The 71,763-nt window shown below is 36.4% G+C and overlaps 6 protein-coding genes across 7 annotated transcripts; 3 read left to right on the top strand and 3 right to left on the bottom strand.

Moving 5' to 3' along the window:
* The first annotated feature begins 19,892 nt into the window (after positions 1 to 19,892).
* Positions 19,893 to 24,963, top strand: LOC132632345 (uncharacterized). The gene is made up of 4 exons (XM_060348242.1): positions 19,893 to 20,325; positions 21,152 to 21,297; positions 24,426 to 24,544; positions 24,627 to 24,963. The coding sequence occupies exons 1-4, from the start codon at positions 20,111 to 20,113 to the stop codon at positions 24,726 to 24,728; spliced, it is 582 nt and encodes a 193-aa protein (XP_060204225.1). The 5' UTR covers positions 19,893 to 20,110; the 3' UTR covers positions 24,729 to 24,963.
* Positions 24,964 to 26,626: 1,663 nt separating this feature from the next.
* Positions 26,627 to 40,430, top strand: LOC132632343 (extra-large guanine nucleotide-binding protein 3-like). Its single transcript, XM_060348240.1, has 9 exons — positions 26,627 to 27,191; positions 27,543 to 28,135; positions 28,237 to 28,374; positions 34,622 to 34,726; positions 34,840 to 35,025; positions 35,927 to 36,104; positions 36,803 to 37,047; positions 39,210 to 39,379; positions 39,479 to 40,430. The coding sequence occupies exons 1-9, from the start codon at positions 26,864 to 26,866 to the stop codon at positions 40,038 to 40,040; spliced, it is 2,505 nt and encodes an 834-aa protein (XP_060204223.1). The 5' UTR covers positions 26,627 to 26,863; the 3' UTR covers positions 40,041 to 40,430.
* A 176-nt stretch (positions 40,431 to 40,606) lies between these two features.
* Positions 40,607 to 44,716, bottom strand: LOC132632344 (uncharacterized). The gene is made up of 4 exons (XM_060348241.1): positions 44,396 to 44,716; positions 44,230 to 44,312; positions 41,033 to 41,088; positions 40,607 to 40,936 (listed from the first exon to the last, which is right to left on the bottom strand). The coding sequence occupies exons 1-4, from the start codon at positions 44,565 to 44,567 to the stop codon at positions 40,858 to 40,860; spliced, it is 390 nt and encodes a 129-aa protein (XP_060204224.1). The 5' UTR covers positions 44,568 to 44,716; the 3' UTR covers positions 40,607 to 40,857.
* A 2,206-nt stretch (positions 44,717 to 46,922) lies between these two features.
* LOC132632341 (uncharacterized) lies at positions 46,923 to 48,112 on the top strand. The gene has a single exon (XM_060348238.1). It carries the CDS (start codon positions 46,957 to 46,959, stop codon positions 48,004 to 48,006), a length of 1,050 nt encoding a protein of 349 aa, XP_060204221.1. The 5' UTR covers positions 46,923 to 46,956; the 3' UTR covers positions 48,007 to 48,112.
* A 1,534-nt stretch (positions 48,113 to 49,646) lies between these two features.
* On the bottom strand, positions 49,647 to 52,915 carry LOC132632342 (large ribosomal subunit protein uL29c-like). Its single transcript, XM_060348239.1, has 2 exons — positions 52,529 to 52,915; positions 49,647 to 49,993 (listed from the first exon to the last, which is right to left on the bottom strand). The coding sequence occupies exons 1-2, from the start codon at positions 52,898 to 52,900 to the stop codon at positions 49,820 to 49,822; spliced, it is 546 nt and encodes a 181-aa protein (XP_060204222.1). The 5' UTR covers positions 52,901 to 52,915; the 3' UTR covers positions 49,647 to 49,819.
* A 638-nt stretch (positions 52,916 to 53,553) lies between these two features.
* On the bottom strand, positions 53,554 to 64,189 carry LOC132632340 (potassium channel SKOR-like). 2 transcript variants are annotated; one of them, XM_060348237.1, is made up of 14 exons: positions 63,810 to 64,189; positions 62,532 to 62,756; positions 62,390 to 62,453; positions 61,315 to 61,654; positions 59,480 to 59,775; positions 59,243 to 59,323; positions 58,363 to 58,461; positions 57,797 to 58,021; positions 57,403 to 57,591; positions 56,577 to 56,652; positions 56,160 to 56,454; positions 55,437 to 55,558; positions 55,056 to 55,063; positions 53,554 to 53,962 (listed from the first exon to the last, which is right to left on the bottom strand). In XM_060348237.1, exons 1-14 carry the CDS (start codon positions 64,058 to 64,060, stop codon positions 53,711 to 53,713), a joined length of 2,523 nt encoding a protein of 840 aa, XP_060204220.1. In that variant the 5' UTR covers positions 64,061 to 64,189; the 3' UTR covers positions 53,554 to 53,710. The 2 variants fall into 2 exon arrangements, with proteins under 2 accessions (XP_060204220.1, XP_060204219.1); XM_060348236.1 differs by lacking the exon at positions 55,056 to 55,063.
* Between the last annotated feature and the right edge of the window lie 7,574 nt (positions 64,190 to 71,763).

Below are 71,763 nucleotides of genomic sequence, written 5' to 3'. Positions count from 1 at the left end.
GGAAAAAGAACCGAGCATTTTTCAGAAAGGGAGGATTTCGAGTATTTGGAGGGAATTATTGAGTGTTTTGTGAGGGACATACCATCTTCCCAAACGTGAATTCACTTTCCGGTGAACTTTAGCCGTGGGGGGACTGATAGAACACAAATTGGAGATGCGAATATTTTTCTAAAGTCTTGAGTTTCTTTCATTTTCAAAAGATCTGGTCTTGAATTTTTTTTTCAAATCCGAAAATATTCGTTGTTATGAGATTTGTGTTGAAAAGTTAAGTTTTCACAATTCGATCAACTTTTGTCGTCGTTTGGCAAAAGAACAGTAACTACATCAAAGACATTTTAATTTTCGATTCGAGCTTCGAATCTGTCATACGAGAGAGTAGATTCGAGGCCTCGACGCCCCAGTCCATTGCGCACAAAACAGGTAAACTTCGATACATTTCTTACTTCGGATCTTTAGTTTTTGCTTTGTTTAAATTTTTAGCTGGTTCTGCCATTTTTATGTTATGTAGTTTCTTTGTCGTCATATTGTTTTCTGATGTTTTGGGGGCTGTTAGGATAGGGTGTTAATTGCCAAAGAATGAATTTTGAAATATGTCACTGTGGTTTGGATGTTTAGATTATATTTCCAGGACTTAAAACCCGTTTAAAGTCGAATATACATAGGATATACAGTTCGGTTAACAAGTAAGAAGAAGATATACATTCAATATACATATGATATACACACTAAGGTATGTATATCCTAGGAATATTGTGTACGTGGTTAGAACATATCGACGCTGAATCATCTCTATAATTGTCTATCAATCTGTAGATTTAAGTTTTCTGTCTTGGTTAATGTTGATATGAAAAACAGTAGCAGTGATGTGGTTACTATTAGTTCAAGTGGAGTGTGTAATGTAACCGAATCTAGTTTGGTTTAGTTGATTAGTTCGCTGTCAAACATGTTTCAGCTTAGGCTAGGATAGTTATAATTCAACTGCTCTTGAGGGATGATTAATGCATTGCTAGCTTGTCGATCATAGGAGGTTAATACACATGCATTTTGGGCTGTTTGAAGGTCATGTATGCCTAAATACTTCCTTAGAAAGCTTAAATCTGATTATTGAATGAATGCCTTCAAACATGGCTGCATTATCAGCATATTAACTTTAGCATTGTCATATCTTTCATTTATTTGAGGTGTTGTTCCTAAGTATTCCTTGAATTTGACCATTAGTTCCTTAAAACTATGAGTCTTCTGATATTTGCCTGCCTATAGTCAACATCATTCGAATCCTATCATTAATGTGCTACACAAAACCATAGTTGATCTGGAGCAAATTGTTGTTCTGTCTTGTTTGGCTTTGGTCTTGCCTAGTCTAGTTTGTGGTCTCATTAATTCTAAACACTATGGTCTGAACCCATATATATTGTCCCCTGTTTGCTATGGGTATGTAGTGTATTATACATAATTTTAAAAGGGTTTATCCCTATTTGGCTTATTTTGTGTTGAGATTGGTTATGGCTGTGAAAACTGACAGTTGTTTATTGCATAAATAGGAAATATCATGTATGCATCATGATGTATACATGAGAGTATACCTGATATATATATATGAGTTGTTTTATTCTAGAAACCGAGACTGTTTTTGCTTCTTCTGTTACTTGGTCTGGCTGCCACCTATTGTTTTTTTTTTCTTTCAAAGGAAATTGATGCTACACTCATTTGAGTACTTCCCCTCTCATGGACCATCTACACAGTTACTGCTTTTCCGTGAGTTATTATTGTTATTTGATGCTGTTGTCTGATCATACGACTGCTATCACAAATGATATCATGAATAAGTGTCGAACCAAATAAGGGACAAATCCTGTGCCATTTTATTGCGTTGCTTGCTGCATTTGTTGTTGCTATTGGTTGCTACTTATCCTTCATGAATTGATGTACATTTGCCAGAATGTTATTACATTTTTTTTGAAGTGCTGAAAATGTTACACTTTTATAGCACTCTTGGGCAGCCAGCTACTAGTTTTGGCTGTGTAGTTGCAAACAATAACAATAACTTTCCCTTTACTGTATTTCATCCTAAATAAATGTAGCAGTACCTTTACTGTATCCACCTTTTCTTTTCTTCATCTCTACATTGCAAATATATTGTTGATTGATTACGCAACAAGAGCGAACATGACTAGTCATCTGAAAACTGGAAGAAACGGCCCTGTCTTTTACTTTCATTTTCTTTCTTGGTTCCTCTTTACAAATTTTTGGAGGCCCATCCCTTGAGTTGTTTTCTTTGCTTAAAACTCTGCGAATATATTGGTTGCTATTTGAATTCCCTTGCTTCATAATAGGCTAACTATGCAGTTTGTAAGGTCATTTGCTCATTTTTCTTCTCAAGTTTACATGAGGTATGTTTAGTTTTATTCGTCGATCACGTACTAATCCTTTTCTTTTGTTTTTTTTTTGGCACGTATCTCGCATACGAGTCCAAACGATTCGTCATCTTCCCCGCATTTTGACGTTGGGTCAAAAGCCCCAACACAACATAACCTCTATCGAGTCAGCCCAATAGACTGGATCAGAATTCAGCAGCAACATACATAAATTGTTATTGGGCCGAAGCCCAGTTGCAAACAGATTGCAACAGTCCAAATAGGCTGGGCCCATTCTCATTATATCTACTCCTCTATTTTTATTTTTGTGTGCATTTGACATGTATTGTATGGCTAACATTTTGTTTGTTAATTTAAATGAACCTTAGTGACATTAAGGGGTTTAGTTTTAGTAATGGGTAGTTAGTTTAAGAAAACTAACAATTAGCTTCATTAGTTTATGTCGAAATTATTTATTATCCATAACATTTATCTTTTAGAATAATTGATTTTCAAAGTATCATGACTATATATTTTTTGACTAAGGAAACCAAATTGTACTTACTATTTTAGAAGTTTTACACTAACTTAGCTTATTCTAAGAAATAAAAAGACAAATTAGTTTCAACGGATAACTTTCCACTTTAATTCCTTCCAACACTTGAAATACATATTCGTCTAAGATAACCTTTAAAACTTTATTAAATAACTCTTTTAAATTTTAGTCACTTCCTCCACATATAAACATTACATGTCCCGTTTTCTTTTAGTTTATTTTTGACTAAAACTCTTTTATGCAACTATTACCTTTCCACAAGTATTATACATTCGTTTAAAATTTTAACAACATTTATAAGTCGTATTTCAAAATAGCATTAAAAGTACTCTTTTATACAAATTATCATTTTACAAGTTCTATATTAAATAGCATTCTTACATATTTATCTATAACTTTAGCCATACTTACAAAATTACTTTCCTTTTTCTATAATACTATATTTACATTTAGCCTAATTAATTTTATGTCCGGTCGGTTAACCATTGTTAATGGGTCTTAAAGGGTGCCTAATACCTTCCCTTTAGACTAATTGAACCCTTACCTAGAATCTTAAGTTTCGCAGACCTTAAACAGAGTTAACTTTAGAACATAACTTTAATAAACTTTAGGTGTCCTAATTCACCATAAATAATTAGGTGGCGACTCCTTAACAACAAATGAAAAACAGGAATCTCCAATATGTCGTACTTCTAACTTTAACTCTCCGGGGTTAAAATGGGGTGTGACAGCTTGGCGAGTCCACTGGGGAACTAAACCTAGGTTCTAACCATAACGGACTTAGATTTAATTAGGCTTTGTGTGCTAACTTAGTTACTTTATTTGCCTAAACTGTTTTACATGCTACAAATTGTGTGCGCTATTAATTGTTGTTTGATATAAACTGTCTAAGTCTTACTGCTTTGATAAATTGTCATTCCGTTCATATTTCTTCCACTTCTGGAAAACTCACACTATCACACGTACACGCGAGGTGTGTTTTGCGCACCCGCAAATTTCTTTCGTAGAATCCAAATTTTAGGAGAGTTGGCGTATGCGCGGAGTGCCCGAGTAACGGGGACCGCGTAACCTTCTCACTCGAGTAGTCCGCTCGGGAACCTTGCGTCTAGTAAACCCACTCTTAGTCAACCTAAGATAGAGCTAAACCAACACCCTTTATTAAGAGCATACATTTCATGACCTAGGAGGTTTAATACCCTTGGTGTATTAAGCCCATTAGATGACTTTACCTAAACGTCCAAGCGGGTTCACAACCCCAAGCGACAATAATCATACTTTATATGCATATTTGAAGGATAATTGTGCCTATATATTGACTATTTGCTCTAATTAATTAAACTTTAGGAGGGAGGGAATGACTAATGTTTCTATGACAGGTATGGATTTGCATTGGAGTACAATGAATGACGAAAACATCACAAATGGAGTTAGGAGTTAGACATAGGAAACTGTATTTACTTAGATTAGGAAACACTCCATGTTGTATTCATTTGATATGTAATAAATATTACACAACTTTTGTACTTTATTTTTGGGAAATAGAATTTGTTTAATTAATCAAAGTAACGGGATGACGTATTATGGCACACATTACCTTTCAAACAAACGTTAGGCCTACCTCTGGCACAAAGAGGTCACATGCATATTAGGACGCGTTATTGTTTGATATACTTGTTTGACTCTATTTGATGAATTATTTGCTACATGACTTACTTGACTCTATGTGATCATGACTTTACCTAGATATGTTGTGAGACTGACATCATTTTGCATTTTTATGTTCTTATATCCCCAAAAAAGTTGATTTGGGTCGACACCAACCATCCGGGATACCGAACCAGGAGAGACTTTGAAGAATTGGATTCTTACTCCACGAGTCTTGGTAGTTTGAACATGTAGAAAACTTTTGAAATAGCACGATTTTGAAATTGAGGTTTGAATCATGCTCAAGAATTTTGTTGCTTTACCTTATCTTTTGAAAACTTAATCGCAAAATCTATGCATTTATGATTTTCCTTAATCATCTATTATTATTTTCTACTTTATTTATCAAATCTATCAACTCTACGATTGTGACATAAAATGAACAAATGAATAGCATACGTCTCGAGAGAACTACAAAGAATCTAGGGGACAAGACAAGATTCCCCTCGAAAGAAATTGAAATAGCCGATAGGTGATGACATACGCCGGAAAGCTAGAAATCCAAGAAGAAATCAAAGGACGACATTAGATAAGACAACCTAGTTTGCAACCTTTCCTTTAACAACCAGGTACGAACTACGTTCCGACCTGCTTCCCGTGGTGGGATACGTAGGCAGCCCATATAGGGTTCGATTGTATTATAATAGAAAATCCAAAAATCCTTATACAAGGAGAACTACATATAGCCTGATTCCCTCGGCGGGATTCGTAGACTATCAACATACAGGTCCGTCACGCTTAGATAAAAATCCAACAAATCTTTTACCATTTGTATAATAGAACTACGCTGACCTGATTCCTTTGGTGGGATACGTAAGCAATCCATATCGGGTTCGGTCCCTTTATTAGAAAATTTCAAATCATTTTTATGAACCTCACGAACTACGTTCTGACCTGATTCCTTGGCGGATACGTAGGCAACCTATACAAGGTTCGGTCACACCACAACATAAATTTAGCATACCCTTCTAAACCAAAAACTGGGGCATATTTTGAAAAGATACAGACAAAAGAACGGTTGGACATCGACAAGATTAAGGCTACCAGACAGGAAGTATTATAGACCATTTACTTTGGAAGTGTCACAATCTAAGAGTTAGCAGAATATTTTACAACTTATATATATATATTTACACGTATATATCTTTCCTTATACATACACTTACAAATGAAATACTTTTTTTTCCACTACTGTTCATCTACCGAGGTTTGAACGGAGATCACAAGATCCAAACAAACAAGACCAATGGAGCGCCAACAACGTCGAGCTTCGAGTCAACACGAATCAACTTCCCCCTCCCAAACTAAGAATTTTTCTTTGAGTGCAGGAACCTAAAATCGCGAGATCAACAATCAAGTCTATCAATCAGGGCCAAAAAGCATCATTTGGCTCATTATGACCTCGCCTTAAAAGCCAAACGACTTTATTTCTAACTCTATCTTATTTTTATCACAACAACTTTATGACTTCATTAACAAATATACCTGTTTGCAGGTTAAAAACGAATCAAATCAGGATTACGTGCCATCAATTCAGCCTGTCACGATACCGTCAAACATCATCAGCCAAACGGCTATTCTATCGCTCTAATCCATACTTTATCAATTATTTTATCATATACTTTACCAGCTTTAACCATTTTACTCTAAACTTTGCAGGAATCATTGTTAAGTTTCCAAAGACAGCTGGAGGCATCTCCTAAGACCGCTGGAGGCATCAATATCACACCCCGAGGATAGCTATACATTTTAGGCTCGTCCGCCTTTAATAGGACATCATTTCTTCAAAAGCATCGCACTGCATATGCACTACTACTTTCAAATGCCCGCACTGCAAAAGCACCGCACTGCATATGCACTACACCAGCATTGCATTATTACTTTCAAATGCCCAACAAAGGGACAACATCATTGTTCGCAAACGCACAGCATTTAGGCTCGTCCGCCTTTAATAGGACATTTAGGCTCGTCCGCCTTTAATAGGACACTTTAGGATTGTCCGCCTTTAATAGGACACTTTAGGCTCGTCCGCCTTTAATAGGACATTTAGGCTCGTCCGCCTTTAATAGGACATTTAGGCTCGTCCGCCTTTAATAGGACATTTAGGCTCGTCCGCCTTTAATAGGACACTTTAGGATTGTCCGCCTTTAATAGGACACTTTAGGCTTGTCCGCCTTTAATAGGACATTTAGGCTCGTCCGCCTTTAATAAGACACTTTAGGATGGTCCGCCTTTAATAGGACACTTTAGGCTCGTCCGCCTTTAATAGGACATTTCCGCCTTTAATAAGACACTTTAGGATTGTCCGCCTTTAATAGGACACTTAGGCTCGTCCGCCTTTAATAGGACACTTTAGGCTCGTCCGCCTTTAATAGGACATTTAGGATCGTCCGCCTTTAATAGGACACTTTAGGATTGTCCGCCTTTAATAGGACATTTAGGCTCGTCCGCCTTTAATAAGACACTTTAGGATTGTCCGCCTTTAATAGGACACTTTAGGCTTGTCCGCCTTTAATAGGACATTTAGGCTCGTCCGCCTTTAATAAGACACTTTAGGATTGTCCGCCTTTAATAGGACACTTTAGGCTTGTCCGCCTTTAATAGGACATTTAGGCTCGTCCGCCTTTAATAAGACACTTTAGGATTGTTCGCCTTTAATAGGACATTTTAGACTCGTCCGCCTTTAATAGGATATCATTTCTTTAAATGCCTCACACGGCATATGCATCATGTCCTCGAAAACAACCGGAGACATACTTGGGTTCGTCCACCCTAAAATAGGACATTTTAGGCTCGTCCGCCTTTAATAGGATGTCATTTCTTTAAATGCCTCACACGGCATATGCATCATGTCCTCGAAAACAACCGGAGACATACTTGGGTTCGTCCACCCTAAAATAGGATACATCGGGTTCTTCCACCCTAAAATAGGATACTCGGGTTCGTCCACCCTAAAATAGGACATATTGGGTCATTCTACCCTAAAATAAGAATCACATATTTATCTTGAATTTTACAGGATTGGCGTCGAGTCTCTGAAGACAACCGGGGGCATCATTCGGCTATACAGTCTCATATGCATAAGCCAGACGGCTACACTATGACATTACTCTCTACCTTATCATTCGCTTTACCAATTCTAATGATTTTACAGGAATTATCATTAAGTCTCTGAAGACAACCGGAGACATCATTTGGCTGTACGACCTCATTAGCATATCATTGAGTCCCGAAGACAACCGGAGACATCACATGGCTACACAGCCTCACCCGCATAAGCCAAACGGCTACATCATTTATCATCAAATCCCCGAAGACAACTGGAGACATATCATCGAGTCCCCGAAGACAACCGGAGACATCGCATGGCCACACGACCTCACCTGCATAAGCCAAACGGCTATACACTTATTTTACTCCTCACTTCATTTCTTTATTTCATCATCTACTTTTCCTACTTTCACAATTTTACCTTGAAATTCGCAGACATCAACAAGTCCCGGAAGACAGCCGGAGGCCTTATCACTATCATCTTCAAATGCAACTAAAGATATTATCACATCCTCAGCATACGCATCACGCATTCACTCAAGTCCCTGAAGACAACCAGAGACAACATTGGCCACACGGCTTCATCTTCATTCCCACACTCATATTTACTATCCTTTATAATTTTACAATTTCAACTTTATTACTAATTTTGACATGAATTTCAGTTTTGGCAGAAAGTACAACCTGCAGAGACGCAACACAACGTGGAACTTTATCTTACGCAGTGAACTGGGGCAAATTTGCTGAAGATGAATACCAAACTCACAAGCAAAGGTCACGGATCTACTCTCGAACTCAATTCCGCCTACGTCCATAAACACGTGATACGTAGGTCAATTTCTCTTTCATATTCCCCACTAAAACTCTATTTCAATCAACTCTTTTCACAATCTCATATTCCTTTCTACATCCCCAGCGTCTCCATAACTCAACACTAGGGCATGTTTCGAGAAATTTACATCGTGTCTAGTAGAGTCCTACTTATGGGTGTGTTGTGCACCACATTTATAATTAGGAGGCTATAAACATATGTTCCATTCTTGTCACCTATCTACAATCCTACAAGGTTATAAATTCATAAATAACATGCTCCCAACAAGTTCGACCATAATTCCTTCTGTCCTCATAATATTTTTCATCAATTTTCCTAAACCGTACTTTCTTGCAAACTCATATTCGTCGGTCCAAACAAAATTGGCTACTACGTCAACTTCTTCACCCGAAGATTCTTACATCATCTCCGGTCGAAGAGGGGCATCTGTTGACACCCAATTTTGTCCCTCCTTTATTTAATTTACTCAGGTTTCTAAATTTATTGACGAGCTAAATACTTTATTTTTTTACAATATTTTATTGCTACTACTATTAATATCACTACTTTTATTTTCAACATTATGAGCATTACTTTATCACAAATTTTAAACGGTTAGTCATCGTTTCGTTTTCGGGTTTGGACTCGTTAAATTAATTACAAGACAACACTTTGCAAAATATTTATTACATATTAATTATTTATCATCTTTACCAGTTATTAAATTAGAAGCCCAAGAATAATTAAATAGCGGAGGAAGGATCAACAATTTTCAACCAAATTAATGGCCCAAAACACAAACACAATATTATTCCCTACCCAAATAAACAACCCACATTTTAACACCCAATCCACATTTTAACCCCCACCTTTCGGCCCAACAACAAGTCCAGCCCATACCCGTCATCAAACCGACCCGGTCCGGCCCAATCCCCTATTTCTACCCTAATCTTCTTTCTCCTGGACCCGCCGCACATCTCTCTCTCTCTCTCTCTCTCTCTATTCTCCCTTTCTCCCTTCTCTCACCATCTTCGCTTCTCCCACGCTTCTGTCCCGACCACCTCCTTCTGTTCCCCACTCCTCTGCGCTCCTTCCACTTCCTCTTGTCCCCCCCACGCCTCTGTCTCCTTTGTCTCCCCTGTTCCCCGCTCCTTCGTCCCTCTCTCATACGCTCCTTTTCTTTTTTTTTTTTAAATACAAATGAACCCTATAAATAGAAGGGGAGTTGAATCGTTTAAAAAAGAAAAAAGGGAAAAAGAACCGAGCATTTTTCAGAAAGGGAGGATTTCGAGTATTTGGAGGGAATTATTGAGTGTTTTGTGAGGGACATACCATCTTCCCAAACGTGAATTCACTTTCCGGTGAACTTTAGCCGTGGGGGGACTAATAGAACACAAATTGGAGATGCGAATATTTTTCTAAAGTCTTGAGTTTCTTTCATTTTCAAAAGATCTGGTCTTGAACTTTTTTTTTTCAAATCCGAAAATATTCGTTGTTATGAGATTTGTGTTGAAAAGTTAAGTTTTCACAATTCGATCAACTTTCGTCGTCGTTCGGCAAAAGAACAGTAACTACATCAAAGACATTTTAATTTTCGATTCGAGCTTCGAATCTGTCATACGAGAGAGTAGATTCGAGGCCTCGACGCCCCAGTTCATTGCGCACAAAACAGGTAAACTTCGATACATTTCTTACTTCGGATCTTTAGTTTTTGCTTTGTTTAAATTTTTAGCTGGTTCTGCTATTTTTATGTTATGTAGTTTCTTTGTCGTCATATTGTTTTCTGATGTTTTGGGGGCTGTTAGGATAGGGTGTTAATTGCCAAAGAATGAATTTTGAAATATGTCACTGTGGTTTGGATGTTTAGATTATATTTCCAGGACTTAAAACCCGTTTAAAGTCGAATATACATAGGATATACAGTTCGGCTAATAAGTAAGAAGAAGATATACATTCAATATACATATGATATACACACTAAGGTATGTATATCCTAGGAATATTGTGTACGTGGTTAGAACATATCGACGCTGAATCATCTCTATAATTGTCTATCAATCTGTAGATTTAAGTTTTCTGTCTTGGTTAATGTTGATATGAAAAACAGTAGCAGTGATGTGGTTACTATTAGTTCAAGTGGAGTGTGTAATGTAACCGAATCTAGTTTGGTTTAGTTGATTAGTTCGCTGTCAAACATGTTTCAGCTTAGGCTAGGATAGTTATAATTCAACTGCTCTTGAGGGATGATTAATGCATTGCTAGCTTGTCGATCATAGGAGGTTAATACACATGCATTTTGGGCTGTTTGAAGATCATGTATGCCTAAATACTTCCTTAGAAAGCTTAAATCTGATTATTGAATGAATGCCTTCAAACATGGCTGCATTATCAGCATATTAACTTTAGCATTGTCATATCTTTCATTTATTTGAGGTGTTGTTCCTAAGTATTCCTTGAATTTGACCATTAGTTCCTTAAAACTATGAGTCTTCTGATATTTGCCTGCCTATAGTCAACATCATTCGAATCCTATCATTAATGTGCTACACAAAACCATAGTTGATCTGGAGCAAATTGTTGTTCTGTCTTGTTTGGCTTTGGTCTTGCCTAGTCTAGTTTGTGGTCTCATTAATTCTAAACACTATGGTCTGAACCCATATATATTGTCCCCTGTTTGCTATGGGTATGTAGTGTATTATACATAATTTTAAAAGGGTTTATCCCTATTTGGCTTATTTTGTGTTGAGATTGGTTATGGCTGTGAAAACTGACAGTTGTTTATTGCATAAATAGGAAATATCATGTATGCATCATGATGTATACATGAGAGTATACCTGATATATATATATGAGTTGTTTTATTCTAGAAACCGAGACTGTTTTTGCTTCTTCTGTTACTTGGTCTGGCTGCCACCCTATTGTTTTTTTTTTCTTTCAAAGGAAATTGATGCTACACTCATTTGAGTACTTCCCCTCTCATGGACCATCTACACAGTTACTGCTTTTCCGTGAGTTATTATTGTTATTTGATGCTGTTGTCTGATCATACGACTGCTATCACAAATGATATCATGAATAAGTGTCGAACCAAATAAGGGACAAATCCTGTGCCATTTTATTGCGTTGCTTGCTGCATTTGTTGTTGCTATTGGTTGCTACTTATCCTTCATGAATTGATGTACATTTGCCAGAATGTTATTACATTTTTTTTGAAGTGCTGAAAATGTTACACTTTTATAGCACTCTTGGGCAGCCAGCTACTAGTTTTGGCTGTGTAGTTGCAAACAATAACAATAACTTTCCCTTTACTGTATTTCATCCTAAATAAATGTAGCAGTACCTTTACTGTATCCACCTTTTCTTTTCTTCATCTCTACATTGCAAATATATTGTTGATTGATTACGCAACAAGAGCGAACATGACTAGTCATCTGAAAACTGGAAGAAACGGCCCTGTCTTTTACTTTCATTTTCTTTCTTGGTTCCTCTTTACAAATTTTTGGAGGCCCATCCCTTGAGTTGTTTTCTTTGCTTAAAACTCTGCGAATATATTGGTTGCTATTTGAATTCCCTTGCTTCATAATAGGCTAACTATGCAGTTTGTAAGGTCATTTGCTCATTTTTCTTCTCAAGTTTACATGAGGTATGTTTAGTTTTATTCGTCGATCACGTACTAATCCTTTTCTTTTGTTTTTTTTTGGCACGTATCTCGCATACGAGTCCAAACGATTCGTCATCTTCCCCGCATTTTGACGTTGGGTCAAAAGCCCCAACACAACATAACCTCTATCGAGTCAGCCCAATAGACTGGATCAGAATTCAGCAGCAACATACATAAATTGTTATTGGGCCGAAGCCCAGTTGCAAACAGATTGCAACAGTCCAAATAGGCTGGGCCCATTCTCATTATATCTACTCCTCTATTTTTATTTTTGTGTGCATTTGACATGTATTGTATGGCTAACATTTTGTTTGTTAATTTAAATGAACCTTAGTGACATTAAGGGGTTTAGTTTTAGTAATGGGTAGTTAGTTTAAGAAAACTAACAATTAGCTTCATTAGTTTATGTCGAAATTATTTATTATCCATAACATTTATCTTTTAGAATAATTGATTTTCAAAGTATCATGACTATATATTTTTTGACTAAGGAAACCAAATTGTACTTACTATTTTAGAAGTTTTACACTAACTTAGCTTATTCTAAGAAATAAAAAGACAAATTAGTTTCAACGGATAACTTTCCACTTTAATTCCTTCCAACACTTGAAATACATATTCGTCTAAGATAACCTTTAAAACTTTATTAAATAACTCTTTTAAATTTTAGTCACTTCCTCCACATATAAACATTACATGTCCCGTTTTCTTTTAGTTTATTTTTGACTAAAACTCTTTTATGCAACTATTACCTTTCCACAAGTATTATACATTCGTTTAAAATTTTAACAACATTTATAAGTCGTATTTCAAAATAGCATTAAAAGTACTCTTTTATACAAATTATCATTTTACAAGTTCTATATTAAATAGCATTCTTACATATTTATCTATAACTTTAGCCATACTTACAAAATTACTTTCCTTTTTCTATAATACTATATTTACATTTAGCCTAATTAATTTTATGTCCGGTCGGTTAACCATTGTTAATGGGTCTTAAAGGGTGCCTAATACCTTCCCTTTAGACTAATTGAACCCTTACCTAGAATCTTAAGTTTCGCAGACCTTAAACAGAGTTAACTTTAGAACATAACTTTAATAAACTTTAGGTGTCCTAATTCACCATAAATAATTAGGTGGCGACTCCTTAACAACAAACGAAAAACAGGAATCTCCAATATGTCGTACTTCTAACTTTAACTCTCCGGGGTTAAAATGGGGCGTGACACTTCTCAAAGAGAGATCCGAACTAGAGGCAAAATTGCAAAAAGCTGAGGCCGACCTCGAAAAGTCCCTTAAAGACACGGAGACTGCTGAGGCTCATTCTACGATTCTGGTCGAGTATGAGCGGTGAAAATCCCGGAGGGTTACCCTCGAACAGGTTGAACCTCCAGGCACGGATACTCGAAGCCAAACAAATCGAAGAGAGGACCAGAAAGCTCTCGATGCTGAGTCTGAAGATTCCGAGCAGACGGTTTTTAGAACTCCAATTCCAATCATACCGGGTAGATTTGGGCTTGTACGAGCCTTTATTTTGTTTTTGTTTTTGGTTTGTGTGAAAAGTCCAAATGTAAAGACTTGGTTTTCTATATGAAATGCGTATTTCCCTTTTGGCTATTGTTTTCTTCATTCTTTTATCCGAATGTACGTTATGATATTTGCCTTAATCGTTTATCCAGTAAGGGATAATCAAAGGTTCGAGCCACCTTTTTTGTCCGAATCGCTCATATCTTAATAAGTATTGGCTTTTTCTTCGTCCGATACGTTTTTTATCGAGGATTTTATCGAATGGTTTGCCCGCGGGGCTTATTTATACTTCGTGAATTCAGACGTCTCCGAACTATGCTGGGCATTTTGGGTCGAGGTTTTTAAATTATTTAAACCTTTCCGACCGTTTACTTAGAATAGATTAGGTTCGGATACCTTAATCCCTGCCTTTTGTCAAATTTTGAGATGACAGTCCCCATTTGAGGGTGTTAAAATATTTTAGCTCGGTTCAACGTGGCCTTGCTGCCTTTGCCAAATTTCGATGACAGTCCCCGGTATAGGGCATTTAATAAAGAGATATGTCCGAGACATTTTTGCATAACGCTTCTTTATATTGCAAGTGTTTGTACGTACATAATATAGGGATTTCACCCGCTTCCTTCTGTTTTTTATCGTAGCAAATACTAAGTGGACACGATTCGTTTTTAATCGTTTGGTCCTTACATCAAAACCTAACACAGAAGGTTCGGGTTTGATTTATGGGTCCCGGGGGAAGTTCGAGTTGGTCATCCTCTATCCGAATCTTTGATTCGTATCTGTTATGTACATCTGCCCATGTTACAACCTCATATTCCAACAAGTTTTCTTTCGGTTTGAATATCAGTCGAGCTTTGGTGAAAGCTTGTGCAACCCATTCTTCCGGAACCGAAGGAAGCTCCATCTGTTCCCTTTAGAAGCGGTTCATAAATTCTCGTAACAACTCATTGTCCCTTTAGGCTATTCGGAAGATATCCGCCTTCCTGGCTTGCACCTTTTTAGCTCTGGCATGGGCTTTAATGAATGCATCTGCGAGCATTTCGAAGGAAGTGATGGAATGCTCGGGCAGATGGTCATACCAGTTCAACGCTCCTTTTGACAACGTTTCCCCAATTTTTTTGAACAACACAGACTCAATTTCATCCTCTTCGACATCATTGCCTTTTATGGCACAGGTGTACGAAGTCACGTGCTCCTGCGGGTCCGTTGTACCATCGTATTTCGGTATATCTTGCATCTTGAACCTCTTCGGGATTAACTTCGGAGCTGCACTAGGAGGGAAAGGCCTTTGAATGTACCTCTTTGAATCCGGTCCTTTCAGAATTGGCGGAGCTCCCGGGATCTGATCTACCAAAGAGTTATACTTTTCCACCATCTTCTCCGTTGAATCTACCCGTTTTGCTAAGGTCTCGAGCATCTTCAGAACTTCGGTGGATGATCCAGCTCCTGATCCATTACTCTCGACTATCCGTGTTTCATCCCTCCTTGGTTCGATGACCCCTTTTGACCTTTCCGGAGCTGCCTTATCATTTTTGCTCTGTAGCTGAGCTATTGCAATCCCCTGTTCGGCTATGGCGGTCCCCTGTTCTTGCAACATTTCAAAAATTAAACATAAGTTAATCTCATCAGGAGTATCCGGTGTTTTTCGGCCCTGAGCCCGAGATAAAGTAATTGAGTTATGAGTATTCAAGGGATCAGTGGCTGGTAAGGCAGCATTCTCCTGATTCACGGTGTTCTGCCGGTTGAGGCCTTCTCTCGAGTCAACAGAGTTTGGGTCGATTGGATCTGCAGGTAGGTTTCGTAACCCACTGTTCTCGTTTTCAACCATAATTTCATTGTTGTTGACATGACCAGACTGTCCGCTGCTTGCCATTTTGTCCGTTTTTTGCAGAAATTAGTAGATTCCTTAACCAACGGGTGAAAGAAGATAGAAGCAAAGATTAAAAAACCACTATTATCCTAGCCCTACGGTGGGCGCCAAACTGTTTAACCCAGATTTCGGTAACAATTAAATTTGTAAGTGAGGTATAGGATATGTGGGTGAATTTTAATTTATTTGGTTGGTAGGAAATGCCTATGTATTTGTTTATTGCAATATATGTATATATGCGAGTTGTTGCTGTGTAGATGCGTATAGTGATTGGAGATTTACACTAAATATATATATGTTAATATGTAAATATTGAATGAGTAAATAAAGCTAAAGAAGAACACACAAATCCGGACCAATATCAGAGAAAAAGAGAGAGAGCTTTAATATATTTGGCTATTAAAATGTTGAGATCTGAAAAAAGCTAACCCGAAAAAGTGGGAAAATATCCTCTATTTATAGGTATGCCTCATGGGCCTTGAATACAATGCAAACCCCTTTTGAATAAGGAAACCCTAAAAGGATAAGGTAGGACCGTACGGTCGTCAGTACAAAATGGCAGAATGGTTTCTCGACGTGTGGCAGCATCGCAACCGGTTAACCGAACCAACGGACACGTCGAGTTTAGATCGGCGTACCCGGACCAACGGACACGTTGGGTTTGGATCGGCGTAACCGGATCAACGGACATATTTTTCTTGTCTCGGGTCAGCTGCATCCGGTGCAATACCCCGGTATGAAGAAAAGACCGAACATGCTCGTGCTCATTTGGATTTGCCCTCGGCCCCAGTCTCACCGGTCATACATTGACCCCATTTCTACCATATACAACCTTCAGTAGTAGCACCAATAAGTTAAAGATTTGCATCACGTGAAAAATAAGTAGAAGTACGGTTGCTTATCCTGAATTAATTAATTACTCTGCTCCAAAAAGTAGCTCAATTGTTTGATCTTTACTGGGACGCAAATGAGTACGAGGCACATTTGACGAAAGAGCCTCTGGCCAACTACTTAAAGAAGCGTTTTCTGAAAAAAAAAAAAAAAACTACTTAAAGAAGCAAGAGGCACATTCGATGAATATATTTAATGGAAAACAACACAAAGCTTACCCAATCGACTGAAAAAATTTATTCGAGTATCCCCTCATTCACAACCCTTTATCCATAATAGCATCGCAATATATTTATTTATCATAATGGTATCATGGAGAACTACGCGAAGAACTCAAGCAGTCCTTTCCGTGATACTATCGCACTATATTTATGTACCACGGTATCATGGAGAGCTGAGGAGTGTCTCATTAAAAGACTGAAGCAGTCCTCCATGACACCATCACAATACAACAACAATAACATACCCAGTGAAATCCCACAATGTGGGGTCTGGGGAGGGTAAAGTGTACGCAGACCATACCTCTATCTCGGAAGACAGGGAGGCTGTTTCCGAAAGACCCTTGGCTCAAGAGAAATCACAACGAGAAAGGTTAGATAAGCACAAACAGTTCAAAGTAGAATGCAAATGAAACTAAAGAAAGCGAATAAGTCAAAATAAAGCAGTCTGAAAAAAAGGGAGCAGTAGCTACCACAGATAAATAAGATAATCGAAGTACAAGAAATCACATATAGTAGCAAGAAACAAAGGGCAATAGATTAGATGGAAACAACGACCACCTTCTAGCCTTCTACCCTAATCTGAGTCCTCCAACACCTCCCATCTAAGGTCATGTCCTCGGTAAGCTGAACCTGCGCCATGTCCTGTCTCAGCACTTCTCCCCAATACTTTTTCGGCCTACCCCGACCTCTTCTGAAACCATCCATAGCTAACCTCTCACACCTCCGCACTGGGGCATCTGTGCTTCTCCTCCTCACATGCCCAAACCATCTCAGCGTCGCTTCCCTCATCTTGTCCTCCACTGATGCTACTCCAACCTTATCCCGGATATCTTCATTCCTAATCCTATCTCGCCTGGTGTGCCCACACATCCATCGCAACATTTTCATTTCCGCAACTTTCATCTTTTGGACGTGAGAGCTCTTGACTGCCCAACATTCTGCCCCGTACAACAAGGTCGGTCTCACAACCACTTTGTAGAACCTGCCTTTAAGTTTTAGTGGCACCTTCTTATCACACATCACTCCTGAAGCAAGCTTCCATTTCATCCACCCTGTGCCAATACGATGTGAGACGTCATCATCAATATCCCCATTTTTTTTTATAATAGACCCGAGATATTTGAAACTTCTTTTCTTTGGGATGACCTGGGTATCAAGCCTCACTTTCATGCCAGACTCATGTGTCCCGTCACTGAACTTGCACTCCATGTACTCTGTCTTGGTCCTACTCAACTTGAACCCTTTAGACTCCAGAGTTTGTCTCCAAACCTCTAGCTTAGCATTCACTCCGCTACGTGTCTCGTCGATCAAGACTATGTCATCCGCAAATAACATACACCATGGCACCTCACCTTGAATTCGCCGCGTCAGACAATCTATCACTAGAGCAAATAAAAATGGGCTAAGAGCTGATCCTTGGTGCAACCCCTTCTCCACTGGGAAGTGCTCCGAGTCTCCTCCCACTATCCTTACCCATGACACCATCACAATATATATATATATATATGAGATGATGGTATCTTCGAGGTTTTATTACAAAAGTGTGTCTTTTGAATAAATGAACATGATACTATCTCGGTATATTTATATACCATAGTGGTATCATAATTTTGGGAACAATTCGGATAAATAGTTTTACGGGCAGGCGGGTAATTATTTTGTTTTCAGGGATAGTAACGTTCTTTCCCCTATATTTAATAGAGGTGTCAATAAGTGTTAAAAAACCGACTTAACCTAGTGAATCGTATTGTACCGAATGATTATTAAATTTTTTATAATAAAATCTAGATTTTTATATAAATTTATAATCGTACCGAATAATTAAATAGGTTTTTAATTTTAAAAAATACCGAATAGTACCAAATAAATTTATATGTGTTCAGTCCCATCTTTATTAACTTCTTGCCACTCGACTGATCTATTTTTTTTTTTTAATCTTAGTTTAACTTTGTTTTACAATACTGTAAAATAATGAGATGTATCTCTATTTTTATCGTCTTTCATGCTCCCTTGATTAATCACCTTTTAAACAGTAAGTGGACGTTTGGCCATAAAAATTATTCACTTTTTCCGGATTTTTTTTCCACTTTTTTTACTTTTAGCGTTTGGCCATAAAAATTATTCACTTTTTTCTGGAGTTGCATTCCGGAATACTGAAAACAAGAAAAACTTGTTTTTCAAAAATTTTTAACTTTTTTTCACTTTTTTACACTACATTTCACCAAAAACTACAATTTCAAAAACTATGGCCAAACACAACTCCAACTCCAGCTCCAACTTCAAAAATTCCAAAAAAAGTGAAAACGTTTTTGGTATTTATGGCCAAACGGGCCCTAAATATATCTAGAGAAATCTTTGCCAAAGTCCTAAAGAAGTGTGAACAATATCATGCTCTAACTTATACTTGTGACTTTTACATACCATACTGATACCGATACCGAAGAGAAATTGATGTGATAGGCGATTTCGAAATGTTTAAATTTGGTTATATAAAATAATATAATCAAAAAGTGAGTACGGCATGAATTTATAAAATAACCATCGAACCGTACCATTAACACATGTTTTATTTAATACAGAAAAATTAATTAGTTTTTTTTTTTGTAAGCGGAAAAGCGTTAAAAGTCGCCCCTGTATTTTTCCGCCGAGGAGCATTTTTGCCATTCACTAGTAGTTGGGTAATTTTATGACCCTGTCATTACCAAAAGGTCTCATTTTTGCCTTATTTTCAGTTTCAGCTAATGAAACTATTAGAAATTTAAAATTTTGTTGCCTGTGTCAACAGTTTTTTTCTAATTATTTATGTTTTTGATTCCTCCATACAACAAATTATACTATATTTGATTGTTTATAAAATTATACTACCGTCAATATAAAGTAACAACACAAATTTAACGTATGAGTAATTAAGTAGTTGAACGGAAATTAGTTATGTTAGTTTGTGCATATTCATAGAGAACAATGATCAAAAGTGCATAATTTAAGAGCCCGTTTGGATTGGCTTATAAGTTGGTTTATAAGCTGTTTTCAGCTTTTTTGAGTGTTTGGCTGGCCAGCTTAAAGTCATTTAATGCTTAAAATAAGCTCAAAAAAATAATTGAACCCATTTGACTTAGTTTATCTAAAGCAGCTTATAAGCTGAAAACAGCTTATAAGCCAAAAAAAATAAGTTGGACTACCCAACTTATTTTTTTCAGCTTATAAGCTGCAAACAGCTTTAAGCTGTAAGCCAATCCAAACGGCTATAACTAATCGAGGGAAAAGTGGCTATCAATCCAATTTGTTGCTATAACTTTGTGTTTTCGGTGACTTTGTAGCTAAAAGGGTTCTCTCCAGTATTCAAACAACGTGCTTATTGTTTCACTTAAAAAAGCACCTATTGAAGCTAGTCTTCTGCGGGGCGCAGGCGCAAATTAGCTATCGAGGAATTCATTTCATCTGGAATACAAGAGCCGGAATCAAGAATGAAGCTGCGGTATGCGATGGTGTGCTCATCGAACCAGAATCGAAGCATGGAGGCCCATTGTCTGCTGAAAAGAGAGGGCTTTGATGTGGCCTCATACGGTACTGGGCAACACGTTAAGCTTCCAGGTCCTTCTATTAGGGAACCCAATGTTTACGATTTCGGCACTCCCTATAAACACATGTTCGATGAACTCCGCCGCAAAGACCTCGAACTGTACGCCAATTTTCACCTTTCCGCTTCTATATCTTCTCCTTTGTCTTATTTGTTACTTCCTCAGTTGCCAATAAATAACCCTAATTCTGTCTAGAGTGTGCTTGGTATGAAGGAAAATGAAATAATATTGTTTCAAGTAATCTAGGAAAACCATATAGGGGTGGCAATCTAACTTGGAAGGTCACTTATGGAACTTGTTTTCCCTACTCTCTCACTTGGGAAGTCATTTTCCCAACTTTTTTTCCTACGGAAAGTGTTTTCCAAAATATTTTGACCAACCAAACATGAGAAAATTACCAAACACACCCATACCGATTGTTATTTACGCTACATGTAGCGAGTTAAGGATTTTAACTGTGCTAGGATTTCGATTATCTTCTTGAAGCTTTTGGATGCCTAATTTCTTGTTCTAATTTGCTCACTTTAGTGGACTATTAGCATAATAGATTAGGAGGACTTTATGTAACCACACGCAGGGGCGACAATGTCTATCATTAGTTCAAATGAGATAGGGTGTCTGTTACAGAATTTCTACCTGTATTTGGAGTTGGTTTATTCTTGAGGATAAATTTCAGCACTTATTAAGTTTTTGACTTTTGAATACGGGTGAAGTTTGCATATTTTGGAATCAAATTCCTGAAGACCTTCCAAGCTATAAAAATATGGCGACTTGTTCCTTTGCAGGATTAAAAGTTACAACGTCCAGTATGTTTCTAAACGATGAAGTTGCTATTAGACCTATAATTATTGGCAAATATTGCTTTATTTTCAGAATCCTCTTGTTTTAATTGGGATTAGGGATTGAGCTTCAGTTGCAATTTTTCAGGTACAAGCGAAATGGAATATTGCCTATGCTGAAAAGGAACTTAGGTGTAAAGCTTGCACCTCAACGTTGGCAGGAAAATGCAGCTGATGGTCCCTTTGATGTCGTACTTACATTTGAAGAAAAAGTTTTTGATTTGGTGCTTGAAGGTTGGTAAATAGTAAATACTCATTTGCATTTACATTTACGTTTACGTTTTACTTGAAAATGATGGATTGAGAACCCTGCCAAATGGTTGCACTTAAATGAGCTCTGTGTATCAGCTTGCTCAATGAAGTCGAAATAATTTGCACATTAGTAAGGTCAGGAAAAACGATATATATGATGGCTTGGGTTCAGAGGCGGGTCCAGAATTTAAATTTTATGGGTTCAATTTTAAGATTTTTAGCATTGAACCCATTATATTTTTAAAGTTAGGGGTTCATATCTACTATTTATTGTAATTTTAATAATTTTTTACACATAAATTTAGGCTCCGCGTCGGAAGTTTGGGGTTCAATTGAACCCCAAACTTATAGGCTAGATACGCCTCTGCTTGGGTTAGACTTATTTGATTACATGAATTTGAACTTTTTTATTCTTGATAAGTAATGTAAAGTAATATTTTATAAATGGGAAGCTTGGGTTGAGCCAGTGCTACAAGAGATAATTATAATATGTGCAATTCCCCTATTCCAAGAGTGTGTACTTTACTTGACTGGTTACCTTCATATGGCAACTAGCTGATAGATAGCCATGGAGCAGCTGATGAATAATTCCTAATGCTCATAACAACCTCTGTATAGACGTATACAGTACGAGGCTAAGTTGCCAAGTGTCATCCTTGCAATTGTAAGTTGTTTACGCACTGAAGGTGAAGATTGTCCAAAACTGCTCTCTAGTTGCAGTAGATCATGACTTGGACATTTGAGTGAAAAAAACTTCAATATGATTATCTGTTGCAGAGGTATTCCTGGCTTGCTTTTCGGAGGCTAAAAGGAAAAAGCCACCAGTTTTACTATCTATTTCTGTGAGTGCTGTAACCTCGATATAGAATAATGATGGTGGTAGGAGAGTAAGGAAAGTAGTTTGAGATGCAAGAGAGTTCAGGGGCCAGGGTCTTACTGGGAACTGGCTATGTAATTAATCTCAAGGAGTTGCTATCTGGAGTGATTTTGCCAATTCCTAGATACAGTACTCTTACTATGTTTACTCATCTTGGAAAAAATTGTCCCTCTATCCCAAATTATTTCTGTTTCTTGACCAGAGAATGTATAAGCTGGGATGTACAGATTGCTACTTCACAATGCATAGTTGGCATACTTCATTTTTAGATATTCTTTTTTTTTTTTCTGAATGGCAAGTGTCTTTAATTTTAGATATTCTTGATGTTGGAACTCTGTGATTAAACCATAAATTACAATGTTATTATATTGGCATCCTTCCATTTTTTTTTCTTTTTCGCTGTGCCTCTTTTTTCTTCTTTCCTTCCGGTCATTTTGTGGCATAGTTAGTAAAATTTATCCTGCTATGTTTTCTCTAAAAATATCTATTGAATTTTATAATAAAAGGAAAAAAGGGTTCTGTGTGATATTTATGGACCTAGAGAAAACATATAATGAAGTCTCAAGAAAAATCTTTGATAGGTGCATGAGAAGAAATTAAATTATACAGTACTTATGTAAATGCCTTAAAACTAGGAATATATGCAAAGGAATAGTTACAATTGTCAGAAGAACAGAAAGAGATACAGAGGAGTTTCCAATTATGGCAGGTTTGCACTAGAGATCTACCTTGATCCAATACTTGTTGACCATAACTATAGATTTGCTAACCAATAGGCAATAGAATAAATAATGAAGTTCCTTAGTGCATGGTATTTGCAGATGTTATTGTGTTAATCGACAAAAGTAGTGAGAGTGTCTAAGTAAGTTAGAACAGTGGATAAGTATTCCAGAGAATAAGGTTTTAGGATAAGTAGAACTGTAGAAGTGAGATTGAATGTATGCACAACAAGGTTAGCTCATATAAGGTCTTTATTTAAAAGAAAAAGAAAAAAAAAAGGTTTTAGCTCTCATAAGGTGAGTGAAGGTAAAATGAGATTAGGAAAAGTGAGATTAGATGAGATTGTGGTGCCTAAATGCCAATTTTAAGCTCCCCCCCGCCCCCTCTTTTTTTTTGGTGGATAAGGTAAATAATTTTATTAACAATTGGGAAAATCCGTATACAAGCCATGTACCAAAATGAAAGAACCTACATCAAAATAAGGTTCTCAACAAAAGAGATCCAATCCTCTATACAAATAGGGACCTTTTAAGTACACCACAAGACACTCCTATGCAGTTTTGCAAAATCTTGTTCACCCCATCAAATGCACTCCTATTTCTTTCTTTCCAAATGACCCACTCCTATGCTAGGTTAAGTCTTCCAAGAGAATGTTATATATACAGATGAAAATGTAACACACAACTAAAATAAAATGGCTGGAACATAGAAGTGCTACGGTAGCACAATGCAATAAGAGGTTTTCTACCAAAACAGAAAAAACGGTTGCGAGAACAATGATATTAAAAGATGTGAGCTGATAATATCATTCGTCTCACAATAGTATTGCAAAGAAATATATATGTCAAATAGAAAGCAATAGAGTGATACAAAAGACTCATATTGCCAACCCCAACAACTAGTTTTGAGTTGAGAGTGGTATTGATTGATCATGACATGAGCCAATGTTCCGTTGTACTGTTCCAGGGTCTATGGTACTACTTCTGCTTAAGGTTTAATCAAATGAATCAAATGCTTACACTACCTTGAGCAGATTTTCATTCTATACTTACTTTTGAGTTCTTAAACAGATTTTGTATGCGCGAAAGTTGAATATAAGATCTCATTGGTCCTCCTTTCCGATCTTTCTTTTTGTCATTTGCAACTGGTTGGCAAATTTGGTTGTAGTCGTGATGCGTCTTGCTGAATCATAGCATAGCTAAATGTCTGTCTTATTAAAGGCAAGATCTTCATAGAGTTTCTTGGCCAAATCTATGCTATATATTCCTTAGGAGCTGCATAGAATTGTTCTCATTGTGTGTTGTGGTACACCAGTCTTTGTCATTCTATGATAGCAAAAGGTTTTATACATTGGCAAGAGCACCTAAAATCTTGGATGTTTCGTCATTTGAAGTTCAAGTTTGAACATTATGCATTCTACTTCCGCATAATTTGAAAATTTGGTCTCCCTACATTTCTTGATGGGTGTCGTGTGGATCTCAACCATAGTTCTAACAATGGTCTGATAATGCAGATATTCATAACAGAAATCAAGTTCTCTTGAAGCCGGTTCTTGTAATCAATTTAGAAGTAAAAGATAACCATGAGGAGGCAGCAATTGGAGGTCGTCAAGCTTTGCTTTTGTGCCAAGAAGTATGTGTTTTGTGGTTCTTCATAATATCTCCAGTATGAATTATGATTCATCTTTCACTAATTATATAATTTCTGTCTCCAGCTTGATGCGACTGAAAATTGGGAGGATACAATTGATGATATCATCAATAATTTTGAGAAACAGCATCGACGGAAGCTCCTGTATAGTATCTCCTTCTACTGAGAGGGTGGTGAACTACTAATGGAAACTATTAACTAGACTAGCACTTAAACTCATGCGTTGTTCCAATTGCTGATATTTCAATCACTCGTTACTATTTGTGTCCAAACTGATTTAATAACGAGTTATAGGTCCGTTTTATTTGTGTAGTAGGGGCGTTATGACCGAGACACAACATTTCGGTAGGTTTCAAAGTCCTCAATGTTGAGTACATAAGAAGTGGCGTCATCTTGTGCTATTTTTCTGATCAATACCAGAAGTGATGTCCTGTTGCATGATAAAAAACAGTTGTTAGATGCACTTATAAGATCCAAGGACTTGTCCTCGTGCATACAGACAAGGGTCTCAATAAGTAGATGAAGACAAACTTTTTATAGATTTTTAGTGGAAATAACAACACCCCTCCCCTCCCGGCAACTTGGAGAAGCAATATACTATGATGAAAACTAGTGGACAAATATTGCTAAGGAAAAGGCAGAGATCTCTTCTTTTTCGGTTTCCCACCGGTGTTCGGATTCGCGCCTCGTAGGGTCCATTCGGGGGACCAAGGATTTTTCTATATTTAAGGTTCGAACTCGAGATTTCTGATTAAGAAAAATAGCAACAACAGCAGCCACTGCATCACATCTTTGGTGATAAGGCAAAGACAGAGATCGTTATCACCAAAGACAATAAAAGTTGAAAATATCAATGGGTTTAGTAAATAAGAGACGAAAGGAATTTTGAGAGAAGGGAAGTATGTGGACAAGAGTGAGTGAGTTTGGCTTAGGGAGCGAAGCACCTAGTCTTTTAACATATCATTTTCATAAACAAAGCCAGTATATACTGTAAATAATTCGTTTTATTTTTTTGAGGTACTGATTAGGTTATTGTTGCTATCAAGGAAACACATGGACACCCACCATTACAAATGTTATTAGTTGTTGGAGCAATCTGTTAACACCCCATGCGACTCCTTATTTTAAACACAGTTGGATCCTCGCTCGCAACAAGACGTACGCAGCTTACTGAAACGTCAAATTCATATAATTTTTTAATGAGAAAATAGTACTCTTACTAGATTTTGTCATTAATAAATATGACACATAAATAAAATAAATATTTAATGGAGACAGATTATAAATTAAACATAAATAAGGGTAAAGTTAGTCAAATACCACTCATAATTGATATTTTTTAAGATCCATGTACAAAAAAATGACATATAAATGAGACGGAGAGAATATCTTTTATAGTTAAATTTAGTAATATGTTTGAGAGAATTTTAGTGAAACAATATATTTGACTCATCAAATAGAAGTAAGTACTCCCTTCCGTTCAAAAAAAGTATTCATTTAGCCTTTAGTTTTTTATTCAGAAAGATCATTTACTTATCAAATCAAGAAAGATTTTTTTTTTTTTTTTTTTTTTTTTTCAGATTTGCCCTTATTAAGTGTCAAGTAATCAAATCTCAATATCTATTTAATTAAGGTAAATTAATCAAATTACCTTTTTTGGCTTAGAAGTTACTTACTCCAGATAAAAAAGAGTGTTCACTTGTCAAATAAAAAAACAATTAACTTTATGTTTTCAGATTTTCCCTACTAAGTGTTATGTGATCAAATCTTAATACCTCTTTAATTGGGGATAGTTTAGTCAAATTACCTATTTTTTCTAGGAATTAATATTTTTTTTTAAAATATGCAAATGACTAAGTGGATATTTTTTTTTTTAATCCGGAGGGAGCAGTATTTGCTTTAAGGAGTGTGTAAATGTAAACCGGAGCGAGTAGCTTTTTTGAGAATTGGCTTTGATAAAGACCCCTCTATCCCAAAATGAAATGAAAATCTTCGGAGAATCCGGATTAGTTGTTACTCAAAAAGATACTGTTAAATATTTTGAGAGAGAGTCTTTACTAATAACTGACGCGCACAGGGCACGCAGGCGGCTTTTACCACTTTAATAATATTTCACACTTTTTAATTTTCAAAACAAACGCCTACCTGGCCACCGTCCTTTGCTTCCTTTCCCAGTTCATCTCTTTAATTGTTGAAAAGGCCCATTTTCAGTTACACACCAATATCAAACCTAAACAATAACCATGTCACCATTTACATTTCACAACACTCTTCAAATCCTACATTGAATTTACTTTCCACATGACTGAACCATTTGCTGATTCAAATCCTGACGCGTGGCAAGACCTACTCCGGAGAATGTTGCCTGCCGGAGCTCCGTTACCGGACGAAGAACAACTCGACTATTCAATCGCGGTTGAGTATAAAGGTCCTCCTTTAGATTTTCCTGTTCCAGTAATTGATCCAGTGCTCTCTTCTTCCAAAACTACCCTCCCTAAACCTCCTAAATTCCGTAAAGTGCCCTCTCTTCATTCCAAATTTGCTCTGCAAATGAAGAAAAAAAGTAGCACGAGTGGAAGTTCGTGTTCGACTTCAAAGCTACGCATCAATTCCAGCTCAGATAATAGTGGTAATGAAGGAAAATATTTACTATAATAAACTCAATAATTTTTACACTGTATGAAAATAGCTAGCAAAACCCCTGTACGCTCTATGTCTATTTTTGAAAATATTTATTTATAAACTCAATAATTCTCCACTATATATATATATATATATATATATATATATATATATATATATGAAAAAAGCTAGCAACACCTCTATTATAAATAGTACGAAATCTTCTTTTAACTCAAAATAGGAAAACTTATTCCTATATAAATTTGACTATAAATCATATTTAGACATGAATTTAAAATATCAAATGCTAACCAATTTATGTTTTGTACAACTTTGATTTTTTTTTTTTTCCAAATAGGTAATGTTCCGGTTGTTAATACGGATGAAAGTGCTGGGAATGAATATGAACATGATAATGATCAATATGGTGAGGTTGATAGAAATGAGTATAATTCACCGCGGTCTGATGATGTTGATGGTAAATCATCACTGGTAAGGGAGAAAGATGGAAAAAATGATAGTTTAGGGGTTAAGGTTAGGACTCGGGTCTGTAGTAGGTGTGGGAAGAATAGTAGGTTAAGGGGGAGGGAGGTTTGCATTGTGTGTGGTGCTAGGTACTGTAGAGACTGTTTGCTTAAGGCTATGGGCTCAATGCCAGAGGGTAGAAAATGTGTGGGATGCATAGGAGAGCCTATAAATGAGGTTAACAGAGAGAAATTGGGTAAGTGTTCGCGTTTGCTGGCGAAAGTTTGCAGTCCATTGGAAGTCAAGCAGATAATGAAGGCGGAGAGTGAGTGCTTGGCGAACCAAATTCAACCTGAGCAGGTGTGGGTCAATGGAAGACCATTGCGGGAGGAAGAACTAGCTGAGGTACTTGGATGTGCAATGCCACCGCAAAAGTTGATACCTGGAAAGTATTGGTATGACAAGGATTCGGGGCTTTGGGGAAAGGTGAGCATCTTTTATTGTGGTTTTGTGAATTTGCATAGGTACTACATATGTGATTGATTTGTGGAATTTGCTGGTATTTCATTTGGCATGTTTTCTTATAGGAGGGAGAGAAGCCAGATAGGATAATAAGTTCAAAACTGAATGTGGGCGGTAAGCTTCAGATTGATGCTAGTAAAGGAAATACAAAAGTGTACATCAATGGCCGTGAGATTACAAAGGTTGAGCTCAGGGTTCTGAAGGTAAAGTAAATTCAAATGTTGGATTATTCAGAATTTTATGGTGCATGTGTTCGCTCCATTTGAGCATGTGATTGGATATTCAATTCTATTTGAAATTTTAATGTATGTTCAGAAATACTCTATGAAGTTAGTTCATGAATCATTCTATCATGGATTTCATGTTTTTAGCCATAGTCATGCTCCTTGTTGATTAGAGATTCTGAAATTGAGTGTTCAGCAGATCTTATTATTGTTGTTTCTATAGTTTGTATAAGTTTCTAAATTTATTTATTTGTTATCGCTTATTTTCTGAGGCACGGAGCTTGACGTATGATTATCAGAATAGATCTTGCTGGTAGCCAGCTTTGATCATTCTGACGTATGTGGGATTCTATTGGTGTGTTGCACAGGAGAATTATGTGCATGCGTGAAGAATGCTGTAGTTGAATGAAGGTTTAGGAATGTGTCAGGTAATGGACTGTTACGACACATGGAAGCTACAGGCCTGCAACTTTACGTGATACAGTTCATTTAGCATCTGTTTAGTTGTCTCAGAAAGCTAGAGAGGCTGGGAGAATTTGAACCTATTTTAGCCCTGCCCTCTCTCTCATTGTATTAGCAAAGCTAGGCCTCATCTTTTATAGGTGTATCAACATTTTCCATCTTGAAGAATGCAATGAAGTAGATTATATACTAATTAATTTCGCTCAAACAAATATTCCAATACAGCGACCCTGAGTAGTGGCTTCGAAATGTTCAATACTGAAATTCTGTGCTCACATTGCATTCTGGAAATCAATTGAGATAAAAGTTATAGAAATGATGGTGTCAAATGATGGCGGACCTTGCCCATTCATCCAGGCTTGGTACATGTCAGCCATTTGTTGTCTCAACATCCTTACTTCCTCTGCTGATGCCGATTCATTTGAAACCAGCTGACCTCGGGGTTCTTCATTTTCTGACTCGTTTCCATCTATATGGGCCATTATCCCTTTTCTTTAACCTTGTGTTGTATGGGTGAGGAGCCAGTTTAGCCACAAACCAACCACCTTTTAGCGATCTTTTAAAACAAGGACAACAAGTTAGGGTTTAGCATTTTGCAGATATTAATCACACATTGTATGCCATGCAATTAAAATTAGTTCATATCTAAAATGAGCTTCGGAAGGCTCTCCTGCTTCATCCCAGCTTTTGGGTGAATTCATTTCAACACTTCTCTTATTTTGTTTCATTTATTCTTTTGGTGATGTTAAGAGCATTTCGATCGAACCCATTAAGGGTTGCCTACGTATCATGTTGAACATGAATCAAATCATGACGTATTTCAGGCACATATTTGGGCTATTTTTCTTAAAAAAAACAAAAAAAAATTCATTGATTTTCATTTTTTTTACAAGGACTCAAAAGAAAAATACATACGGGAAGCATACGAAAAGACACTCAAACAGGACTGAGGACGACATAGACACTGACTAAAACCGTAGTAAACTCTAAAGAAAAGACTAAAAATGCAGCAAATGAAAATAAGAATAAAGACATGTTGACTGCATCGGCACTTTCATCTCATGTTCCCCTCATGGTGACTCTGAATTTAGCTGACCTCCTAAATCCACATATATATCCTGCAACGCGGTGGGGAGGTGTTGGACAAAGGTAGGCATCTGAGATTCAAAGTGCTTATAGCCCAATCTTTTGTAATCTGAGCCAACTTGTGAAGAGCGGATAGCCGAACAACGAACCTTGCCTCGAGCGGACCTAAACTTATACTCTAATTCTTCTATCTTCAACTCACGGGCAGCGGCCTCCTCTCTTTCCTATCGCAAACGAGTGGCGACCTCCTCTTTCTCCTTTTGGTCACGCACGGCAACTAGCTCTAGTTTCTCTCACAGATTTTCCTTTTCACGAATTGGGACATATTAAAGCCTACATTCTGGAAAGCGAAGTTTCTTTTTGTCATTTTCAATTCTGCCTGAAGCCGAGCTTGTGAGCGTGCCCAATCATCTTTCTCTCTTTGCTGGTCAAACTCGAGTTGTTGGTGCAAGTCCTCTTCAAGGATGCTCAACTTTTCTTCCAGTTTTTGTTGAACAATTTCAGCATGCTTCGCTATTTGTGCTCCCTTAGTTGTGGCAAGTTTAAGTTTGCCTTTGAGCGTAGCCTCAACAGTAGCTGTTTTGGTCTTTTCTTCAGCAATTTCTACATCTTGTTGCTCAATCATTGCCCTAGCATGCTCCAAATGTGTGTTCAAAGTCTGAACGGTGGACCGGTAATCTCTCTCAACGTCAATCCCGGCTTGACGTTGAGAGATATTACCGGTCCACCGTTCAGACTGACGTTGAGAGAGATTACCGGTCCACCGATCAAACTTTGAACACACATTTGGAGCATGCTAGGGCAATGATTGAGCAACAAGATGTAGAATTTGCTGAAGAAAAGACCAAAACAGCTATCGTTGAGGCTACGCTCAAAGGCAAACTTAAACTTGCCACAACTAAGGGAGCACAAATAGCGAAGCATGCTGAAATTGTTCAACAAAAACTGGAAGAAAAGTCGAGCATCCTTGAAGAGGACTTGCACCAGCAACAACTCGAGTTCGACCAGCAAAAAGAGAAAGATGATTGGGTACGCTCACAAGCTCGGCTTCTGGCAGAATTGGAAATGGCGAAAAGAAACTTGGCTTTCCAGAATGTAGGCTTTAATATGTCCCAATTGATTCGTGAACAGGAAAAATTGCAAGAGGAACTAGAGTTAGTTGCCGTGCGTGACCAAAGGGAGAAAGAGGAGGTTGCCACTCGTTTGCGACAGGCAAGAGAGGAGGCCGCCGCCCGTGAGTTGAAGATAGAAGAATTAGAGTATAAGTTTGGGTCTGCTCGAGGCAAGGTTCGTTGTTTGGCCATCCGCTCTTCCCAAGTTGGCTCGAATCACAAAAGATTGGGCTTTGAATCTCAAATGCCTACCTTTGCCCAATACCTCACCACCGCGTTGCAGGATATATATGTGGATTTAGAAGGTCGGCTAAATTCAGATTCACCATGAGGGGAACATGGGATGAAAGTGCCGATGCAGTCAACATGTCTTTTTATTCTTATTTTCATTTGCTGCATTTTTTGTCTTGTCTTTAGAGTTTACTACGGTTTTAGTCAGTGTCTATGTTGTCATCAGTCCTGTTTGAGTCTGTCTTTTTGTTTGCTTCCTGTATGTATTTTTCTTTTCAGTCCTTGTTAAAAATCAATGAAAAAGATTTTGTTTTTTTAAGAAAAATAGCCCAAATATTTGCCTGAACTACGTCATGATCTGATTCATGTTCAACATGATACGTAGGCAACCCTTAATGGGTTTGATCGAAATGCTCTTAACATCACCAAAAAAATAAATGAAACAAAATAAGAGAAGTGTTGAACTGAACTCACCCAAAAGCTGGGATGAAGCAGGAAAGCCTTCTGAAGCCCATTTTAGATATGAACTAATTTTAGGTTGCATGGCATACGACGTGTGATGCAAAATGCTAAACCGTAAATTGCTGTCCTTGTTTTAAAAGATAGCTAATAGGTGGTTGGTTTATGGCTAAACTGGCTTCTCGCCCATACAACACAAGGTTAAAAGGAAAAGACATAATGGCCCATAAAGATGGAAACGATTCAGAAAATGAAGAACACTGAGGTCAGTTGGTTTCACATGAATCAGCAGAAGAAGTAAGGATGTTGAGACAACAAATGGCTGACATGTACCACGCCTGGATGACTGGGAAAGCTCCACCATCTTCAATCCCTGGATTCCCGGATGTGACTGTCAATTCCCACTGAAACCCCGACAAGCGATCCACTTTTTCCTTCAGGGTTTGGTCTGAATGTTAACATATCCAACACTGTTCGCTCTCCAAATGCACCCCTCAGAAATAACCCACTGTACGAACTACTACGGTCCCTGAACCAACATTGGTACAGAAGTCCAAAAATGAGCCTCCATACAAAGGTCACCACGATCAATATTATTCTCCTGAATTGACTTTTAAAGTCTCAGACTCATATTACCCCTTTCAGTAGTATAGTTCCCCGGTCGAGATCGAGAAAACTGCTAAGAACGAGGAACAGGAAGAAATGGCCAGGAAAATGAAGAGTCTAGAGCAAAGTGTAAGCAACATGCAAGGATTGGGAGCAAAGTGTCTCATTCAGAGATTTGTGCATGTTCCCAAATGTTTATCTACCCCTTGGGTTCAAGACTCCGAAATTTGAGAAGTACGATGGTCATGGTGAACCCATAGCCCACTTGAAGAAGTATTGCAATCAACTTGGGGGGGGGGGGGGGGGGGGGGCAGGGAGTAAGGAAGAATTGCTCCTGGCTCAGCAGGTTTTTTTTTCTTCTCAAAGAGGCCTAAGACAGGGTGACCCTCTATCCCCTTTTTTGTTTATCATTGCAATGGAAGATCTTAATGATATGCTGAAGACTGCTCAAACAAACAGCTGGATAAAGGGCTTCAACGTTTCTACTAGGTCTGGTGATAGCTTGGAAATATCTTATCTACAGTATGCAGACGACACTCTGATATTCTGTGATGCGGCTATTGAACAATTGAAAATTCTGAGGGTAATATTTATTTTGTTCGAAGCTATTTCTGGGTTACACATCAATTGGAATAAGAGTTTCTTATATCCTGTTAATGAGGTAACAAATATAAATATGTTCGCTGGAATACTTGGAGGAAAAGTTGGTGAGCTTCCCACAATATACTTGGGTGTGCCACTGGGGGCAAAGAGCAAGTCCAAGGAGCTATGGAATACTGTCTTGGAAAAATGTGAGAAGAAGCTGGTGAATTGGAAGAGTCAATACCTGTCTTTGGGGGGTAGATTGACATTAATAAATAGTGTGTTAGATGCTTTGCCAACTTATATGATGTCTACTTTTTCAGTTCCTATAAGTGTAGTGAAAAGAATGGACGCTCTAAGAAGAAACTTCTTGTGGCAAGGCAACTGTGATTCTAAAAAAATTCCATCTGGTTAAATGGGATGTACTTATTGTCAGCAAGAAGGATGGGGGCTTGGGAATTAGAAATATGAAAATTCAGAATTACAGTCTCATGATGAAGTGGTTGTGGAGATTTGTCTCAAATGAACAGTCCTTGTGGAAATATGTTATCAGTCAGAAATATGGCATGGAGGGAAATTGGATGACAAAGCCAGTAGTCAGCCCCTATGGTGTTAGCGTTTGGAAATCAATCAGGAATCTTTTGGCCAAAGTTCAAGAACAACTCTTATTTTAAAGTAGGAAATGGTGGGAGGATATCTTTCTGGGAAGACAATTGGTTAGGGGCTTAGGGCAAAGATCATTGCAGGATTTATTTCCAGATATTTATAATTTGCGTCAGCAACAAAATTCAACTGTTGGAGAGGTATGGGACAACCAAGGTTGGAGATTGAGCTATAGGAGATTGCTTAATGACTGGGAGATTGACAGATTAACAGGATTCTATCACACTTTGGAACAGTTCAAAGGTGTTTCCACATCTGAAGACTGTGTACTAGGGTCAAGTAATAGCCAAGGTACTTGCACTGTCAAAGGAGCTTACAGAAAATACAATGTCTCAAACAATCAGATTGACTGTTAGCGGTGGAAACTGATTTGGAAGGTCAGAATCCCCTATAAAGTAGCATGCTTTACTTGGCTACTAGCTAGAAATGCAGTGCTAACTAAGGAAAATTTAACAAAAAGGAATATAGATCTGTGTTCAACATGCTTTCTATGTGGAGAGGAGGCAGAGACAATCAATCATCTTTTTTTACACTGCAAAACCACAAGTCAGCTGTGGAGGATCTTCAGCAACCTGAAAGGACATGTGGGTAATGCCTAGAAGTATTCTGGAGACTTTAGAGGATTGGAATAGCTACAGTAGCCTAGCTACAGAGAAGGAAAGATGGAAAATTGTCCCTGCTTGTATTTGGTGGACCGCGCGGAAGGAAAGGAATCAAAGATGCTTTGAAAACAAATGTAGCTCCATCCAGAACTTGAAGATGAAGTGCTTAGTTTTGTTTTATTTTTGGTGTAAACATGAATATATGGAAGATCATGAATCATTTGTAGATGTTATAGGAACCTTGTGAACCAAAGGAATAGGAGACTGATCTATAGCATTTTGTAATTACTTTGGACTGCATTAACTTGGTGCAGTTTTTTTCTGGATATATAAAACAGTTGTTACCTTCTCAAAAAAAAAAAAAAAAAAAAAAGACTGAACAAACCTAGCTACCTGTGCTAAAATCTTTTCCTCTTTTCTCAGTTAGCCAAAGTTCAGTGTCAACGAGGTACTCACTTTTGGGTATATGATGATGGATCCTACGAGGAAGAAGGTCAAAATAAAATTAGAGGAAACATATGGGGAAAGGTTCTCTCGTAATCCTTTTAAGTAAATATTTCCAATTGAGGGCCATTATGACCCTTTTTAAATGATTTATGTTTACATTTTAATTAGTTACAGCTGTACTTTTTGTTAGGCAGGCATCTACTCGTTTCATTTGTTCATTGTTTTCATTGCCTGTTCCACCTGGAAATATTCACGGGCCAAAAGAAGATGCAACTGCTTTTTCAGGTGGATCTATACCTGAGTATTTGGAGCATGGTAGAGTACAGAAACTTTTGTTGTTTGGGTTGGAAGGATCCGGGACAAGCACCATTTTTAAGCAGGTCTGTGTACATAACTATATATCTTCGATTTTTCAGATAAGTTGGTGGCAAATTCTTTGAATAAGAAGCTAGCAGTTTTCTATGATGCTCTTTAAGCGAGGGCCTTTCTTCATTACTCACAATATATCCGATAGCCTAGTTAAGAAGAAAGCTTAAACGTGTGGATTCTCTATTCTTGTTCCTTCCTTTTGAAGTGAAAATTAGTACTACTGATCATATTACAAGTTGGTAATTGCATTTATCTTCATTCATGTCATTAAGTTTCTGAGACTAAAAACTCGTTGAATATACACACATAAATTGACTCTTTTCCTTTCAATCCGAAATTCAAACAAAAAGTGCTAATTCTTACTTGGTAAATTGCTCTGGTTGATTTCTTTTGAGATATTTGTTTCAACGCTTCAGATAATCTTGGTGGATCATCCGGATTACTAGCTAGGAAACACCCGCAAGGGTGACTCAGTTGGTTGAGCATGGGGCTTTCATAATGGAGGTCTCAGGTTCGAAACCCCCTGCCTACAACAACAGGGGATTTGCCTTCTGGGTCGAGCTCGTCGCACGGGGCTTGCCTAGTGGGGGTTACCTCTCCTCTGTGGTTTGCGAGCTATTGCACAGGAGCTGGGTTTACCCTGTGCGCACCCAAAGGGTAGCAGCTGTGGGTTCCCATGTCATAAAAAAAAAACTAGCTAGGAAACATTGTCATTCTAGTAGAACACAGACCAATCATCCTTGGTTAATGGTTATATTTTCAAAAAGATTAAGTTGGTTATGTCATTTCCCTGCATAACTTCCATGTTTGAACCTGGAAACTGCCCATTTGCTACTTTTGACAGACCTTGTAATCTTTTTCCATGGTTATTTCTTAATCAATTGTATTCCACCACTTATTCCAATACAACAGGTGAAGTTTATATCTAAAAGCAAATTCACAGTAGATGAGGTACAGAATGTCAAGCTTATCATTCAAAGAAACATCTATAGATACCTGAGTGTCTTACTGGAGGGGCGAGAGCACTTTGAGGAGGAGGCCTTGATGGATAAAAAAACTTCTGATTTGGAGATAGAAAATCTATCACCAGGTATTCTACACACTCCTTCCTCGTTGATTTTCACCCGACTTGAGTCGAACCGATACTGGATTTCTCGTAATCCTAGTTTTCTTTTGAGTTGACAAAATAAAGGCCTGCGAAGCATAGCTACTTTTAATAATCAAGGAAGCAAAATGTTAAAAGCATTGTGTTAGAAATGACTACTAGAAGAAGGGCCCACGCAGAAAAGCATTTTCCTATAGGCTACAGGTGCATGCTGATGATCAGAAAAATTTAAGTTTGCTTCCTTTCTGATTTCACTGTGCAGTCTACACGTTGGGCAGACTGGGTTTGAGTGTCTGTTTCTATATATTTCATCCTTGTTATGTTCTTAAGGATGGGCTCGTCATAGGTTGACCAATAGAACCTACATGGTGATTTTTCACAATCTTCAAAGGGGTTAGTAAATTAGCATATTCCTAACGCAAGCCATTAAATGAATAATCCTATTACCCTTTCAACTTTGGTTGTCTAGTGTTTTGAGGAAACATTACTATAAAATATACACGGTTTCACTGACCCCTTCCCTCTCTATATTTACAGATATATAAATACAGACTCATACACATGCATGTAAATTTATATAACTGTGTATAGGTACAAAGGACATCCTCTCTTTGATGGATATATATCATGTGGGCAGTATCTAAATATTTGTTGTTGTGGTGGATACTGTAAAATAAATTCAGGTGAAACGGGAACTGATGGGAGCAGGCGCTGCATCTACTCAATCAATCAAAGAGTAAAACATTTTTCTGATTGGTTACTGGAAATAATAGCTATGGGAGATTTGGATGCTTTCTTTCCTGCTGCTACGCGTGAATATGCTCCAGTTGTAGATGAGGTCTGGAGAGACCCTGCCATCCAGGAAACATACAAGAGGAGGGGTGAACTGAATTTTCTTCCTGATACTGCTAAATATTTCCTGGACCAGGTATACCTTGTTTAATACTTTAATACTATGATTTAACTGTCTGTTTCCATAAAATGAGACACGGAACTTAAATTGGACGTGAAATAAGGTGTTAAATATATGTTAGACGCATTTGGGTCAAAATGAGTAAACACTGTTAAAATATTTGTAAGCATGCAATGAGAATCACATTCGAATCTATGATGTAAATGAATCATTTGGCATGATGAAGAAATTTGAAAGGCGAATACTTCATTTATAAGTTTTCTGGTATTAGTACATCTAGTTTCAAATTGCTGAGTTATCAACTAGAAGTAGTTTGTGCTAAATCAAGTTACAAAGCACAAATTAACAAAATCAATTTATGACAAGTAGTTGTTAGCTACATAATTTATTTTGGTTGATGTTTATTTACTTGATATATCATGAGGACAGGAAGTTGATAATACATCATTTGTTATTATTAATAATTTAAGCATCAGAAGCTTACGGTATTATTGAATTTAATAGTTACTTGCCAAAGAAATTTGACAATTTTATTATAGCTATCACTACTATTTATAATGTCATTTAATAATGAGGTTAATATTACCTGACATTATGGAGTCAATGAGTTAACACACACACAAACAAAAAAAACACTTCAGTAAACAGGTTATGTCAAGGTCATGGTTTTTACTGCACATATTTTTTGACAATGATAACAGCTTCACATTTTATTATGGCATTAATTGAACATGGCTTAAATATGACCCATTGCACTGAGGTCTTATAGCCTTTATCATGTTAGATGATAACTTGCTCCATTGGCCTCTTGAGTGATTTGGTCCATACTTAATTTATCAGTAATTAAGCTGATTTTGTAAGAGGAGTTAGCTACAAACTACTGTATATATAACTACTAGCTCTAGTGACTGATCATAGGCTTTTTGCTTCCTGTATTTCTGATTTTTCGGTGGTGTATTTGAAGCACAAATAGGTTAGCTCCGTGGGAGCCGTTAGTGTACCATGTGTCAGTTGTTGTAGGTGCAGAGAAGAAAATTTGTCTTCCTAGCATCTCTATGTTTACCATATAGTCTCTAATATAGATTTCTTCAAACATGTCCTCATTTCTATATAACCTAGATTGCCACCAAATATTCTGTGCTACATCACTTTTATTTCTCAAAGAAGTAGGTGCAAGTACAATGGCTGAAATGCTGGAACTATAATGCAGGGATTTGTAATACAAAGATTGTAATGTAGGGATTATTTCTTATTGGATAGCTGGTTTGTTGGGAATATACCATTTATAATTTAATGCGTTTGCTTTTTATACAAAATAAAAGTTTGTTTTGCAGGAGAAAGAAGATATTATTTAGATGGGTATCCTTGCCATTTTAATAGTTTAATCCTTGTACCAGTACTAACACCCACATTCTTATTTGATATTCAATCCTGCATAAAATAATATATAGATTCTTGCAGAACTTATGCAGGTATTATTTATGTGAATAAGGAAAAATAGTACCAAGCGGTGTATATTGTACCGAATTTTATGCGGGTAAGAAAAAGACAACTAAACAATGTATAACAAATGTTGAGTTTTATACATGTATTATAACTCCTAAGAGTCCTACCAAACAACCCTTTACATTATTGTCATTACTGAAAAAGTTTAAATGCTTTTATACCAACAAGGCAAACAGCAATCTCAAGTCTGTTTGTTTTAATAGTGTCGCATCTTTGCTGAAGTGTTGTAGTCGACGCAGTATGTGGTATTGTAGAAGCACCATAAACTAATTCTGAAGTGAAAGAGAGTGCAGTTTTAAATTGGATTGACAAATGAAAATATACGGGCCTGCATTATCTAAGCATAAACACTGAATTGCAGTGACAATGAGCTAAACAACTCCGAGTCCTCGTCAAAGAAAGTATTACATATCTAAAAAGGCTATTTAGGTTTGAAATGGTTGTTAAAGTATGTTTTTCTATAGATTGTCTTTCAATCTAATGTGCTCCCAACTTTATGCTATTTCATTGTCAGTGATATTGATATTTTTAAGGATTGTCAAAAAAAATATTGATATTTAAGGGGTTCTGTAGTTTGATTTATTTTTGGTTCTGTAATTGCTCACTAGATACTTTTCTGGAAGACTTTAGCTTTTTCTCTGCTAGTCAATATGTGATCTTACTTTTGCCAGGCCATCGAAATATCTAGTAATGAGTATGAACCTTCAGAAAAGGACATTTTATATTCTGAAGGGGTGACTCCTAGCAATGGACTTGCTTCTCTTGAATTCTCATTTGATGATCACAGCTCCATGTCCGAGATCTACGGCGAGGAGTTAGAAAGCCAACCTCCTTGGACCAAGTAACTCTTTTTGCATAGCTAAATGGTTTTGATAAAATTCGACTTGAACTCATTGCCCCTCAGTGACAAATCTGCTTTCTTCTGTTCGTCTTCCATCAGGTATCAATTGATCCGTATCAGCTCGAAAGGAGTCCATGATAGTGGTAAATGGCTTGAAATGTTTGAAGATGTCAAAGTGGTAGTCTTCTGTGTGTCCTTGAGTGACTATGACCAGTCATCGACCCGAGATGGTACCTCAGAAAATAAAATGTTGGCAAGCAGAGATGTATTTGAGAGTTTAGTTAAACATAGGAGTTTCGAGGATGCTGCTTTCGTGCTCCTCCTAAATAAATATGATACCTTTGAGGATAAAATCAACCAAGTTCCTTTGACAGTCTGTGATTGGTTTCATGACTTTAGACCTTTCAAACATCGGCAAAATAATCAAGCGCTGGCAAATCAGGCATACTATTATGTTGCTGTTAAGTTCAAACAGCTATATGCTTCAATCACAGGCAGAAAGCTTTTTGTCTGGCCAACCAGGGCACTTGAACGTACATCTGTTGATGAAGCATTTAGGTATGTACGGGAAGTTCTAATGTGGGAGGAAGAGAAGAAAAGGATGTATTGCACCGCTGAGGATGATTCTTTCTCCACTACAGAAGCCGATTTTACCCCATGAATGCAGCAAGAATGAGATATCAGTTTGCCACTTGGTTTTCAAGAGTTTTGTTTAGCTTTCCATAGTTGTGGAGGAGACGAGGACTTCTAGAGAGGTTTTGTCATAAAAATCTGCAGCCCTTGTGCCTTCCTAGTGGGGCTCCACAACATCATTCAGACTTCCACTTACTGCAAGGGAGTATCGCATTATTTTAACGATTGAGACAATCACTGATTTCATCTGAATAGATTTAGCAGATTCAATGAATCAGTTCGTAACTGAAATGGATGATGATTTGATCCTTAGTTCCTTATAGCTTGTAAAAATGTAGAGCAGCTTTTGCACTTTCTCTTTTCTTGTAAATGCCTCAGCTATATGAGTTAATATTGAAGAGCGCTCTTCGCCCCTTTGCGTTGGTCTGGGTTCACAGTTGACCTTGCAGATATTATTTAAGGATCTGTTTTTGCATAGAAATGTTTGCCAAATTTTTGGGTCGATCAATTTTTTTTTGGCAGCCTTATAAAGTTCTAGTCCAAACGTGGCATTACTCGAGTATTACGGAATGTAATTATAGGAGAAGATAGAAGTTGATAGCACTTGAATGTATATAGGTGATTTTGGTAGCAACCAATTACATTTATGTTTCCAAATAAAAAGAACCACCTCGTGGAGGAGGAAGACACGAAAATCTAACAAAAGCATGCCATTAGATGGCATTAACAAAGCGAAACACAAAATTCATATCACATTACAAAGTCTTAAAAGGGTCACTAGGCACTGTTTCAGCTACGCTACAACTAGATCTCAAATTCTAGTGGAAGAGCAGCAGCCTAACGACCTACTCATCTTTGAGTCTCTTTTCCACCTCCTCAATGCTCTGAATCTCCTTGTAGTACTTGCAGACACGATAGATACACCTATACAAAATAAAGGCACTTTGTTTATGAACTGAAAAAATAGATAGCCCGAATTAGCATCAAAATACAGGGTAACAAGGGATTTCGCATATGTACCAGTACAGAAGGCATGCTGCTACACACAGAATAGCATTTCTTTGAGCCTTGTAGATCTGCATAAAATTAGGGGAAACCGAAGAAGTTACACAGCCAGATCATAACAGTGGATGCTTTTGTCGTCTCTGAGCTGCTATATCGTTTCACATAAGGAAAAAACACAAGGGGACAAGTGCAAGTGTGCAACATGCTTCATATGTTGTGATGTCAGTACATTCAAGCTATTTAGCTATTTGGTGAAAGGGATAGTTGGAAAAATGTCTCTCAGAACCAATCTATGTGAGCAAAAGTGAAAACCAAAATGCCATTCCACAGGCTGTGGTTTCTCGTATATCTGAACTCGGATGCAGTTTGTTGGTACCGGGTTTCATATGAAACCAATACTTTCGGTGCGAGGTATAAATTCATACGTAAAAATTCACTAAAATTTGCAATATATAGCAGATACGATGTACCCATAACATTAAAAATATAATCGATTCAATGCTAAGGTTGAACCAATAGAGCTTAAATCCCGGTTCCGTCTCTATCTTGAACTTGATATTTTGAAAGATCAGGTAGATTATATTGCTAGGGTTGAACTCAGTCTTTGGATTCAGATCCACTGAAGTATTTCAAATGCATTTGACCCATGATGCAGACAGATGAAATAAAAAGTGATGTCAAACAGTAATAAATTAGCAAGCCTGTCATCAAATGAGCTGTTTCCCACAATGATGCCCAAACCATCCCGTATATTTACATGAAACTGTTGCTCAGTCCGTATATTTACATACAACAACATACCCAGTGTAATCCCACAAGTGGGGTCTAGTCTAGCCGTCTAGGGAGGGTGGTGTGTACGTAGACCTTGCCCCTACCTTGAATCCGTATATTTACATATAAATAAAAAAAAAGAGAGAGAAAGAGAGAAGCTGCCCCTACCTTGGACTAACCATTGAGTTAATGTTTGTGTATGAGTCTTCTCAACAATAAGAAAATAGACAACAGTGGCAAAAAAGGTAAACTGTAAGCAGCACGTTTTTGAAAAAGCACAAAGTATTGCCCTATTGGTTCAAACTCACACGTTAAGAAGTAGAAAAGGGAACCAAAGAAAAGGTAAAAAGAAATATGAAACAATGAAAAAACATCCATCCAAACAAAGCGCTTCATTGACCTTTAAGTTAAAATTTTCATTCTGCCTAGATGCATTTACACGTAGATATCGAATTGATAAACAATTTAAACACTTCCCTTAATTGGAAAGGAACAGTGACAACAAATTATGGTTTCTCCCCTCATTTCCTTCAATTTAGTCCGCAGTAAACCAAATTTTCTATTTTTCAAAAAAATGAAAATTCCTTTCCCCAATTGGCTCACCGCAGCTTCTCTTACTAGCAGATGAAACTAGCAACATCACATCATATAGAATACCGATTGACAGGCATTCAAGTCTATCTTATAGTTTATGTTGATGATCTCATTGTTTCTGCCAGGGCATCATTTTCATCATCTCTTGATCTCACACACATTGCTCCTATTTTTGTGTCACCGTAGTTGGCACTAGCACAATCCCTAATAAGTCTATGTGAAAACATGAAGAAGACACCCTAAGTTACTTTCCCTTCAACGCCACTTGTTATATAGATTAACTAAAGCTACCAAAAAACCAATTTTACATATTACCTTAGTTTATCATTTTTCCACTCTTTCTACTAATTCATCATATCGGTGTCAATGTGACGAATGTTGGTATAGTGGAGTGGGATATGCATTGTATTTGGTTGAAGTAATGTGGATGTTTCAACTTCTACCTACCATGCAGAGCTAGAAGTAGTAGTCGATTCCAATTTGAAGAACATTTTGGACAAGTCAATTTAGATGAAAAATCACCGACTCATTGTTTTCTTCTTTAATATTAAACCAACAACTATCCTCCGACCTAAAAAGGTATTCTCTCTTTACGTAATGAGGTTGATAGTCAAATATCATGCATAACATTCATTATATTACCTATAACCTAACATCCATCTCCAACAATTTGTCCATACTCTTTATCATAAATCTAAGGTCCTTGGAAAAATTAGACACCTCAACGAAAACCAAATGTCTGACAAACATATCCAAGTCCAGGAAACATAGGTTATCAAGCAAACGTCAGCATAATTCTATATCTCTATCCAAGTCTAGAAAAATTAAATGATAGTCAATTGGAGTGAAACTTGGCCAGGGGTGGACCTAGCCTATAAGGTATCAGTGCACGTTAACCCAGTAACTTATGTTCAGACTCTCTATTTGTATCAAGAAATCTATAGAATATTTATAAATATTTACTGTGAACCCAATTATTATTGTATATTAACTTGAGGTCGTTATAGGAACCCATAAACTTCAAATCCTGATCCACGTCTGATTACTTGGCCTTGTCAACAAATCTATCGACCCCATGAATAAAAACAAAAGTGTAAGGGCTTGGAGAAAATAGAAAGGAGTGTAAAACAGCACACATTAATCAAAAGGAGGATGGAAGAGCTAGATAATTCCATGGCGTAATCCCTTGAGATTTCTTCAGTAAACATTAAGAGTGCAAGGATCACAACAACATACCCAGTGTAAAGTGGGGTCTGGGAAGGGTAGAGTGTATGTAGACCTTACCCCTACCTTGAGAGGTAGAGAAACTGTTTCCAATAGACCACTCAGCTCAAAGGACAAGCATATCAAAGCAGTACGGAAAATAAATAACGGAAGTAAAAAACCACGACTAAGAGAGCAAGGATCACATATTGAGATTCTAGGTCTAAGTAATTCTCTTTCACGTTTTGGAGGTTTTAAAGAGAACGAGGCAGCCCCTTTTCCAACCAGCAGCTTACAAAATTAGAAAACAGAAACGCAATCAACTCGTTTATGAGTGCTAAAATCATATCTACTACACCTAAATAATTTTCGTGTTTAGTTTAATCTATATTCTATACGCAACCTGTAAAAATCAGCGCATAAGGGCTCATTTGGTTGGAGAACAACTTATCCGGGAATTAGTTATATTGTTATCCCACCCTCAGTGTGGGATAAAAATAACACTACAATCCCGGGATTTCACCCCAACCAAACGCGGGATAAACTCATCCCAAATTTAATCCCGGATTAATTATTCCTTGTACCAAACAAGCCCTAAAAGTTCAACAAATAATAGAAAGAAAGTTTTTTTTTTTTTTTTTTACCGATCTCTCGTAGCGGTCTCTCTCAGCAGCAGTACAGATCTCACCAGTGCACATCAAGCGATGCTCATTCTTCCAATATATATCTAACCAAAAACAAAACACCAAATTTACAGATAAGATCCAAACAGAAAACAAAGAAAAGGGGTAGAATAGTAATTATATTTACCGAGGAGCTGAAAACCGGCAAAGGGAATAATGAAAAGTGAAGGTTGAAGGGTGAGTGAAATTAATGAAACGACACGAGATTTGATTGCTTTTGGTGATGGTAATGTCAGCAGAATTGCTACGGCTGCCTCTACTGCCACCACGTACGACAGTATCATCCATTGTAATGCCATTTGCTCTGTTGCTTCTTTTGCTGTGAAATTATTTGTGATTTCACACACAACCGTATTTGTTTACTTGACAAGAAGGTTGAAGAAGTTTTTCAATTTCGCATCAACGTTGTTATTGGGAAATTACTGAAATGTCCTCTTGATTATCTTACTTTTGGGGTTATTTGTAATTTTGAGAAAGGTAGGCTAGTAGAATTTAACGAGCACGCCGAAAATAGACAGAGTAGTTGAAGTTTTAATTGAAAAGTCTTTCTTGTAGCGGCACCTGGCAATTTCTTTTCTTTTATTTACTCAACAAAAAGATGCTTGAAATCTGAGTGTTTTATTTGAGAATATTTGTGTGTGTGTGTGTTTTTTTTTTTTTCAATTTCCTCTATTCTATGCATTTTCCTGATAATATTTTTTATTTTCAAAATTTCATCTTTTACGTGTATTGTTTCATATAGTATAAGCTTTTATCCTATAGTAAAAAATAGGAAATGTAGTCTTAATTTTCGAGCCACTTTTAATGAAGTTGCTCCTTTGGTTTCTACGTCCATATGTCAAGCTCTAAATAATTGCAGAATGCATTTACTCTCTCCATTTTTAAATACATGGTGTTGTAATTTTCATTTTATTTCAAAATAAATGGTGCATTAGAATTTTAAGAAGAAATTAATCTTATTCTTTCAAAATTATCTTTATTTATATAATCAAGAATCATTAATTAATTTTTTTAAGCATTTAGTTAAGGATAAGTTAGTAAAAACACTTTTAATTTTTAGGAGCGAACAATTTTTTAAAGGGTGTACATAAGCTTAAAAAACCTGCTTATCATGAAATGAAGGGAATATATGTATTTTATCTGGATTTTCCAATTATGAAGTTAGAGTCCAGTATCTTTTCAGAAAATTATTGGCTTAAAGCTCCCGATTGTTTCTTTACATAAAAACTACCAATGTATTTGATAGACTCTCATTCTGAGCTAGCGGGACAAAAGGGTTCATTGTTAGAAATCACATTGTATTTATTTTGGTTCCTGTGTTATAGTTGTATTTCATTTTTTATCCTTGTGTAATTTAACTAAGCATAATTAACTTTTAATTAACATAAACGTGTGGTTTTAGTCCTCAAACTAACGGAAGTTAAAAATTTAACGGAATTAATATTTAAAAACAAATAAAAAAAAAAGAAAAACTAAAATTAAAAATGAGTTTAGGAGCTACGATTCAATGGTAATAATGCTCAAAGGATCACTTGACCCTCTATGTTTTCTTCTTCTTCAGAATTTCAAGGTAAATATGGGATATTCCTTATTTTCCATCAGCATCTTCTTGTTGGAGAATTCTTATGTTAAATTTTCAAACTTTTTTATAGTCAATTTTTTTTAAAAAAAAATTAATTGAATTATCCTCTTGAGAGTCATGATCTGGCAACGCAAATATACTCATCCCTCCTTGAATGGTAAAGCTAAAATCAAATTTATTAAAAAGATTATTTGTCAAAATACAGAATTATACAAAGGTAATAAAAGAAGAAAAATTAGAAATGTTCTCCAAGATTGGACAAGAAAGTTGCGGATCCAATTTGATAGATCAAGAACACCAAAGTCTAAAAGATTAGAGATGAAGAGGGATGAATAGGCGATGAAAAACTTCTACAGGATGCTTGACAATGGCAGCTAGGCTTCATAACACATTTACCTTTATTTTATATTTTGTTTCATTTCTCAAAAATCAAAAATGGATAATAAATAATCATTCTATTAAGTTTTTAACTTCTGTTAGTTTGAGAGACTAAAATCGCACGTCTATATTAATTGAAGGTTAAATCTGCTTAGTCAAATTACACAAGGATCAAAACTGAAATAAAGCTATAACATAAGGACTAAAATTGCCATTTTCCCATATGATCAAATATTTCTTTTATGAACATATAATAGATGATAAACCCTCTTGGTAAAATGCGGTTGATCAAGAGTAGCAATCGCTTAATCTCCTGGTGATGTGTTGTAAATTTATGTCTTAACAGAACGCTTACTCTTGGTCATGTGAATGTTGCATCAAATTAAGGCGCCTTACATAATAGTTATGTCACTAGTAAAATTTTCAATGATCATGTTCTTGGCCGATAAATTAAAGAACATCCAGCACACTGAAATTAAGTAAACCAGGCTACAGAATTAGTCAAAGAAGATCATTCAATGCAATTTGCATCACTACACATCCAAATCAGTGAAAGAACCGTGCTGGACATTGACTTGCAAAAGTCAACAAGCCTGTCTTCTGTCTTTTGCTTCTCATTCATCCCCCTCAACGCCTCTATCTCTTTGCATTAATTAGAAGTTGCATCACAAACAATATAAGTAACTATATAAAGAGGAGAAGAGAAGGGAAAATAGGAAAAGAGGTTAATGGGGAGGTTGAAGTTGAACAGTGATCCAAGTCCAAGACTCAAGCACTTCAGTCATCCACATGAATTAGAGCTATGCACCCAACTCAAGAATCCCACACCTTGTTCAGGATGCAAACTCCCACCATTAAACCAAATGTACACATGCAAGCCTTGCAACTTTACTCTCCATTTGAGCTGCACTCAGTTCCCAGAGATGATAAATCACCCCTCACATCTAGACCACCATCTAGCTCTCCTTCCGACATCTAAGTACCCCGGTGGCCTTTTCAATTGTGACGCCTGCAACCACCATGGAGATGGCTTCAGCTACCACTGCAGCGACTGCGAATATGATCTCCATGTGACCTGTGCATCAAAACCCCTCAAAATCACACATCATTTGCATCAATGCCAGCTGGAACTCACCTTCAGGAATCCTTATGCTGACGCCACAGGCTTCTCTTGTGATGTATGCCACAAGATAGGAGTCAAGCAGTGGCTTTATAGATGCGGCACTTGCGACTTTGATGTTCATTTGGATTGTTCAAATTCTGCCCCGATATCAGCAGTTCAAGGGCCAACTATCCTCCAGCACCACCATTCATTCCCTGGGGCAAATACTTCACATAACCAGTTCCAGCAGCCTCCTATGGCGGCAGAAATAAGGCATAACCAGTTTGTGCATAGTGCAAAGGGCAACCAGCTCCCACAGACTCCCATATTATCAGGACAAGCGATGCCAAATCAGTATATCCAGGTCAGTCTGGGTACAGCTCAAGCAAGGCCAAACCTATTATTCAATAGTGCGAGTACAGGTTCAACAATCCCTCAGCACCAATCCTTGCAACCTCCTCTAATTCAAGGACCAGTGGGGCCTGATATATACATGCAGCCTCCTGGGACAGACAATGATTTGATGAATGCTGCAATTCAAGGACTCGTGGAAGGTGCAGCTCAGCAGGTTGGTCAAACTATCATGCAGGGGTTCATAGGTGGTGGTAACAACAGTGATGGCAATGAAGGGTCTTCAATTCTGAGAAGCGTTTTTGGTGACTTATCGCAGAACTAGATTATTTTATCTTTTCCATTTGAATTATATCATCAGTTCATGTAAAATAGGCACAACTTCTGGTTAACATAGTATCTTGGTAAATACCACACTATTTTCTGTTATAGATGCTTGGATATTTCCACATTTTTATGCTTTAAGACTTGCCCTAATCATAAGCCACAATGCAATGCCCAAAATATCTTGATAAATGCTATAATTTAATATTTAATTGTTGAGGTTTCTTGTTCAAAATTCACAATAAGGTTCTGATTATCAAGAACTTGGGAATGTGCCAATGTGCCAGGTCCACCACCTTGCTCTTGGTGAGATGACCCTAACCTACCATCTCTCAACGCCCTACTACTCAGGCGTTGGAGTTTCAGTGGTTGAAGAGTTGACTTTATTTTATCTTATTATTTATTTGTGGTAGCTACTGCTCTTTTTTAGACGGCTTTATCATGGCTTTTTCGCTTTCGTTATTTTCATTTTCATATTGCTTAGAATTGTTTGTCCTTATCTGACTATTTTTGCCATGCTTTCTCTTGAGCCGAGGGTCTTTCGGAAACAGCCTCCCTACCTTGGAAGGTAGGGGTAAGGTCTGCGTACACTTTACCCTTCCCAGACCCCACATTGTGGGATTTCACCGGGTATGTTTTTGTTGTTGTAAGATTTGACTTTATTAAGGATAAACATCATCAAATTCATGTTTCTGCATGAAGAGGTTGTCAGCATGCCAACAAACACCACCGCGTTCTGCATGGTATTAAATGGTTTCACACATTTCAGCGATTAGTTTATGGATATCGCATTAAAGAGAAGCATTGGCACGGCAGCAAATTCAGCCAACTCAGCTGCCAAATGTCGGATAACCAAAGAAGGGACAAAGGGTGTTCATTAGTTACCGACACGTTTGGGACAAAGGGTGCTCATCAGTCCCGGAAGTAGCTATATTATATCTAACTAAAATGAGATCGAGACTATAAACCCTTAATGAAAAGCATCCTATTCAATACTTATCACAAAACATAATGAAAAGCATCTTATCTGCAATTCTGCATATCAACTGGCAAAGGATAACAATGAAACTTACACCAGAACTACAAATCAATGTATGGGAACAATAACACTCGGGAAACAGGATATATGCCTGTCTCTTTCCACAATTGAAAGAAACATTTCCATCACCCTCAAAAGTAGCCTCAATTATTATTATCAATATGCATCTAAAATATACAGCAGCCTTCTAGTTTTAGGTACAGGGTCTCAGTCCTCCAGCAAAATTTAAATTTCATTACCTTCTTTGGAATTTACCGTTTGCTCAACTCTAAAGGAAAATCACTCACATGAGCCACCCATGAAAATTTTAGTTACCAAGTTAAATCAAGCTTGAAAGGAAAAAAAATTGAAAAATTAGTCTATTCCAACAACGACAACAACAGTCTTCTTTGCTAACCTTGTGGTTTGACTATATTATTCATCGTTGAGGAGTAAAAGGTATTCAATCTATTGAGGGGTGACTATACTGTTCATCTAAAATTTGACTATATTGTCTGGTAGCATGTAACTAGAAATTCAGGAAAAGATTCAAGACATTAGTTACTATATCAAATAGAAAAATAGGATTTACCATCCCACCACAATTTTAACTGGAAGAGAAATGGCACCATACTTGGGGATTAAAATTACATGCTAAGAATGATAATCAACAAAATAAATGGTCTGATACAAAAAAAGAATCAACAGAAGTTTTACATTCTAACCTAAATGGAACACCAAATGAGAAAAGAAGATAGATGAAAATATAACAATTACCAATTAAAAGGCTCTAAAATCAGGCAGATTCCTTAGCTTCTTCAGCTGCCTCTTCCTCTCGCAATTTCAACAAAGAAGGAGGTGGTCTAGGAACAATGCTTTTCTTCCATTTCCGATCAAGCTTCCTAGATATCCTTTTGTTAATTCCTTCTTCCAGCTCACGCTCCCGTTTAACAGTAAGCATTCGAGCAATCTAATAGATTAGAAATCCAGAGCACCAGAAACAAAACTAAATCAGATTCAGAAGTTAAACATGAGAAAAGGTAATTGATAATACCAAAATCTAAGGCATTGGAAATGAACATGACTGAAAATTCAGGAAAGGAATGTAACATAAGCAGTGAAAACGGGGGAAAATGATGGAAGACTAAGCAGCCATTATTTTGGTTCCGAAACCAAAAATGTAAGGCCAACCATAACTGCTAGAGTCCAACCAAAAAATGTACCCCCTTTTACAAGTAACAAAAACAAACAGTTATTGTCAACCAGCAGCAATGTTAATCTTTTATGTACAAGGAGGTGATTTCCTTCTATTCATTATGACGAGAAATCACTGCTATTCATCTTAGGACCTCAGGGGTGTTATGCCGAGAACAAGAGTCTTGCAAACACAAGGATTGGATAATTGGTGCACATTAAACTTCAAATTAGGGAAAAAATACAAGACAATTAACATCAAAATAAAAAAATAAAAAACTTTTCAAACAGCATTGAGACGTCTTAAGCTGCTCAAGTTGTTGATACTGAAATTTGATTGAATCTACTACATTCAAAGATTTTGATGATCTCTCATGTAAAAAAATGAGTTCACTTTTTCAGTTCATTGACTGCAGCTCACCACTTTTTCAGTTCATTGACTGCAGCTCACCTTCATTATAGTTTAGAATAGGAAACTATGGACATGCTCACTTCTGCAATGAGCGGTACACTTGTATTACTTATTACTCTCAGAGTAAAAACCTAGGAATCAACTCAGAAACCTTGTTCTGAAAACCTGTCCCTCGTCGAGTTTCGGACTAAGGAACGGTTGGGACAACGTACACACCATGTTCACACCTTGGGTATCCACGCAACAAATTAAAGGCTAATGAAACATCTTAAGAAGGACTAACAACATTTCTCAAATTAGTTCAACATTTAAAGAAAAATTGCTGCAAATTCCATCAACAGCCTCAAAATTGCTGCAAGGGACAAGCTATTAACTATGTTCTCTACGGAACTACGACCCCGTATGCTTGATAATTAGTTAAGCATGAATCTACCATGTAGAAGAAACTCCTCAGACATATAAGGATTCTCTCTTCAGTGCAAAGTGATCCCAAAATTTTGGCACTGCTTTATGCCTTTGTCCAAACTTTTCTCCAACTTTCACTCAAACATGTACCAACATTAACTAATGCTAATAATGTGACATCAAAATTCGTAAAGAGATGCCAGACTGAGATGGTTTGGGCATGTGAAGAGGAGAGACACAGATGCTCCAGTGCGGAGGTGTGAGAGGTTGGCTATGGAAGGTTTCAGGAGAGGTAAAGGGAGGCCAAAAAAGTATTGGGGAGAGGTGATTAGACAGGATATGGCACAGTTTCAGCTCACCGAGGACATGACCTTAGATAGGAGGTTGTGGAGGACTCAGATTAGGATAGAAGGCTAGGTGGCTTATCCTTTCACCATAGTAGTTGTAGTTTTGCTCATTTGTTTATTGCCATTTGATTTCTGCATTTGATTGCTGCTTATATGTTGAGCCGTTGTACTTTGGTTATCTTATTTATCTATAGTAGTTAATGCTCCTTTCTTTCCGGACTGTTCTACCATGACTTTTTCGCTTTTGTTATTCCTTGTTTCATATTGTTTTCGATATGCTTGGTCCTATCTGACCTTTTTTCTTGTTTTCCTCTCTTGAGCCGAGGGTCTTTCGGAAACAGCCGCCCTACCTTTCAAGGTGGGGGTTAGGTCTGCGTACACTCTACCCTCCCCAGACCCCACATGGTGGGATTATACTGGGCTTGTTGTTGTTGTTGATGCCAGACTACAGATTCCACTACTACTATCACTTAAAAGTGACATTTGCCAAATCAAAGCACCAATTTATGTGCACCAACAACTTGTATAGTACTCCATCCGTTTCAATTTATTTGTCTTATTTTCCCTTTTAGTCTGTTAAAAAAAGAATGTCACTTTTTATATTTAGTTGGTGTAACTCTTTACACCTAGTATCATTCATGCCATATTTAAGACCACAAAATTCAAAGGGCATTTTAGTACATTACACACATCTTTAGTTTAAGACCACAAGATTCAAACTTTTTTATTTTCTTAAACTCCGTGCCGAATCAAACTAACACAGACAAATTGAAACACAGGGAGTAGTAGATATGCAAAAACCAAAATTACATACAAAAATTCAGGCAATCATTTTCCCCAATGGAGCTAATAAGTACTCCCTCCGTCCCATATTAGTTGTTCACATTACTATAAATATACGTCCCAAAATACTTATCCATTTACAAGAATAGAATTAATTAAATTTTTCCTACTTTGCCCTTAATATTATTTGTTTCTCAAAGTAACCAATATTGATTAGAGTGCAATTAATTGGAGAGAGATATGGGTAATGTAGTAACAATACACATTTATTTATGAGTTGTTAAAGGGGAAAGTGAACAAGTAATATGGGACGGAGGGAGTAAAACAAACTGTAAAAACAGAAAAGAGGGACATTACACAGTACCCTTTTGCGCATGCGAAGAAATTCGCTAGACTTAAACTCATTACGAGCTGATCTTTGAAGACGAAGCATGAATAGCTCTCCTTTAAGGTCTACAATCTCTTGTTGAAGTTCCTCAGTTGTTTTGGTTCGAATTTCTTTCAATTCTTCTTCTTTCTTTGCCATTTTCACTACCATTGATGAAGAAGAATGAGTGGTTGACATAGAGTGAGGGGTTCTAGCATGAATTGGACAGACTTGTGCAATTCGAATGCCATGGAAAGAGGATTTAGAGAGGTTAATCTTGGAAGTAAAAGTGACACTTGAGGAGAGGCTTATCATCCTTTCTGATGTTCTTGCTACTCCTGGATAAGAGGGGAGTCTTTTTTTCTTCATGTTTTGATGGCTATGTTTTATTTTATTAAAGGCCCAAAGAAAATGTTTTAATTTCGACTGGGCCTACTGCAGGGCCTGGTTTGTCCAACTTTGACCCGAAATGACACTTTTCTTGGATAAATTCACAAATACACATTTTTAAGCCCCCTGTAATTAAAAATAATCACTGTCCTGTGGTTTGTAATTTTACAGTTGAAGACACTATCATGAAGTTTCACTTGTGAAATTTAAAACCACATAACAGTGAGTATTTTTGAAAGACCGGATTGAAAAGTGACCAGTGGAAGCTATTTCTACATTTGTTTAATCAATCCAACATTTGAACTCGAAACAGTGGATTTGCGTGTATATCCAACATTTGAACTCGAAACAGAGAATTTGCGTGTATCGAATTCCAGCACTTGTGAACTAATCTGCTTATGATTGCCATAGTACTTGTGAACATTTAATTACTTCTAGTCTATGTTAAGGACTTAAATTAATTTTATAAGATAAAAGTGTTGAACTTTTAGTTGAGGTGATCACACAATTAATATAATATTGTAGAGATCCTAACGTCAAGCTCAACCACCATTCATCAACAGATATATACATGAGATGATAACCATGTGCTCTCCTCAGCCGTAACTGCTATTCATGCTGCTTTTAAATCAGAGTGATGAAGTTTATAGTCATGTTGTTATGAGAAAGCTCCAGTATTAGGTTTCAATACTGCATAATCTATTTAGTTATTACGTATTACAACTATATTAGTTTGTTTCCTTTATCTAAGATCTCAGAGGAAATCACAATATGTTGAATACTACTGTTTTAAGAACTTAATGTGCTTTCACTAACTAGAAACAGCTTTTGACCATCAGAGATCATGTTTGTGCCCAGAATCTTGGCTCCATTTTCTGACACTACACAATTTGCTGATGAAACTCTTAACTGCTCCTTTCCTGCGTTAATGAGCTCATCAAGGCTTTGCGGTACCCATAGAATGACTCCTCTTCTTCTCTCCTCTTTGAGATCCCTAGGTTCTGAAGTGAATACTATGCATCTAACTCGCTGCAACTTCATCTATCATGCCAATAAACATTGGTTAGCTCAGGTTATTCTTGAGAGGAAAAAGAATAATTGAAGACTTGGAACACAAAGAGAACAGGCCATACAAACTAGAGTTCCTTATCAATAAGATGTTCAAATAGTAGATTCATGTTTTCCCTCCAATGCTCTTATTTGAATACCAAAAACCTACCTTATTTATAGAATAGAATGAAAGTCAAAACTAGAAACAAAGCGAAAAAATACGACTGATCTGACAAGGAAACCCTTTAATTTCTATCATCCAATTTCTGGAATGGAAACCTAAGCCCAAGGAATTGGTTGAATGTTACACGTGAGATGTCAATCAAAAACATTCTATGATATAAGATAGACGGGATAAAAAAACAGTACAAGGGCTGAGTTGAGACTTTTGAATAGTTTAAGTGTCTCTGGCATTAGTGGGAGAAAATAAATATTTTGCATTGCTTTACCTAGTCATACTTTCTCCAAGATATGATACAATGGTCTTATTTTGGTTAGCAGCTCCTGTAAATCATTTTTTGAACCAACAAATAAAGAACTGGGATAGCCCGATGCCGATAACTCAGGTAGTTTCCCAATCAACCTTCCAATCTGGCAGCATGGTTTTTATGCATGCAACCAAAATCATTTTATATCTTTTTCAGACGGTCACTTGTAGAAAATCAGTTTCAGAATATGTCAATTGACATCAGTAATTTGTTACCTTCAATACTTTTACTAGTAAAAGCAAGGGCTTCTTTATTCTTTGAAATCAAAATAATGATCCTATCAAAATAAATGATCCTTTGCTGGGAAAAACGCAGCAAATCATTTCAAAACTTGAGTTATCATCATCTTTTGAGATTTAAACTATGCAATCACCGCGGAATATATGTTTTGAGGATTCATACACTTATTTCTATTCTTTTGAATTGTGTGTGAAGATAAAAAACCTAACTCAAGGGTTGCGTGGGGGAATCTGTCTATAAGTTGAAAAAGAAGGCAAACCTCTGTAAGAGTTAAAAACAGCTGTTGTAAAGTAATTTTGGTCTGATCCACTGCTGACGAGTTAAATGATTAAGGAAGAAGTTCAAAATCTTCGAGCAGGAGACTCTAGGTGGTCAATGTAGCTCACATGGAATGTGAATTTCCCTAAATCACTGCATTCCATCATTTAATTTCTCTTAACACTTTTCTTGCTTTATTTTTTTCTGCTGAATTGAGGACCTTAACTCTGGTCTCTGATATTCGAATGCTCTGATGTTTTAAGAACTAATCTGATACTGGAACACTTGAGTGGTTTGATCTAGTAGATGTTTTGTTTCTGGTTGTTGCTTTATTACTCATTGTGTGAGTTCTTGAAAAGGCGTTATCTAATTAGGGATTTTTTTTTTTGCAAAATGTCTATATCAACCTAATTCATCACCCTCTCTAGTTGGCTGTCCATCTATAAGATATAGGGAGAAGATTTTAGTTGTAATGTTACCTTGACTTTTGCCAAAGCTCATAGAAAATTCTGATAATTGACTACCCTTTGCATCTTCCAGTAGCTTAATAAGATTCTTGCTTCCACCTACTCGAGCTTCATCAAGTGGACTTTTTCCCCACCTGCAAAGATGTGTGCAGATAACAATTTTGAGTGTTCAAGAAGGTAAGACTATGCTATATTTGTATCTAAATCCTTTGTAATCAAATGCCTTTAAAAGTCATGATACGATAAGGAAAAGTATTTTAAAAAGCTAAATAGTAGTTCATGCAATTCTTGGTGAAAGTTTACAAAATAGAGCAACATTTATTGCAGAACTCCTTATTAAGACCATTCACTTGTAAAGATCCTCAGTTCACAAAGTAAATTTGTTTGCGATGTAACAGAGAAACAAGCAACCATTTCACACACGAAACAGAAATTCGATCCCAAAATAACTTTCTTAAAGTAAAGCAGAAGCAGGTGTAAGTGCATATTTAAGACTGATCTGCTTATAATGCAGCATTTAGTCATGAAAAGCACGTCAGGTGGCCATGAAAAAAAAAAAAGCTACAAATACATGAATATTTATGCATGTTAGAGGACAGATGTACAATAGACATAGTGTGCAGTGCTCATACTCATTAAACTCGATCACATTTGATTGCAAGCAAGACTCAGAGAGGATAATACACCTGCTTCTCTTCTCTTACTTAGATAAGTGAATTAAATTCCTACAAGTACCTGTCCACCACGAAGACACTAGCCCCAGCTTCTAACAGTAATACTGAAATTGGATACAACCCTTCTGATGCAGCAAGGTGAAGCGGTGTTCGGGAGTCATAATTTTTGGAGTTAGGATTGATGCCGTTGGCCAAAAGTCTTCTCAAATACTCTAAATCTCTTTTTGTAACCGCCTCACAAAGGTAAGTCCCGTCATTATCTATACCTAGTAGTGCCCCTGCTTCCACCAGCAAAGAAGCCACATGATCATGCCCATTCTTGACCGCTTCAAGCAATGGAGTGTAGCCAAAGTTATCTGTTAAAGAGAAGGTTCTGTGAGAAATTCTTTTTTGGGGAGAGAATTAAGAATCAATGAGAAATAAATTGAAGAATTCAAGAGATGACCCAGGTAAACATGAAACAGGAAAAATAAGTTACCTCTAGCATTAATCTCCACTCCTCTTTGGATAAGGAAAACTGTAATATCTCCATGTCCTTTGGATGCAGCAAGATGCTGTGTTTACACCACACCAAGTAAGACTTCATCACCACCTTTTTGACTAAAGAAATGAAACTAAATCCAGCACCTTCTTAGATAAGGAAAAAAACGGTATCAACAAAGATACCCAATTCTGTTTGGATTTACTATAAGCAACTGTAGAGAAACATCTAAACTCAAGTCTTACTTTGAGACTGTTCTATAGTTGTTGAATATGTTTTTTTGCATGTTTGGGGTCAAGTTGGTCATGCCAAGAACAGTCAAGGAATTACTTATCTGTTGGAAAAGAGGAGGTATAGACAAACGCAAACAGAAGATTTGGGAAAACATCCCAGGTTGCATTTGGTGGTCTGTTCGGAGAGAAGGGAATCAAAGTTGTCTTGTAGGCAAATGGGATCCAGATACGAGAATTATGTATAAATAAATTGTCTTTAGCATCTTGGTGTAAGATGGAAGATCTCTTTGAGTTAGACAGATCAATTAGCCTCAATAGAAAACAGAAACTTTAAAACTCCTCTTTGAAGCAAGTCGTCTAATATTGGAATATTTGTAAATATCCAATTATAAGAACAGTTGCTACATTAAAGCAGCAATAAAAGGAATATGGAGTATAACCTTGATATGCTTTTTTATAAATAACCTTGACACTGATATTCGGTAGCTTGCTATAACGGAATCAAGCTATAAATAAATTAATGTGAGAGGAAACTTCAAGCAGAGATAGAACCTTTATCAATACAGTTTACATAAGCTAAAAATAGATACCAGAGGTGATCTTCCATCATAATCAGTTCGGTTAGGCTCTGCTCCTGCACCGATTAAACGACTTATTCGATACAAGTCTCCATCATGAGCAGCACAGTTCAATCTCATGGCCAGCTCAGATTCATTTTTTGCAATATTTAGTGTTATCGCTGACTCCAATATCTTATTCCGAAGAATTGACTCTCTTCCCTGAGAAATTCCAAATATCACATAAGATGAGAATGGCCCTTTCTGTATTTTCCAAATGTTCAAAATCACTAAGACGTATTCAGAAAAACTATTACCTGTCCAAACACGTGTGTCCAGTTAAGTTGCTTAATTTTTAACATAGCATTTGAAAATAAACAACAGAAATTTGGACGACAGTGAGAGATTAAAAACGAAATGACCGAACCTCAAGGAGGTTATTGATGATCACACGCCCATCAGAGAAGTATATTCCCAGAATCTCCAATAGATCTTGTTTATCAATTCGTAGAAGTCTAGATAGTTCAGAAACTTGAACTGTATAAGGGACTGGGATGTTGCATAGAACGGAAATTTCACCAACAGAGTTGTAAGTTTGAAGATCCAGGAGAGATTCTTCAGTTTCATTTTCTTCTGATTTTGTTAGTTCTTCCTGTAGACGATAAAAATATGAACAAACATTTTATAATTGATACCCTGTTAAGTTCTTTGACTACTGATCAAAGTCTTTAAGTAAAGTCTTTTCCTAGTCCAGCTCATATTGATTTTTATCATCAGTTTACAATTTAACTGATCTTATATATACAAAAATGAAACTAATCTTAGTATTTTTACGAGCCACTATCCCGGATGACATAATAGCCATAACCTTGTAAGTGTAGTTTTCTACTATCATTCCCACACATTCACAAGGATAGCCCATTTCTCACGACCAAATGAAGGGGAGAGTTGGGCAATGACTGAGTAGTGGAGTTCAAAAGATGGAATTCATACCACTTTACCGTGACAGACAAAATACAGTTGATCTGCCATGCTACCCTGTTCCAAAATCACTTCCCCTGGAAGGAAAAATTCTTCATGTACTCTGATTGCCTACAAAAGGAGAAGATTTGGTGAGGATGTCTTCATTACTATAAACTTTACGTTATAACAAATACTACTTATCAACTTCAATTTCAGGAATATTAGCAAACAACGGAAAACCTAATTGACATAAACATTAATCATAAGAATTTGACTAGTCATTAACCAAATAAACACAACACTGTTGGCTGTCGTAATAGCTTGACGAAGGAAACATCAGACAAGTATCAAATTTGAAACAAGAATTTGAGGGCTTTAAATAGAAATCATATAAAACTCTAAAAAGGAAAGATAAAGGTTCCTTAAAGATTTATGATGAGTTTGTGAAAAGGCGCTGCATTTAATTTCAAGTCATCTAGCTATTTACATGTCTGCTTCAAGATAAAAGGACATAAATATTCCACAACCACTATGAAATGGACTTGATATAGGATAAATTTATTTTTATTTACTCTCTTGTTGATAAAATGGGACATCTGATATAAGACAGTGCATTAGTAGTCTGGTAGAACAGTTGAGGTGCGTGTAAGATGACACGAACCAGGTTTTTAACAAAGAGGATCAATAGATTGAACAGCTCTTGGGATATAGGAGCATTTCCATTTGGACCAGGCAGATTGGCTCACATTACAAAAAGCTGCTTGATGAAATAAGCAGAAATTGTATAAGGAATTGACTCCGTATTTATTCCTCAAAGATGCAAGAATAAGCGAACCAGAGACACACTTTTGTAAAGAAATGCAGAAACAAAATATTCTGAACTCTTTTTCTTGCGGTTAAGTGAACTTACAATCTGTTTGATAAATTCAGGCGAGCAACCTCTGAAAAGTGGGACTCCCCTCATGTATGGCTCGTATAATTTTTGCGAAATCTGCAAGAGGAACCAGTTAATGTGGTAACAGCACCCTAACTAATCATATTTCTACTTTTTACTTTCCTTTCCCTGATCTTTCCTTTTCCTTTGGTTACAGGGAACAAGGAGCAAGATATTATACAGACTAAAAAGATAAAATTCTTCTTCCAATACCTTAGCTCGAATTGAAACAGGAATATCCTGTAGAACAGACGATTCAGTATAACGGCTCTCATACTGTAATCTGACGTGATCTTTGATCTCTTTGCTTATGCTCTTCCCCAGCCTGTTTCGGTTCATATACTTTATAAGATCTGCCATTTTATCCCTAAACCTTTCAGTTTTGGATCCTTTTACAATTAATGCTGCCATGTTACCAAGCAGGTAGGCACCGAGAATCATGTCAAAAGAGACATAAATCATCACAAATATCATTTCCCTTACATTGACTGCATGAATTTCTCCATAACCTGTAGTATAAGAGGAGAATAAAATGCATTATTCTCAGATCCTAATCTTGAGAAAAGTAACCTTTCAAAATTGTCCTTTCGATTTCTGTTACTACCAGTTGTTTCTTTGCTTCGATTATCGCATTATTTTGTTGTTGTTACTGTTCCTTTTTTCTGAATGTTGTGTAAGATCACCCTATTATTTGCTATGTCTGCTTTACTTCTGTATTTTCTTTTTCAAACTGCTTTGATATGCGTTACTTGAGTCGAGGGTCTATCGGAAACAACCTCTCTACCTCCGCGAGGTAGGGGTAAGGTCTGCATACACTCTACCCTCCCCAGACCTCACCTGTGGGATTACACTGGGTATGTTGTTGTTGTTGTTGTTGTTGTTGTTAACCTTTCCAAATTCATGCTGCTCCAAGAATCAACTAGAAGCTGTTACCTACAAGGCAATAGTGCCAGAACCAGATATTTTTCCTAAAATGTATGCCTTAGCTTTTGATGTAAACTGTCTAATGAAGGAGACATTTTTTCATTACATTAACAATCCGTTCCTACTTATAATTAGTTGAGACTATTTTATAATGTTATCTTGTGTTATACAGCACAGACCAAAGAGGATTTGCATTATATCTTTCCTGTATATCTCACAGAAATTATTATTTTTATCGAAGAGTAAATTGGCTTGACTTTCTGGAGATTTGTCTAGCATTTAGGACATCGTAAGAAGGAACAATGTGATGTTAGGAAATTCAGGATCCAATCCCTTCTACTTCAAAGTCTTTCTACTAATAGCACCTTTACCAGCCTTAGAGCAGCATATAACAGAAGACCCAATAGTTCAGCTATATATGTTAGGCATGATGCTAAGATGTTAAGCTGAGTGGTAGAATATTCTAAAAGCTAAACTCTTTGTACTATCACTAGTGTGTTGCATTTTCAGTACATTTTGCCATGAGTAGGGGTAAGGTCTGCATACACTCTACCCGCCTCAAAACCCACTTTGTGGGATTTCACTGGATATGTTGTTGTTGTTGTTGTTAATTCTATAGGTTATGGAAGAGTTAATAATTCACAGTTCTTAGCAATCGAAGTACAATCATTTCCAGTTGCATCTGAATATTTCCATATCTTTTACTGAATGAAAATTTGATACTGATCATAACTATTGAAGCATGGCTTCATGTCATAAATGGACTCCGCCAATAGAAATTACTTCAATTATTTAGACCTAACTAATCTCAACTGTAATTCCTAATAAACTGAAAGATACGAAGTTTAGCAGCATTGTTCCTTCAGTAACTTTGCCAATTCTTCCTCTAATTTTCCTTTTGAGTGGAAAACAATAAGCAAGGAAGTAATGAAAAAATTCAGAAGATACACACTTGTGGTTGAGATGAATCTAAAAGATTTCTACACTACTGCCAAGTAAAAAAGGGAGTAAAATATGAATGTTGTTTTACACATTTGTATAAAAATGAATAGATGAAACTGGTCTTATAAAATCAACAACCGGATATATTTTGAACTTTGACATGAAAAAGAAAAATAGCTTACCAACAGTTGCCATTGTAACAATGGCAAAGTACAATGATGTGATATACCGAGTCCAGAGATCAATGTCTCGGAAATGTGCATAGCTATAGTCGCCCATCTTCAAACTTCCTATCCATGTATAACCTTCTTCCCATGGAGGCAATGTAGTAGCCAGATAGTAAAAGATGCAGGCAGCTGTGTGAGTGCTGTATAGTTCAACAACGAATAGCTTTATAATCCTTGTAAACAGATAATTCAGACGGATGTCTTTCTCCAACTTCTCAAAAAATTCTGTCACCCGAAGGGCTCGGCTCAGCCTAATCCATAGCATATACCTAACTGGCTCCTTTCTGCCACAAGCCTGACAAAAGAAAACAGATTTAGCTTTTCATTCTATAGCCCATAAAAGCCAATTTATTTGCTATCGTCATCATGCGAAACTGACTAAATAGAGCGCATAACTGTCCTTAATCTAGCATAACTAGAATCAACGTTCAAGCTTCAAAGTCATCAGATTCACCAAGATTTCAGTTGATCGTCAAGGCTGAAAGTAACCTTGACCTTTACAAACTTCTAGAGGAAGAAGAAAAAAGATGAGAATGCAAAACTAACACACAAGTCCATAACGAAAGGGAGAATTCTAGAGATTTGGTAGGTACACAGTCCTCAAACTCCAAATTACCACTTCTAACGGTCCTGAAAGGATTGTTCATGACACCATAAGTTAAATTTCCTAAACCGGAAGTTATAATTACAGCATCAGTGAAAGGAAGAATAATAATTTGAAAACAGAAACTAGTATGTGATCAGTTCATTTGTCTCAGAAAGAAAAGGAGACAAGGCAATCAATTTCTATCAAATCCAAAAATGAGATACCAATAACAAATAAAGAAGGTATCACAGTAATCCTCAAAGCCAAATGGTTGGGACCGGATGCATGAATTCTCTGTCTTTATTTGGCTCCATTCAGGTGCAATTCATCATCGTTACACAAATATTAACACAGGTTCTCAACCTACCATAACTCTCCTCCTTTAGATGCTAGGATAGCAGTTATAAAAGGGGAAAATTTTCACCAAAGAGGGGAGGGAAATACCTTGTATATAGCATCCCAGGGAAAGCAACCAAGCAAGTCCACTAGGAAACGAGATTTGAAGTACCTATACAGATTGGTCAAGATGAGTAATTCGCCAAAAGCTGCATGAATATTAAGGCCTAAAGTGAAAAAGGGTACTGACCGAATGGCAATGAGTTTACGATCGTAGACGATGCAGTAAGAATGGGCGTCTCGATAGGCAACGAAGAAGAGAACAACGATGTCGATGAGGAAAGCAATTTGGCCAGCGATGTCCAGAAGGAAGAGGTTTTCGGGGAGTCCTCTGAAAAACCCGAACTCCAGAGGAGTGAAGAAGGACGAGTACACTGCCCATATCAGTATGAATTGCGTCCACACTAAGTACCACCTGCATCCAAATATTCTGCTTTATTACTATTATTATACGGGCCTTGTAGTGGCAGTATGCATGGATGCTGCTGATTGTTTCCTTGCCGCCAATTATATACAAGGATTCAACAATATTACACTCCATTTTATATCAAGATCCAATAATATATACGTACTACGTAGTGTGTAATTAAAAATAAATTATCCTCTTTAGATTGTGTAATTGTTGTATAAAGGAAATTTAGCCTGGTGGTTAATGAGTTAGAAAACTACCGACTACACATATTAGGTTCAAATCTTAGCAATTTGATGAACAGAGTTGAAGTTATCTTATAGTACATGTAATGAAGACTACACACACTTTTTAGTACTCTCCCCTTCCCACGTGTTTGACTTAGCAAAAAAAAGTTTAAAAAATAAAGATTTGAAACTTGTGATCTAAAATTTATGTGGTTAGAAATCATTTTATAAAGTTAAATTGTTACTAAATATAAAAATATATCACTTTTTTGTTTAGACCGACTAAAATAAAAAAAAAAGTATCATATAAATTGAAATGGAGGAAATAGCATATACTATTGATTATATTGAAATTAATTATTAAACAAAGCATAGAAGCCACTTAATATTTGTTTATGATAATAATTTATTTGTTCAAATGTTAGATTCTATGAAATAAAAAAGTATGGTTCTCAAACGAGACCTCGAGTTAGAATTCGGGTGATTGCGGAAGTTGAGAAAGGAGATTAATTATATAATATCCACGGTTCGTGTAAAGAATTTTTACGCTATCAATTAACATACTATTATAGCATATATTCAATCAATATATTTCATAGTTATCAAAAAAAAAAAAATATGGAGAACCATCTATTAATATTTTTTAGATTACTTGATAGTATAAAAATTTCTTAATAGTCGGTGAACACAAGTTAAACCCTTGAGAAAAAAAAAAAGACTTTATATAAATGGCAAAAAACCAATTTGGTCATTGCTTATAAATAGTTGGCAAAGGTATAATTGAATTTCGCCCCCTTAAATAACCCCAAAGAGGACATATATAGTGACTGACCAATTATCAGGATGAATAACAAATCCACAGCAGTGATCTCTACGTCCCCTGCTTGTAGTGCTCTCTCTCCCTTCTTCATTATTTCTAATTCTAACACTAACACTGGTATCAAGACTAGAGTGGTTCCTCAACAGCTTGAACCGATTCTTCCAAGTTGAGTCTTTATTTGAATTGGAAGTTTCTTGAAGATCCTCAACCTTATACTCTTCTTCTTCTGAATCTTCTCCCGATCTTCTTTCTCCTCTATCCATCTTTACTTCTACAAATATACTTTATTTATAAAATCCAACTAGTAATTTTTGTTTTAAAATGTTGTAATCTTGGGACTGTCTTAATTCAGAAAGAAAAAAGCAAAATCTAGTTCTTGTCTTATAGAGTCAATTAATTAGTTACTGGTGCAGGATACCGTTGGACAGGATGAGGTGGTTAGAGAATACATAGCATTGGACGAGGAATATAATCTCTTTATGTCAAGCCGAGAATCAATATAATTAAAGAGATAAGTTGGAGATAACACTGAATTTATGCTGCTGCTACTTTATTGATTGATCATTTCATCTCCATTATTGGGTTAACAGTGTGAAGTTTTATTATAGCAGTTGAAGATTACTTGTACGTACTGCAGTATCTCTTTACCACTGCGTCCGACTTTTCTTGAGCATCATACTTCCCCTCGACATTTAAAGCATATTTTTCGGCAAATTAATAAGGGTTCAAGATTCCTATTTAGGTTATTTAACTTTTTTGATTCGTTCTGTCTTGACTTCATCAAATGTATGGTTAATTATAGAGAAAAGGACACAACTGGCCGTTTGGCCCAAATTAAATCCACCCGCTGGCCCAAGTTTCCCCAATCTAAAATGTAGCCATTAAACAAACCCCATCCGATAGCCAAAATTTAAATAAGACAATTTTCAAATAAAAACTCAAACGCAAAAAACTCTGAAGCGATTTCCTCCTTCAATCACTCTTAAACATGGAAACTTCAACCTATATAACATCTAAACAACAGCCGTAAAAATCAATTTGATACAAAATCTAGGGTTTTGAAATCACGAAATTCATGTCTTCTGTTGCAAATTCAACTCAAAATTTAGTTCCAATTTTGATACAACATGGAGGTAATTGGTTGAACAACAATGAATTTGTTAATTACACTATTAATGGAATTTTGATCAATTCAGACTGTATTTATGAGTATTTTGTTGGTGAGATATACAAAGGATTCAACTACAACTTTAATGGAGATTAAATATGTAGTAAGGGCTTGATCAATGCCAATATACAATGATATGAGTGTCCGATTGTATATGGCGATGAAGAAACAAAACTTAGATATAAATGAATATTCACTATGCATAAAATTAAAAGATGTTGCTGAATGTTCGAATCGAAAGTTGTTGGGAACAACTTCAGTTGCTATACAAAATCAGTGGATAGAAGGAGTACAGATTCCTCCTATGGTTGTAGAAGGAGTTGACATTGATGATGCTCTTATGGTTGATTATGGAAGTGAGGATGATTTTGAGGACATAGCAGTTAAGGAAAAGATAATAAAGGATCCACTTCATAAGGGAATTGCAGAAGGTCAACTGTATTGGAACAAAGATACAATATGTAGCTTAATGAAGCACTATGCAATAAGAGAGAGATTTCAGTTTAAAGCCGACAAATCATCGAAAACAAGGTATGATTCCTTATCTGTAATCTATAGAAACTGTATAAAATATGAATCATTAAGGTATGAATCATTTTTGTATATAATATGTGTCATTTGTGTATAAAATATGTATCAACACAGTGCCCTGTATAGAAGAAAAATTGTATCATTTTTTTATATAATATGTATCATTTGTGTATACAATATGTATCAGCACAGTGCCTTGTATATAATAGAAAATTGTATCATTTTTGTATAAAATATATATCAGTACAGTGTCCTCTATAGAGTATAAACTATATCATTTTTGTATATAATATGTATCGTTTGTGTATAAAATATGTATCAGCACAGTGCCCTGTATAGAATAGAAAATTGTATCATTTTTGTATATAATATGTATCATTTGTGTATATAATATGTATCAGTACAGCGCCTTGTATAGAATAGAAAATTGTATCATTTTTGTATAAAATATGTATCAGCACAGTGCCCTGCATAGAATAGAAAACTGTATCATTTTTGTATATAATATGTATCACTTGTGTATATGATATGTATCAGCATAGTGGCCTGTATAGAATGAAAAATTGTATCATTTTTGTATGTAATATGTATCATTTTGTATAAAATATGTATCAGGACAATGTCCTGTATAGAATAGAAAATTATATCTTTTTTGTACATAATATGTATCATTTTTGTATAAAATATGTATCATTTTGTATAAAATATGTATCAGGACAGTGCCCTATATAGAATAGAAAATTGTATCTTTTTTGTATATAATATGTATCATTGTTGTATAAAATATGTTGAAAAGAGATGACGTCGATGATGGAAACCCCAATTCTATCCTTTTCCCTTAGCTTAATGGAAATAAAGACGTTAGGCGTGGGCTTTCAACCGCTGGGCTACGGGGTGGAATTAGTTTGGGCCGAGTGGACTTTTGGTGACATTAAGTCCAAAATTGGCCAAATGTGGGATTAGTTTGGGCCGATTGGACACACAGTTTCCTTTTCCATAATTATATTCTTTTTTGTTGAGCTAAACGCTCCAAAGAGACTCTTAACATGATATGTTATTATCTGCTTTTGACCAAGCCCGCACGGTTTTCCTCAAAAGGCCTCACACCTTATAAGTAGCTCTTTTTTCTTTTCAGCTACTTATAAGGTCTCCCTCTCGAACTATGTTCCACATGGCTGTAAGCGTCTTTACAGCTATGGGTAAAGGTCGTAAACCAACCCATAGACAGGCAAAGGCATTAAGCTGAGCCTCACGCTACAGTCCGCCATCTTCTTACTAGCCCGCCAAGGCTTTGATACCAGTTGTTGGGCTAAACGGTCCAAAATACTCTTAACATGATGTGGTATTGTCCGCTTTAGGCCAAAGCCGCGCGGTTTTCCTTAAAAGGCCTCACATCATTAAGAGCATCCAACACAACTCTTTTTTTTTTCCTCCAGATACCAATGTGGTACTTTGTTCACACACTCAACATTTCTTTTACCAACAGTGAAGTACCAATAGGAGATGCCATTAGGAGAGGAAGAATGAGTACGCATAGTTTTGCCCTCTACGATCAACTGCTTTAATCTTCCATTCCATCTACAATGATAGATAGCCTGAAGTTCGAACTCTGTAGATCAAAGTTCAATGATTAAATTTCAAGTCGCCTAAAGTTTGAACTTTGATAAGACTTCTTTGTTTGATGGTTATTCATGGGCGGATTTGGAGGGTGGAAACGGTGTTTCGGGAAAAAATTATATTGTATATATAGGATATATTTTATGTGTTTACGTACATATTAGTGTTTTAAAAGACGGGGCATTTTACATATGCCTTGGCGAGACGTAAGCCCCATGGATAATTAATTTTTAGTATTTTATAAAATAATATAATTACAATAAATATTTTTAAATAGATAAAATTACATTAAAAAATAAAAGAAAACTATATATATATATATATATATATATATAGAGAGAGAGAGAGAGAGAGAGAGAGAGAGAGAGAGAGATGCTTGATCCTCGCAAAAAACTAATCAAAGCAATCCATTATACGGCACTTACAATTTGTAATTATATATAACATAATTTTACAAGTATAAACAATACAATGAAATAAAAGCTATTATAAAATGCAAATCAACTCTAACATCTTAACTTTCAACTAATGAAAAAATCACAATTTCTTAAAACAATATTACTATCATACTGTTCATTTTATCTTCCTATAAGCAAATAATCAATAAACTTTATCAGTATTATAATTAAAACGTAACATCAGTATTATAATTAAAACGTAACTCCTTTATGAATAAAAATAAAATTACTTTCAAATAGCGAAATAATAAATATGATAATTTTGATAGATATGACAAAAGACCAATGACGAGTGAAAAATTGCAATTCGGCCATGTATTTTGAAAAGAAATATTAAGTGATATTCACCCTCACGATGTTCTCAAATAGTAAATATGCTATACTACGACTTGTTATTTGAGTTACACCCAATTTTCTTATTTCTATAGATGAAAAACTATTAAATATCATTCATTTGTTAAAGAATTATGAGGGTCAACAATTTTAATTAAGGAATTTAACATACAATTTGTGTAAGAACTCTTAGGTGAGCCTTGAGCGTTGGGCGTTAAGCGTGTTTAGGGTGCACAGTCGGGTGCTTACGGCGTAAGCCTCACAGGAACTAAGCCTCACGCGTGAGCCCCGGGGCGTTTTGCTAGTGCCCCGCCCCGGGGTGAAACTGCTTTTTAAAACACTGGTACATATATTAATTTTTGAATACCCTAAACAAATACAAAAGATTAGCTCAAGCGATCCAGGATGTTCAAAATTGTCTCTAGTGTCCTACGTTTGATTTTGCGCCTTTTTGCTTCAGATTTGATTGCAGCTCGAACAGATCTCCAGCGAAGATCTAATCTTTTTTTTTTTTTTTTTCCAAAGGGTGAGGAAGAAAAAGAAGCACAAGAGAAAAGGAAGTGGCTAATTTTAAACACATTGCATTGTTGACTATGTTTAAACAACAATTATAAAGTGGATAAATTTTTAATGATTTGAAGCTTAGTCAAAAGTACCAGGCTTTTTTATCCAAAAAAAAAAAAGGTCAGATCCCACCCTCAATAGAACGCCAACTTTGAGTTCAATCCTTCACCAATAAAATTTGCATTCCATTTATGCAACAATTAATAATGGCCTCGTTAGATTGATGAGAAAATTGTAATAAAGACATTATTGCTACGTACAAATCGGAGAGATAGAAGTCTTTGGCGTCAAGATTTTGTTAGGACAAAAAAAGGTAGAAATATGTGTGGAGTTAACGGCATCAATATTTTATTTTTAGTAGAATAGATCAAGATGGCAATTAGATTTTATTTTTATGAGGTGGCAATATCTAAAGACATAACTATGGAGGAAACTGGAAAGATAAATAATGTAGAGGAAGTTATGTCTATTTTACGGAAAAGGCTCCTATCCAATTTTTGTCTCCAATTTCCTCCCGTTTACTTTTAGATAGAGTGACCTCATAAAAATAAGAAATAATAGCTATCGTCTATCCTATTAAAAATTCATTAATAGTATAAAAAGTGTTTACACATAAGTGTGCATAACTTATTAAATCTATTAAGTAGACATGATCCACATAAGTCATAATTAACCTCTCACAAAGTCACAGTAGCACTATAAACATTGCAGCGACAGTTATTTGTACTTATGTATCAACTACTTCTACCTCTCAGCAAATTAAACCAACAAGGCAACTTCCTCTCAAGTCCCTAAACCTCCTGAAAAGTGTTGCTGATGATGCTAATGAGATTTGGGGGGGATTAATTAGGAAGTGCTTGACAAAGAAAATAATATTTTCTTATTTAGCAAACACATATGGACCGGTGGAGAGTCGTTTTCCTGTACAAGACCAACTTGTTTGCTAGCCTATAATAAGGCGATAGGTGCTATGGGCTTACATTCATGCATCAGCAAATTAAACACCTCGATTAAGACACATATACATCCAGTCATTTTAGCTGACTCATTTTTCCATCATTTTCAGCTTTCACTCTAATTTGTACATATTATCCACATCCAGAAGCTGTCTCGAAAGTCATCTCCACCCCCAACCCATTAATATTTTAATCATTTTTCTTTTTTAAAATCTTATTAGAAAGAAAACTAATATGGTGTGATTTCTGAACACATGATCTATTTTTAGCTTCAAATTAAACATATACTATTGCTTTTGCACTTTTCACTGATTCAAAGGACAGGACCAAAAATTGCATAAACTCTAAATACACTTTCGGAGCTAATTTTTTTTTTTTTTTTTTTGTAATTTTTTATACTAGCCTCTTATATTTTCACGGTAAGAAACCATTAGGATTATATATGGGAAATACCAGTGCAACCAGTTGACTTTTAATTATGAACAATTTTAGTTGGAAATTTTTTAATCAAAATGATTGTTTTCTTCAATTGTTACAAGCAATTCCAGTAAAGTAATTGGGAGGGGATTTTTGAAATGTAAGCAATTATAAGCAGAAATAGGAAGCCACCAAGAACATAATCCCTGGATATGTGTGGCCTTAATAAGAATCATTATACAAAGCGGCTACGCAAGTTGGAAGAATTAAAGCAAAATTGATGGTTTTAGCAGCACGTGGGCCATGTGGTACTATCGACATTGTCTAATTATGCGACTGCTAATGACTTTAATACCAGTGTATTAGTACATTTGTACCACGAGGTTCTAAAATAATGAAGAACCAGCAAAGCCCGGCTGCATGGTGGGCTATTGTCTCGAACTTGATGATAAAGTAGGTGCATTTGTAAATTACAATTTCTTGCAATTTAATCTCAGTGCATGCTCACTAGCAATTGTAATAGCCCAGTACGTACATGTTCATATGTTTCTTTGTTTGGTGTTTTTCAAATTAATCATACATCAGGGTGTCAAATGGGCGACATGAGCTAAAATTAGGCAGATCAAAATAGATCGAATTAATAAATTGACATACCAATAAGGTAAGAATTACTTTGGTTGAGATTGTGCTAAACAATGGTTCATAGCCAACTCATTCAACTCTTATAGAATTTTAATTGATTTGATTGTTTTCTTAGAATTTGTTTAGCTGCTAAACAAGACTAACAAGATTTATTTTACGATATCTTTTGATAAGATTTCTCATATAGGTCAATCTGGACTACATATTTAGTCCAAATCAAACTAACTTTCAAATGAATTTAATTAGATAGATCAAAATGGATTGAGTTAATAAATTAGTTGGATTAACTTGAACGGAGTTGACAGATCATAGTTCCATGGGCCGTAGCCCGTATGTGCCACCCTGCTCACTGCACAAAGAGTGATATGGAAAATCTCAAATTGTACTAACAATTGTCTAACTCTAAAATCATCACACGTACCAATCAATTGTCTCCTTTTCATTAATGACCACATAACTAATTAGTAACTGCCTTAATGAGTAGGTTGTCGATCCACATGCATGTAGCTAGACAACCAATCCGTTTCAAGTCGGATTAATTCCAGTGACGTTAAGTTTGGTTGTGGCCCAACGTATTGTGCTGAATCTCAACTGGATATGTGAAATTAAGTGGCTAATTGGTCTAGTTGCAACTTTTCAAACTCCTACTTGACAGCTCCAACTTGCTCAGATATCAGTTGATTCAAACTGTGTCTCCTCCATAGACTTTCTCGAGGCATCATTGCTACAAGTTGCTTATCTACTTTGTTTTGCCATTAAGACATTGTATTAATTATGATTAACGCTGTCAAGTGATCCTCTAGCTCATCAAATTAAAGTTGAAGACATTTTTGAGACACAGTGTCAATTATCAAATTGCATTTCCCAAGTATCTCCAATTGATCGTGAGATGAAGTAAATCAGCTTATTAACAAAATTAGCTCTAAGCATGCCATGAATCATCAGGCTCAAATATTAACCTGCTGGCAGCGTAGATATTAATTATCGCATGAATTATTAAACCCACAAAACAAATAAGTGTAAGTTAATTAATAATTTATATATAATATAAAGCTAGGCATAGACAAAGTGATGTGGCACCTCTCTATGACCACCATTCCTAATTATCTCTCTCCCCCCCCCCCCCCCCCCCAAATTTTGACCTTTTTTATATTTTCTCCTTATTTTTTAATTAAAGACTTAACAATTATCTACCCTATTTATTGAATTTCATTGAATTCCGCCATATTAATTCATTTTGTATTTGATTATTTATTGTTGTATCCGATTGGTTTTAGTAA

This window comes from Lycium barbarum, chromosome 3 (assembly GCF_019175385.1).
Source record: "Lycium barbarum isolate Lr01 chromosome 3, ASM1917538v2, whole genome shotgun sequence".
NCBI classification, from domain to species: Eukaryota; Viridiplantae; Streptophyta; class Magnoliopsida; order Solanales; family Solanaceae; genus Lycium; species Lycium barbarum.
Note: the sequence above shows the minus strand (reverse complement) of the source record. Positions and strands in the feature narration are given on the sequence as shown.

Coding starts and splice junctions, on each gene's coding strand:
- LOC132632345 (XM_060348242.1), top strand. CDS start 20,111: ATGAAGCTGCGGTATGCGATGGTGTGCTCATCGAACCAGAATCGAAGC. Junction 20,326..21,151: donor CGCCGCAAAGACCTCGAACT/GTACGCCAATTT, acceptor GCAATTTTTCAG/GTACAAGCGAAATGGAATAT. Junction 24,545..24,626: donor CTTTGCTTTTGTGCCAAGAA/GTATGTGTTTTG, acceptor TTCTGTCTCCAG/CTTGATGCGACTGAAAATTG.
- LOC132632343 (XM_060348240.1), top strand. CDS start 26,864: ATGACTGAACCATTTGCTGATTCAAATCCTGACGCGTGGCAAGACCTA. Junction 34,727..34,839: donor GAGGAAACATATGGGGAAAG/GTTCTCTCGTAA, acceptor TTTGTTAGGCAG/GCATCTACTCGTTTCATTTG. Junction 39,380..39,478: donor AGCCAACCTCCTTGGACCAA/GTAACTCTTTTT, acceptor GTCTTCCATCAG/GTATCAATTGATCCGTATCA.
- LOC132632344 (XM_060348241.1), bottom strand. CDS start 44,567: ATGGCATTACAATGGATGATACTGTCGTACGTGGTGGCAGTAGAGGCA. Junction 41,089..44,229: donor GAGACCGCTACGAGAGATCG/GTAAAAAAAAAA, acceptor AATTTTATGCAG/ATCTACAAGGCTCAAAGAAA. Junction 40,937..41,032: donor GCAGCATGCCTTCTGTACTG/GTACATATGCGA, acceptor TATTTTGTATAG/GTGTATCTATCGTGTCTGCA.
- LOC132632342 (XM_060348239.1), bottom strand. CDS start 52,900: ATGAAGAAAAAAAGACTCCCCTCTTATCCAGGAGTAGCAAGAACATCA. Junction 49,994..52,528: donor TTCTTCGCATGCGCAAAAGG/GTACTGTGTAAT, acceptor CTAATCTATTAG/ATTGCTCGAATGCTTACTGT.
- LOC132632341 (XM_060348238.1), top strand. CDS start 46,957: ATGGGGAGGTTGAAGTTGAACAGTGATCCAAGTCCAAGACTCAAGCAC.
- LOC132632340 (XM_060348237.1), bottom strand. CDS start 64,060: ATGGATAGAGGAGAAAGAAGATCGGGAGAAGATTCAGAAGAAGAAGAG. Junction 59,776..61,314: donor TGTTACAATGGCAACTGTTG/GTAAGCTATTTT, acceptor CTTATACTACAG/GTTATGGAGAAATTCATGCA. Junction 58,022..58,362: donor TTGTCTGTCACGGTAAAGTG/GTATGAATTCCA, acceptor TATCGTCTACAG/GAAGAACTAACAAAATCAGA.